General features: G+C 48.7%; 3 protein-coding genes across 3 annotated transcripts in view; 1 reads left to right on the top strand and 2 right to left on the bottom strand.

Moving 5' to 3' along the window:
- The window catches only part of DEFB128 (defensin beta 128), a 4,909-nt gene extending 2,147 nt beyond the window's left edge, over nt 1-2,762 (top strand). Inside the window, exons 1-2 of the mRNA XM_070051419.1 lie at nt 1-735; nt 2,399-2,762. The exon at nt 1-735 is cut by the window's left edge and continues 2,147 nt beyond it. Of these exons, the coding sequence (XP_069907520.1) occupies nt 645-735; nt 2,399-2,640 (333 nt within the window). The 5' untranslated portion in view covers nt 1-644 and the 3' untranslated portion in view covers nt 2,641-2,762. The remainder of the gene's footprint in view (nt 736-2,398) is intronic.
- A 2,206-nt stretch (nt 2,763-4,968) lies between these two features.
- DEFB127 (defensin beta 127) lies at nt 4,969-8,040 on the bottom strand. Its single transcript, XM_070051565.1, has 2 exons — nt 7,992-8,040; nt 4,969-5,222 (listed from the first exon to the last, which is right to left on the bottom strand). The coding sequence occupies exons 1-2, from the start codon at nt 8,038-8,040 to the stop codon at nt 4,969-4,971; spliced, it is 303 nt and encodes a 100-aa protein (XP_069907666.1).
- A 27,135-nt stretch (nt 8,041-35,175) lies between these two features.
- DEFB125 (defensin beta 125) lies at nt 35,176-42,784 on the bottom strand. The gene is made up of 2 exons (XM_008256168.4): nt 41,454-42,784; nt 35,176-35,749 (listed from the first exon to the last, which is right to left on the bottom strand). The coding sequence occupies exons 1-2, from the start codon at nt 41,599-41,601 to the stop codon at nt 35,325-35,327; spliced, it is 573 nt and encodes a 190-aa protein (XP_008254390.3). The 5' UTR covers nt 41,602-42,784; the 3' UTR covers nt 35,176-35,324.
- Between the last annotated feature and the right edge of the window lie 27,877 nt (nt 42,785-70,661).

The following is a 70,661-nucleotide window of genomic DNA, read 5'->3' as shown; positions in this document are numbered from 1 at the left end:
CAGACACTGAGTTCTGAGTCACAGTTTTCTTGTGGGGACTAAAGTAAGTAAGGAATGAAACACGCATTTGTTATCTAGCAGCCGCATCTAAGAGGTCACGGAGCTGAATCAGCCGGGATGCTGGTGGGGTCACTGGTCAGTTACTCTTTCTCATCTTGATGCACCAGCTGCACTTGGGAATGCTTCCTCCTTTTTTTTTTTTTTTAATATTTGTTTATTTACTTGAGAGGCAGAGTTTCAGACAGAGAGAGGGAGAGAAGAGAGAGAGGTCTTCCATCCCCTGGTTCACTCCCCAAATGGCTGCAACAGCTGGAGCTGGGATTAATTCAGAGCTGGGCCGATCTGAAGCCAGGAGCCAGGAGCTTCTTCCGGGTCTCCCACGTGGGTGCAGGGACCCAAGGACTTGGGCCATCTTCCACTGCTTTCTCAGGCCATAGCAGAGAGCTGGATCAGAAGTGGAGCAGCCGGGACTCAAACCGGCACCCATACGGGTGCCGGCACTGCAGGTGGCGGCTTTACCTGCTGTGCCATGGTGCCAGCCCCGTGAAGAGGGTCTTGAATGTGAAAAGAAGCAGGCTGCAGAAACAGCTAGCCGGACAGTGGACATAACCGCCAGTTTGGCAGAATGATAAATGGTTCTTTAAATGCCCTCAGAGAGAACAGGGTGTTTACCATGGGCTGGACGTTGTGCTTGGAGCTTTTACCTTTTGAAAGGCATCAACTGTAGAATCATGGGTAAGACTTTCTGGGAAGCTTTGCAATAGTATCAATTTATCCAGGCAAACTCAAAAATAGTCTTACTCCTAGAATGACTGGAGGTTTCATGCATTAAAAAAATGTATGCATCTACCTTGACTCAGGCTCCAAACTGGGTTACTTTCGTGAGTGTGAGTGGCGCCGGCTGAATGGACATTAGAACAAAGGAAATAAATCTGGATTGTTCTATGCAAAGCAGAGCATATGACCACAAATCCTGATCCCCACAGACTGGCAGCCCAGGTGAAGAACTCATAGACTCTGCTGTCCATGGGGTCACATCACGAGCTGGGGGAGTGGGTCTGATGTGATGGAACATTGTGTGACCATGAACTCCGTACTTGGGAGTGGAGGTGGGAGTATACTTGGATTTCCTGTCTGTCCATGTGGGTTAAAATAAGAGCTTAAATGCTGGTAGCACTCAGGATTCCGGATCATCTTAAAAGACGCTGTGTGCTCCGGCTCAGTGGACAGACCCCCTGCTGCCTCTTCCCCGGGGAGTCTGTAAACATGAAGCTGTTTCTCGTTTTCATGGTTCTGCTGTTTGAGGTACCCCAAGGTAAACTGGCCAATGTACCATAGGACCACAGGAAATGCCAGAGCTCATGGAGTGCAGACAGGCTGCTGCGATCCAGCCCACGTCATCTAAACCACCCGTGCACCTGGGGCCCTGAGCGTCTGTGCCTGAGAGGAGAAACCCGGGCGGGCGGGGGAGGTCAGGCCGAGGCGTCCGGGTTCCTTCCAAAGGCAGCAACGAGCCCATCGTCTGGAATTGGCTTCATGATTGACACATTTTTCACCCAAGAGCCTGCCCATCCCCCTCTCCATTCAAACGCACTTTCTTTTTATTATCTGATTGCTTTGTGGCTATTGTGAATGGGATTTTTTTTTTAAAGATTTATTTATTTATTTGAGAGGCAGAGTTACAGAGGGAGAGACAGAGAGAGAGAGGTCTTCCATCCAGTGGTTCACTCCTCAAATGGCCACAAAGGCCAGAGCTGAGCCAATCTGAAGCCAGGAGCCAGGAGCTTCTTCCAGGCCTCCCATGTGAGTGCAGGGGCCCAAGCACTTGTGCCATCTTCCCCTGCTTTCCCAGGCACAGCCCAGGGAGTTAGTGAATACCGCATTCCTCTGGAGGAGAGGGGAGCCTGAGAGGCGGCGGAGGTGCGGCTTGTGTAAGAGAGGGGGTGACGGGAAGGGACCGCTTCACGGCGGTCCCCGTGGGCTGAGGGAGGCGGCAGCTGCCACGCCAGTGAGGGCGAAAGGCTGGGTCACCCTGTGGGCTCCAACGCGCCCTCCGCAGTCTAAGTCCGGGACCGTGCTGGGGGGGCTTCCCCGGGACCTGGGACCCAGGCTGGGCGCAGGGGTCGCTGACAGAGCAGAGAGGAGAGCGTCGCCTCTCCAGGGACCGAAGAGATCCAGGCACGCTTGTGACTTGCGTGCTAATGTCCTCGCAGCCAACTGGGCCTTGGATTGGGGTTCTGAATGTCCGCCGTGGGGGATGATTTTCAAGCGGGGGGCTCAAGGCTTTCTCTTTATCAGCATAAAGTTCACCCGGGGCGCGCAGGCGACACCGGCATCTCTTACCTTCCCGTTCTCGCTCAGAAACTGACCTGGGTTCACTGTTGTTTCTCATGCACAGATCGGGCGTGGCCCAAAAAATGCTTTAATAACGTGTCAGGCTTCTGCAGGAAGAGGTGCAAGCTAGGCGAGATTTCTGAGATGGGATGTCTAAGTGGGAAACTGTGTTGTGTTAATGAAGGAGAAAACAGGAAGTACCTGGAGGCCCAGAAGCCGCCTGCACAGACCGCCGACAAGTCCGCGGAAGTCCAGGACTACATCGCGCTCCCCACCACCACGCTCCTCACGACGGCGCAGCCCTGAGCCGGCCGCACCTGACGCTGGGCGCCGCACCTGACGCCGAGTGCCGCCCACTCCGCCGGGGGAGCTGTGTCTACTTCCCTCCGGGAACTCCATTCCCCACATAATAAAGTCCCATGTGTAGCCTTGGATTTATTTATTGATGTATTCGCTCATTATAAAAAAAATCTCAAATTTATTTAATTATTTTATTTGAAAGGCAGAAACACACACACCTTTCATCCACTGGTTCACTTTGCAAGTGAGATTAAGTGAACACTTTGGCAGAAGTGGAAGTTAGACCCTCCATTTTCTGCGCAAGAAAAATGCCACAGTATTTCAAGTATTTCCCCTCTTTTAGAAAAAAATGAATTTTTTCCTTTCTTCCTTCCTTCCTTCCTTCCTTCCTTCCTTCCTTCCTTCCTTCCTTCCTCTTTCTTCCTTCCTTCCTTCCTTCCTTCCTTCCTTCCTTCCTTCCTTCCTTCCTCTTTCTTTCTCTCTCTCTCTCTCTCTTTCTTTCTTTCTTTCTTTCTTTCTTTCTTTCTTTCTTTCTTTCTGATGCGTTTATTTATTTGAAAGTCAGAATTATAGAGAGAGACCTTTCATGTGCTGATTCACTCCCAAAATGGTCACAACGGTCAGGGCTGGGCCCTGCTGAGGCCAGGAACCTGGAACTCCATCCTGGTGTCCCACATGGGTGCAGTGGCCCACAAACTCGGGCCACCTGCTGCTGCTTTCCTGGACACATTAGCAGGGAGCGGGGTTGGAAGTGGAGCAGCCAGGCCTTGCAGGGTGCCCATGTGGGATGCTGGCATTGCAGGTGGTGGCTTAACCGGCTGCACCACAACACCAGCCCCTGTTTCTATTTTTTGCTTTATTTTTGCCATAATTGAACATAGTCATATTTCCATACATAAAGTCTATAGAAACAAAATATGAGACACTACCATAAAATAAAAGAGAAAAATGTGGTTTTTCATTGGCAATACATGACAGAGTATTGATATAGTTCATCACAAGTGCTTAGAAATCATAACAAAGAAGCTTTGGCTTCACGTTTGTGTCTGCTCTACTCGATCGGGTGGGCTCCGTAACAGCGGACCCCTCCTCATCCCTGTCTTCCCAGCCTCCTGCTTGTTCCCGGGAGGCCAGGACATCACCTCCATAGGATTCCACTTTGTGTGGATGGGGAGTCTCCTGCATTTGTTGATGCCATTCTGTTCACTGGCGTTGCCTTCTCAGCTAAGTGTCATCTATTGAACTCGGACATATTTTCCGAGACACCACTTTTATTGTAAACTCACTCATGAATTTACCCTGAATACTTACTCCACTTTGCCCTCCCCTGAATTCCATCCATCTTCCTTGAGTTTCTTTTATTTATTTATTTATTTATTTATTTTTTAATTTTTGACAGGCAGAGTGGACAGTGAGAGAGAGAGAGAGACAGAGAGAGAAAGGTCTTCCCTTGCCGTTGGTTCACCCTCCAATGGCCGCCGCTGCAGCCGGCGCACCGCGCTGATCCGATGGCAGGAGCCAGGAGCCAGGTGCTTTTCCTGGTCTCCCGTGGGGTGCAGGGCCCAAGCACCTGGGCCATCCTCCACTGCACTCCCTGGCCACAGCAGAGAGCTGGCCTGGAAGAGGGGCAACCGGGACAGAATCCGGCGCCCCGACCGGGACTAGAACCCGGTGTGCCGGCGCCGCAAGGTGGAGGATTAGCCTATTGAGCCACGGCGCCGGCTTCTTTTTTTTTTTTTTTTTTAAAGATTTATTTTATTTATTTGAAAGACAGTGTTACAGAGAAAGGTAGAGAAAGAGAGAGAGGTCCTCCATCGCTGGTTCACTCCCCAGATGGCCACAATAGCTGGAGCTGCACTGATCCGAAGCCAGGAGCCAGGAGTTTCTTTCTGGTCTCCCATGTGGGTGCAGGGGCCCAAGGATGTGGGCCATCTTCTACTGCTTTCCCAGGTCATAGCAGAGAGCTGGATGGGAAGAGGAGCAGCTGGGACTAGAACTGATGCCCATATGGGATGCTGGCACTTCAGACCATGGCTTTAACCCACTGCGCCACAGCACTGGCCCCAATTTCTTATTCTACTCTTCAATGATGCAGTTTTTTTTTTCTTTGCAGTGCAATAGTTATATCCTCTCACCTCATTACCTGCCACACACTGAGTGCTCAATCTCTGATTAACAAACAGAGAAGTCAGAAAACTATAGCAAGGAGCTTTATTGGAATCTGCTTGAGGGTCATTCTGAGGATCAAGAAACCAGAAAGGAGAAGATGAGGATCTCGTCACCTTAGTTTACTGGAATAGGTTGAGAATAAACAAACAGAAAGTTGGACTTGATTTATGCAGAATGTGCATTGGAAATCGCGTAGTTTTCCAGCGTTGGGAATTGGTCCTGAGGAAAAGTGTAGGCCTGCGTTCTTGGCTTCGGCCGCGGGGCCCTTGTGATCACCTTGCGCGCTTTCACATCCTTGATGCTGAGGCAGCAGTATCTCCCGTTTGCACAGAATATCTCGCGGATCTCGGTCGCCTTGCAGATCTTGCGGCAGTGGCCCTGCACGTAGTCGTCCCAGCATCTCTTCAGTTGCTCGGTTGCTGCGCCCAGGAGGAGACAAAATGGGAAATTGGCACCTGAGAGGGATGCTGGCTCTGGCCGTGGGGGAGGCAGGCAGGCAGCGGAGGAGGCTTGGAGGGATTGAAGCCATAAGGTACCCACAGGGTGCGTGTTTCTATTATTGCAAAGAGAATTCTCCAGCGTTTAATGGAATTACTCACATCGTAAGTCTTCCAGGATCTTAGGCAAGAACACTGGATCTTGTTTGGGAGCACGAATGAGTGAATCCCTCACTCTAGGATCCCGTCACTCCACCTGGAAGCCCAGCAACTCCGCCTCCTTCCTAAATGCTGCCAGGGCACCATTTCCTTACCACTGTCTCACCTCTGATGCCCCGACAACAACAAACGCTCACTGTGCTTTTAAAGTTGAGTCAAACCACGTCCTTGGGTTCCTACCTATTTTACCCTAATCAAGAATGACCTTCTCGGAGTGGGCGTTTGGCATGATGGTTAAGACGTTGCTGGGGGCCGGCGCCGCGGCTCACTAGGCTAATCCTTCGCCTTGCGGCGCCGGCACACCGGGTTCTAGTCCCGGTTGCCCCTCTTCCAGGCCAGCTCTCTGCTGTGGCCAGGGAGTGCAGTGGAGGATGGCCCAAGTGCTTGGGCCCTGCACCCCATGGGAGACCAGGAGAAGTACCTGGCTCCTGGCTTCGGATCAGCGCGGTGCGCCGGCCGCAGCGCGCCGGCGGCCATTGGAGGGTGAACAACGGCAAAATGAAGACCTTTCTCTCTGTCTCTCTCTCTCACTGTCCACTCTGCCTGTCAAAAAAAAAAAAAAAAAAAAAAAAAAAAGACGTTGCTGGGGACACCCACACCCCATCTCCGAGTTCTTGGTTTGAGTTCCAGTCCCACTTCCCCGGGCAGTGTCATGTGCTCCCTGGGGGGCGTTGGGTGATGTCTCTAGTACTTGGATCCCTGTCACCCATGTGTGAGACCCAGATCGAGTCCGGGTTTTCAGCTTCAGTCTAGACCAGTGCTAGCTGTTGCGGGCATTTGGGCATCAGCAGATGGAAGATAACTCCCTCTCCCCTCTTTCAAATAAGGAAAAATAAATCATTAAAAGGGAACGACTTTTCTTGCTATCTAGTCACGTATGTTTCCCCCTCAGTAATCTTCCCCCACTTATTCTCGGCACTGGGCACAGCTCTCTGTGCTTCCTGGAGTCCTTCCAGTTCCTGAGGTGTTTCATCCCTCTGGGACTTCCCATTCTCCTGAGGCAAGAGTTCTCCAAGATTCAGTTCCAGACTTTCCCTCACCTGAATATACGCTTCTCCCTCAGTGATCCGGAGTCCTTTCAGCTGCCTAAGAATTGAGGTGCTCAAAGGTTGGCTTCTGAGTTTGTGTTCCCCGTGCACTAGACCCCAGGAGATAAAGATGGAGAACAAAGACGATCCCTCAGCCCCCAGGCTCTAGAACTCCTTTGGGACTTAGAAATTCAGGGTGCTATCAATGGATAACTACATTCCTGTCCTAAGGGATAAATATCAGAGATCTGGTTTCAAAAAGGCAAGGAAGCTCTAGTTTTTAAGTTGTTGGTACGTGCCGGCACCACGCTAGCCACTTCTCCTATGTTCTGTCATTTAATGACCCTTCTGAGAGCCAGACGTTACTTCCACAGATGAAGAAACTTAGAGACTTAGAGAGTTTCCGTCATGTGTCCCATGCTGAAAACACCCAAGTCCAAAGTTTATGCTTCTTCCACTATTCATGCATTACAGAATAATAGGCTAAAATACACATTTTAATGGAAGAAAATGTGACTGAAGTCAAAGTCAAATGTGTATCCAGAGAAATAAGGATATCCCCAGGTGTGCGGCTCACTCCTTTCTAGGGTGAGGGCTTCCTAGAGGAAGTCGTAACCTCTTTTTGGTGCTTTGAGTACTTTTATTAAGTTTTATGTATTTGCTTATTTGAAAGGGAGAAGGGGAGGGAGAGAGAAAGAGAGAGAGATCTATCCACTGATTCACTCCTCAAATGCCTGCAAAAGTTGGGGTTAGGGCCAGGCTGAAGCCAGGAGCCTGGCACTCCAAGTGGGACTCCCATGTGGGTGGCAGGAACCCGAGTACTTGGGCTATCAGCTGCTGCTTTCCCAGGCTCATCAGCAGGAAGCTGGACAGGAAGCGGGATAACCAGGACTTGAATGTACGCTCCAATATGGGATGCAGCTGTCCCAAGCAGCAGTTTAACTTGCTGTGCCATAGCGCCTGACTTCTCGAGTACTGATTTTTAAAAGACCCTGCCATGGCAGAAGGCCCCAGGAGGAGGGAACGTCTGATGATTCTGAATATACTTCAGCCATCCCTAAAGGCTCTGTCTCCCCCTATTTCGCATTATAAAATTCTCTGGAGGAGCCGGCACTGTGGCATAGCAGGTAAAGCTGCTGCCTACAGTGCTAGCATCCTATATGGGCACCGATTTAAGTCCTGGCTGCTCCACTTCCAGTTTTCTGTTATGGCCTGGGAAAGCAGTAGAAAATAGCCCAAGTTCTTGGGCCCCTGCATCCGTTTGGGAGATCCAGAAGAAGCTCCTGGCTCCTGGCTTCAGATCGGCCCAGCTCTGGTCATTGTGGCCATTTAGGGAGTGAACCAGTAGAGGGAAGATTTTTTTTTCTCTCTCTTTCTCTGCCTCTACCTCTCTGTAACTGTCTTTCAAATAAATCAATAAATCTTAAAAAAAAAATTCGCTGACTCTTGGAAGTCCTGCATCCCATTGTAGATGTGAGTGAGAGCCTTGGAAACTCTGGGTTACCTGTGGGGTTCCGGAACAGCAGAATTGCAATGATCAGCAAGAGCCTCATGGCCAGAGCAGTGGCAGCCCAGGCTCTCGGTCCAGTGAACTGCACACTGTGCCACCTTCTTCAGACACTGCATTTTTATGCACTCAACCACAACAGATGGCATTTGTGAAATACGCTCCTAAACTTCTGAACCAAGGGTTTGCCTCATGTGGGCAGACACAGGAAATTTGAGGTCACGCATTTTACCCCCACATGGAACTCAGAGACACAGCATGTACCATCCCATCACAACTACTGCTGTTCCGTAGGCTGTAGACTGCCGGTGGGAAGGATCTGTGCCACTTGTAGCCATGTACTCACCTCTCAGGATGAAAGAGGCAATGTAGATGAAAATGTAAACCCCAAAATCCAACAAGAATTCCCAGAAATGTAACCAAAGTGCATTTATTTCGTGTTTGGGAAGAAGATGCAATGCAGGTGGGTCTGATCCCAGGTCAAGTGTTCAAATTTGGGAACACTTAAAATTCATCAACAATGAAGCATGGCATGATATGAATTCATTATTTATGTTTATAAGACGGGGGAGAGAGAGAGAGAGAGAGAGAGAGAGAGAGAGAGAGAACTTGGGTAAGAATTGCTTCCTACTTGTGCATGTTTGTCTTTTACAATCATGGACAAATTTACAACATATTGCAGTAATAGTTTCTTTTCTATATATAAGCTACTTGATGACAGTAACGACAAAGCACTAAAACACACCTCATTCTTGTATCTTCCAAACATTTGACTTATAGGTATCAGTTAATATATATTCAGTATCAAGTTAATGCTAACATAGATTATATGCACTTATGTCAACCAGAAAGGCAGAGAGGGTTAAAGGTTTTAAGAGAATAAATATGGCAACAGTTGAACAGAAAAGTATGATTGTTCCTTTACTTAATCATAGGGAATAAAGATAAAATAAATCTTTAAAAAGAAGAAGAAGAAGTGGAGGAACCAAGACTTAAACTCAAGCACTCCAATCTGGGATGTGGCGGTCCCAGATGGCATCTTAGCTGCTGTGCCGAATGCCCACCTCTACGGTACTCTTTTTTTTTTTTAAAGATTTATTTTATTTATTTGAAAGAGAGTTACAGAGAGAGGTAGAGACAGAGAGAGGTCTTCCATCTGCTGGTTCACTCCCCAGATGGCTGCATCGGCCGGAGCTGTGCAGATCCGAAGCCAGGAGCCAAGAGCTTCTTCTGGGTCTCTCATGTGGGTGCAGGGGCCCAAGCACTTGGGCCATCTTCTATTGCTTTCCTAGGTCACAGCAGAGAGCTGGATAGGAAGAGGAGCAGCCGAGATTAGAACCGGCGTCCGAATAGAACGCTGGCGCCTCAGGCCAGGGCTTTAACCCGCTGCAACACAGTGCCAGCCCTGTGGTACTCTTTTCTAATAGCCAATATTTGTAGGTCCAGGACTCACAAGGCAGAGAGGGAAGGATTCTACTTGTTATTAGCTCGTGGTCCACTAGCAAATATGTTGCTTCCGGTTCTGAACGTAGGCTCTGTTGGTCCAGAGGTTTTAGTTTCAAAAGCAGGAGTGCATTCATGAAGTCACAGACCAAGGAGTCCACTGAATTGGAAACTGAGACTGTCACTGGCCACGGTGGACTCTGACCCAACAGATTCCATTCCTCTGGCTGTCAAAGGGAACTGGGTTGCTGCTACACAATGAGGATAAGGAAGAAGGGTTCTGGAATGCAGAAGTTGCCTTATGGTGTCCCTCGATCTAACCATGTTCTGTGATTGGTGAGTGACAGATCACCAATGAGCAGGACTCTTCATGGCCTCTACTCTTCAGGAATGAATATCGGGGTCACCAAACCAGAGGAAGAAAATTGCAAGACAAGGTGCCTGCTGAGGGCGAAGTGAATATGGAATGGGTAGTAGAAGAAGAGGGTTATAAACCCAGCTGTGTGGGGCCGGCGCTGTGGTCTAGTGGGTTAAGCCTCCGCCTGTGGTGCCGGCATCCCATATGTGCACTGGTTCGAGTCCCGGCTGCTGCGGCCTGGGAAAGCAGTGGAAGATGGCCCAAGTCCTTGGGCCTCTCCACCCACGTGGGAGACCAGGAAGAAGCTCCTGGCTCCTGGCTTCAGATCAGCTGAGCGTTGGCATTGTGGCTATTTGCGGAGTGAACCAGTGGCTGGAAGACCTTTCTCACATCTCTCCCTCTCTCTGTCTGTAACTCTACCTCTCAAATAAATAAAATCTTTAAAACAAAACAAAACAAAAAACCCAGCTGTGACCACCTGGCCAGCTGCAGAAATCAGGATTATGAACGTGGTAAGTGAGGGATTCCAGGACTCCTCGAAGGCTTCAGTCTTCCCACTGAAGGAGAAGAAACTTACGGATATCAGCCGGGGGGTGCCGCCCCGCCGGATACGGAGGTGGGACTTCACCCCGAAAGCCATTGTGGAGCCTTTCAAAGAAGCTGCTTCTGGGCTTACAACAAGTCCATCAGCGTGAGGACAGGGACCGTCACTGGCCTGAACATGGTGCTGGCGGCTTGCACGCTTTCCAACCGCTGCCTTTACAGAGAACTCAGATGGGAGCGGACCCACAGCACCCCAGAAGAGAGCCAGGGTGGACGTGTGGACCCTGCCTTCCTGGCCGTGACCTTCCGGGCCAGCTCCCCTCTGCGGGGAGCGCCATTGCTGGTGAATTCTTTCATATCATAACTGAGAACTAACGCCCAATAAAAGAGGATGGGCTAAAAAAAGTTTACGTATTTTCTTTCTTATTTATGATTATGCTTAGATATATTCATCAGATATTTTTGTTTTCCTCTCTCTTATTCCTTTATCATATATTATATTTAACATTACATCACAGTAATTAAGTTAATGGATATCAAAGGAGAAGCATTAATCTCGCCCAAGTGCTTTGAGCATTTCTAGGAAAGAGGAAATGTGTTTTCAGCTGTACTCAGGACAATTGTATTATATTAGACAGAAATATGGCAGAGTATGCTATTATCTTTACCTGGGGATTGCATATGGTTTATTTTTATTTTTTTAAAGATTTATTTATTTATTTGAAAGAGTTACGCAGAGAGAGAAGGAGAGGCAGAGAGAGGTCTTCTATCCTTTGGTTCACTCCCCAATTGGCTGTGACTGCCGGAGCTGTGCTGATCCAAAGCAAGGAGCCAGGAGCTTCTTCCGGGTCTCCCACATGGATGCAGGGGCCCAAGGGCTTGGACCATCTTCTACTGCTTTCCTAGGCCACAGCAGAGAGCTAGATCGGAAGTGGAGCAGCTGGGACTCGAACCAGCAGCCATATGGGATGCCGGCACTGCAGGAGGCGGTTTCATCAGCTATGCCACAGCGCCAGCCCCAACATATGGTTTAAATAAGTATATATGTCACAAGAAACCCCCGTTAGGATGAATAAACAAATTCAGGCCGGCGCCGCGGCTCACTAGGCTAATCCTCCGCCTAGCGGCGCCGGCACACCGGGTTCTAGTCCCGGTCGGGGCGCCGGATTCTGTCCCGGTTGCCCTTCTTCCAGGCCAGCCCTCTGCTGTGGCCAGGGAGTGCAGTGGAGGATGGCCCAGGTGCTTGGGCCCTGCACCCCATGGGAGACCAGGAAAAGCACCTGGCTCCTGGCTCCTGCCATCGGATCAGCGCGGTGCGCCGGCCGCAGCGCGCCGGCCGCGGCGGCCATTGGAGGGTGAACCAACGGCAAAGGAAGACCTTTCTCTCTGTCTCTCTCTCTCACTGTCCACTCTGCCTGTCAAAAATAAAAATAAAAAAAAATAAAAAAAAAAAAAGGATGAATAAACAAATTCAGCACATTTGCAGGATTTAAAAGCAACATACCAAAAGCAGTAGCAGGGCCAGTGCTGTGGGTAAAGCTGCCGCCTGCAGTGCCGGCATCCCATATGGGCTCTGGTTCAAGACCCAGCTGCGCCACTTCCAGTCCAGCTCTCTGCTGTGGCCTGGGAAGGCAGTAGAAGATGACCCAAGTCCTTGGGCCCCTGCCCCTACATGAGAGACCCAGAAGAAGCTCCTGGTTCCTGGCTTCACATTAGCTCAGCTCTGGCCGTTGCAGCCATTTGGGGAGTGAACCAACAGATGGTAGACCTCTCTCTCTCTCTCTCTCTCTCTCTTCCTCTGGCTCTTTGTAGCTCTGCTTTTCAAATAAATAAATCTTAAGAAGAAAGCAGTAGCATTTCTATACACAAACCAATGAACAGTCCCATTTATTATAGCTCCAAAAAACCCCACCCCACCCTTAGGAATAAAAACTTGAACTCATGAAAGTACAGAGAATGGTAGTTAGGTGGGCTGTGGGGGGTGGTTAGTGAAAGATTAGGGGGAAGGAATAAGCTCAAGAGGTTAGAGTGCAACGTGGTGACCGCCGTGAAAAACAGCGTATGGTGCTCTTGAAGACTGCTGAGGGCAAGACAGTGGGATGCGGAAGATACCACTCGTCTCCTCCCACGACCAGAAGGCCGTCTGGGGCAGGCGGGTGGCATGGCGGCTAAAAGGCAGCCCGTTGGAACGCCTGGTTTTGGGGTCTGGCTCTGTGTCCAGTTCTGGATTCCTGCTAACGTGCATCCTGGGAGGCAGCGGGCGATGGCTCAAGTGCTGGGGTCCCCGACACCGGAGGTGGGGGGGCCCGACGCAGTACTGGACTATTGGCCTGGAGCTGGCCTAGCTGCTGTGAGCCTCTGAGGAGTGAGCCAGCAGGTGGGAGATCTCTGTCGGCGTCTGTCTGTCTGTCTACCTTCCTGTTTCAGTCTCAGTCCCTGCCTCTCTGCCTTTCAGATACAAACAAACCAATAAATAGATTTAAAAAGTAAACAAACAACAAAAAAAACACACACACACACAAAAGAATTCGGCACCCATCCAGGGGCAGAAGTCTCTTTGTGGGAGCCTTAGGGTTCCGGTGGGAGGTTATGAAACCCCGACAGAACCCAAGGTGCAGGAGGGTGATTTCGAGGGCAGGCTCAGTTGGCAGACTTGCTAATTGTGCTCCTGGGCTCAGACTCAGAAACACCATGTTCCCCACAGGATTTGGCTTTGAGCCTGCCATTTGCAGTAAAATGGATGGAACTGGAAGACATTCTTTTATTTTATTTTTAAGATTTATTTATTTGAAGGGCCGGCACTGTGACGCAGAGGGTTAACGCCCTGGCCTGAAGCGCTGGCATCCCATATGGGCGCTGGTTTGGGACTTGGCTGCTCCACTTTCCATCCAGCTCTCTGCTGTGACCTAGGAAAGCAATAGAAGATGGCCCAAGTCCTTGGGCCCCTGCTACCCACATGGGAGACCTGGAAGAAACTCCTGGCTCCTGGCTTGGGATCGGCGAAGCTCCGGCCGTTGCAGCCAACTGGGGAGTAAACCATTGGATGGAAGACCTCTCTCACAACAGGAGTCACTGTGCACTTACTCCTCATGTAGGATCTCTGTCCTTAATGTGCTGTACATTGTGATTTAATGCTATAACAAGTACTCAAACAGTATTTTTCACTTTGTGTTTCTATGTGGGTGCAAACTGTTGAAATCTTTACTTAATCTATGCTAAACTGATCTTCTGTATATAAAGAGAATTGAAAATGAATCTTGATGTGAATGGAAGGGGGAAGGGAGAGGGAAAGGGGAGGGTTGTGTGTGAGAGGGAAGTTATGGTGGGGGGAAGCCATTGTAATCCTTAAGCTGTACTTTGGAAATTTATATTCATTAAATAAAAGTTAAAAAAAAAGACCTCTCTCTCTCTCTCTCTCTCTCCCTCTGCCTCTCCTCTCTCTGTGTAACTCTGACTTTCAAATAAATAAATAAATCTTGAAAAAATTTATTTATTTGAAAGGCATAGAGGGGCTGGTGCTGTGGCACAGTGGGTTAATGTCCTGGCCTGATGAGTTGGCATCCCTTATGGGCACCGTGTTCGAGACATGGCTGCTCCACTTCCAATCTAGCTCTCTGCTATGGCCTGCAAAAGCAGTAAAGATAGCTCAAGTCCCTGGGCCCCTGCACCTGTGTGGGAGACCTGGAGGAAGTTCCTGGCTCCTGGCTTTGGATCAGCACAGCGCTGTCTGTTGCGGCCAGTTGAGGAGTGAATCAGTGGATGGAAGACCTCTCTTTCTCTCTCTCTCTCTCTCTCTGCCTCTCCTTCTCTCTCTGTGTAACTCTGACTTTCAAATAAATTAATTAATTTTAAAAAAGATGGTCGTATTTGGGATGTTTTCACATGGTGTCTACACATAACATTAACAATACTGCATTATCTAGCTACAATTTCTAAGGAGAAGAGCAGACATTGGAAAGTGATGGATTTGTTTATGGCGTTGGTGGCAGTGACAGTGTCCCAGGAGTCCACAACTCCTTCTCGCCAAACGCACATCCAATCTGTACAGCAGTTTATGGGCCAATCAGCCTTCAGTAAGTGGTTCATGGAAGCCGCAGGAGCCCCGATGTGGAAATGGCCCAAATATCCATCCGCGGAAGAGCGGATAAACAAAACGCGGAATACACATACAAGGGAATGTTACTCAGTGACAGAAAGAATGAAGCCGCACGCTACAAAATGGATTGGAATAAGCTGCACGTAAAGCACAAATACTGTCTGATTCTGCTGACGTGAAATATCTCAACAGACTAGTTCAGAAACACAAGCAGATTGGACGTAACCAGCAGCCGGGGGAGTGGCGAGTGGGATTACTGCGTAATGTGTGAGGTTTCGGCTTGGGACGACAAAGGGGGATTGGAATAATTAACACTGCAAATGCATTCCTTGTCACATATCACCTGCTTAAAAATGTTTAACACAGCAAATTTTGTGTTATATGTTTCTTACCACAGTTAAAAAAACATGCGGGAGGGTATCTTTTCTCATCAGATGTATCTTTAAGTTGAGAATATTATTTTGACCTTTTAATTTTCCTTTGACATAGTTAAGTTTCCTTTATCTTTATTATTTATTTATTAGATTATTTAAATATGTGTGTATGTGTGTGTGTGTGAGAGAGAGAGAGTCTGTGGTGTGTGTGTGTGTGTGTAAGTGTATGTGTGAGATGTAAGTCTTTGAGTGAGAGACAGGGACACCGACAGCGGCTGGGGCTGGGTCAATCCTGGTCTCCCCTAGGGTGGTGGGAACCCAGCTCCCCTGGGCCATCCTGCCTCCCAGGTGTGCTGGAATAGTGAGAAGCTGGAATCAGAAACCAGACCCAGGCATTGAACTCAGCCACCTTGATGGGGGATGTGTGTGTCCCAAGCTATGCCAAATTCCCACCCCTGATGTGTGAGTCTTATAATGACCATCTTGAGTAATTCTAAGGGTTTGGATTTTCACTAAGTACAATGTCTCCACTAGGGGGTAATGTTTACTTAGATTATTCTTGGATGCTAGCTTGCATTTTTCAAAAAAAAAAAAAATTCAGCCTGTTAATCATCAATATGCATTTAAAAAATAAGCCAGCTGCCTTGGATAAGTACCATCTCCATCATTCAGGTCACACAGCTATTTTATTTATTTTATTTTATTTTATTATTTTATTTATTTAGTTAGTTATTTTTCATTTTAGAGGTGGAGGGACAGAGAGCTTCCAATTTCTGTTTCTCTCTCCAAATTCTTGGGGCAGCTGGGGCTAGACCAGCTCCCGAGCCAGCGGTCAGGAAGTCAATCACAGGTCTCCCCGGTGAGTGGCAGGAGCCCACGCACTCAGGCCGGCACCTGCTCCCTCCCAGGGTGCACGCTACCAGGAGAGCTGGGATTCAAACCCGGGCATCCCAGGTTGTGTCTCAGCCTCTAGGCCAAATGCCTGTCCCCACATGGTGGTTTTACACACACATTTTACACTGGGAAAAATTGACATGAAATAAATCATTTCCGGAAACAAATGTGAAATTAAGAGAAATCGGCTTGGAGGTCCCAAAGCTGACTTCCTTTCTCCCTGCACTGCCAGGTTTTCCCCAAACTTTTATGTGGTTGAAACCCGAGACAAGAGAGTGGTTGTATCATTTATGATCTTCCTGTGGAACATGAATTCCCCCCGTAGGTGACCCGTTTGCAGAACATCACCTAAGGACACTAAGAAAAATCGGAGCAATCAGCAGAAGCATGTAAGGCCCTTGTGCTGTTGTATTTCTGAAGCTTGGTCTGAATTAGTCACAAGAAACCTAAGCACGCGCCTCGGTTGATTCCATCTCTTGGTTATTGTGAACAGTGCTGCAAGGAACATGGTGGAGCGGGAGTCCCGTTGGCACAGCTAGTCTTGGGTACACGCTCAGAAGTGGGATTGCTGGGTTACACGGCAGTCCAGTGTCTACTTTTAAAAGTAGTCTCCATACTTTATTTCATAGTGGCCATACTAATTTATAGATGCGTTCCCCTTTCTCAATATTCTCATCAGCATTTGTGACTTTCTACTTTTTTTATTTTAAAGATTTATTTTATTTATTTGAAAGAGTTACAGGGAGAAGTAGAGCCAGAGAGAGAGAGAGAGAGAGAGAGAGAGAGGTCTTCCATCTGCTGGTTCACTCCCCAAATGACTGCAATGGCCAGAGTTGAGTTGATCTAAAGCCAAGAGCCAGGAGCTTCTTCCGGGTCTCCCACATGGGTGCAGGGGCCCAAGCACTTTGGCCATCTTCTACTGCTTTCCGAGGCCATAGCAGAGAGCTGGATCAGAAGTGGAGCAACCAGGACTTGAACTGGTGCCCATATAGGATGCTGGCGCTACAGTCTGGGGCTTTAACTTGCTGTGCCACAGCACTGGCCCCTCTTTTTTCTTGATTCCAACAGGGGTTATCACACTGTGGTTTTCATTTTGCATTTCCCTGATGGCTAGTGATGTTGAGCATTTTTCCATATATTTGTTGGCCATTTGCATTTCTTCTTCTTCCTCTTTTTTTTAAAAAAAGATTTATTTATTTATTTGAAAGTCAGAGTTACACACAGAGAGAAGGAGAGGCAGAGGAGAGAGAGAGAGAGAGAGAGAGAGAGAGAGAGAGAAAGAGAGGGAGAGAGAGAGGTCTTCCATCCGCTGGTTCACTCCCCAATTGTCTGCAACGTCTGGAGCTGCAACTATCTGAAGCAGGTCTCCCACGCAGGTGCAGGGGCCCAAGCACTTGGACCACCTTCCACTGCTTTCCCAGGCCATAGCAGAGAGCAAGGAAGGATTATTTGCCGTCTAGAGTAAAGCGTGGTATGAAAGAGCGGTGAGATGAGAGGCGGGAGGCAGGTGGACATCGCTCCAGGCTGTAGCCCTGAAGTGATCTTCCTCATCCGTGCAGAGTGATCATATCTCCGAGATGTTTTCCAGGCCCAGATCACGATGGTCACTGAGGAAAAGGCACAGCCAGTCCTACCAGAAGCCATTACAAGCCCACCTGGCCGTGTAAAGAGAACTCGCAGCTCTCTCTCCTGTTACACTCTGCCATGCATGGCAATGAGTCTTCCTGCCAGCCAACCACCGCCTGTTGTCCCCGGCCCCTGCGGGGAAGCCGTGGTCCAGCAGGCAGGGCCCCGGAGTAGCCGACCTGCTGCTCCTCGTCCTGGAATCAGCAACCTGCTGGAGCTAAATCCCTGTGACAACGTGCTCCATGTTTCAATAAACTGCTTTCGTACCTTGCGTGAGCGTAAATGTTTCTTTATTCTTCAAGTTCATGCACGTAGGCTCAAAGACGGGAAATCGTTTGTCTAGCGTTAGAGTGGCTCTGGCGAGATCCTACTGAATTGCCCTCAGCTACCTCAAACTCTACAGCTCATGGGTTTTGGAGCTTTGTTACTTTTGTTTGTTTGTTTTTGAACCTCCTAGTATCCTCTGCTGAAGTGCCTCGCTTCCATCAGGCCACTTTGCTGTGTGAGTTCTCGAGTTCCGCCTGCAAGATAGTCATGGCTTGGACATCACGTCTGCACTGACGTCCAACCAGCTGGGAAAATCCACCCCTTAAATATTCTCTACTACGTATGACAAAGATCGTGGATGGGTCTTTCGAGGGAGACAGATCTAAGATAAAGGAAGGGTCAGTAACACCCCCAGATCTCATCTCCTCAAGAATCCCTTTCATTTATTCAACAAGAATCCAGCTAGGGGGTGGTAGGGGAAGAGAAAGGAAAAGGCAAGTGGTTCCCGCTTTTGAATAAAATGGCCAGCCTAGAAGGCATCGTAGGTACCCAGAGTGCCACCCGTGACTGAGTAAGCCATAATCCAGGAGTTGAAGAAGCGGCAGCAGAGCGGTGTGGTCAGCAACGTCTTCTGAGCAGATTTTTCCAGGGAGGGACACGAGGAGACACCAGAGTCTATCCCAAAACTGCAGTTCAGAGGCTGGCGGGCACCTCCAAGTCATGGTGTGCGGCACACGCGCAGGGCCCCTGGGGACCGTGGCAGGAGGGCACACGGGAGCTGTCCCCAGTCTTCCTACTGTGGAACAGAATGAAGCCAACGGAATGCGGCCGGGAGAGACTTACTGGCTGCCACGATGCCAGAATGTAGGGGAACGGACGTGTTAAGGACTCTACAGTATGCTCCTCTCGACCTCTAGGGGAGTGACTCCAGCTATCGTCGGGGAGAACGGGAGTGAACGTGTGTGGGAAGGAAGGCGGGAGGACTGACGAGGAGGCGGCTGCAGGGGTCCCACATGAGTATTCAGAACCTGCGTGGCAACAGCAGGGGCACTGAGGGCCCGTATCAGCGGTGCGAGTGCACACGGATCTCCCAGCAGCGGGGCTGGGACCAAGGGGAGAAGGAGAGACTCCTTCTTGCCGCATACGGACTTGGCTGTCATGGAGACCACACTTCCACCCATGTTTCTTCCTGGATTGATGTATCTGCCCTAAATCTTTGGCTTCTCATGAGGTCAAAGGTGAAACTGACTCTGCAAAGCCTAAGGTAATCTTTTGTTCTTAGAAATAGAGGGTATCAGTGTGAGAAGATGGCGAGAAAGATATTCGGTTCAACCCCAGAATTTCATAAGTGGGAAGACAGACAGACAAAGACAGACATGGCTAAGACAGGTGACATGGCAAAGACAGATGTGGCTAAGACAGGTGACATGGCGAAAAGACAGACATGGCTAAGACAGGTGACATGGCAAAAAGACAGACATGGCTAAGACAGGTGACATGACAAAGACGTGGTTAAGACAGGTGACATGACAAATACAGACATGGCTAAGACAGGTGACATGACAAAGACGTGGTTAAGACAGGTGACATGACAAACACAGACATGGCTAAGACAGGTGACATGACAAAGACATGGTTAAGACAGGTGACATGACAAAAAGACAGACATGGCTAAGACAGGTGACATGACAAAGACGTGGCTAAGATAGGTGACATGACAAAAAGACAGACATGGCTAAGACAGGTGACATGACAAAGACGTGGTTAAGACAGGTGACATGACAAAAAGACAGACATGGCTAAGACAGGTGACATGACAAAGATAGATGTGGCTAAAACAGGTGACATGACAAAGACGTGGTTAAGACAGGTGACACGACAAACACAGACATGGCTAAGACAGGTGACATGGCAAAGACAGACGTGGTTGACAGGTGACACGACAAAGACAAGCGCTGCTAAGACTGACAAAGACAGGTGTCCAGAAAGTGAAGAAAACTGCATCTTGTATTCTTTTCCAACCTCAGGGAAGGTGGCCTGAGGCCTGGATGAGGGGTGGGTGCACCCAGCCATGTTCTCTTACTGGTATGGGAAAACATGCTGTTGCTGCAGGCGTGCGCTTGTCCCAGGGCTCAGGGCACACCGCAGGGCCCTCGGCCCTGCTTTCATCCTACCTACCTTAGAAGCTAGGACTGGCCGGCACTACGGCTCACTAGGCTAATCCTCCACCTTGCGGCGCCGGCACACCGGGTTCTAGTCCCGGTTGGGGCGCTGGATTCTGTCCCGGTTGCCCCTCTTCCGGGCCAGCTCTCTGCTGTGGCCAGGGAGTGCAGTGGAGGATGGCCCAAGTGCTTGGGCCCTGCACCCCATGGGAGACCAGGAGAAGCACCTGGCTCCTGGCTTCAGATGGGCATGTTGCGCTGGCCGCAGCACGCCAGCCATAGTGGCCATTTGGGGGGTGAACCAACGGCAAAAGGAAGACCTTTCTCTCTGTCTCTCTCTCTCACTGTCCACTCTGCCTGTCAAAAAAAAAAAAAAAAAAAAAAAAAAAAAAAAAAACTAGGACTGAGGATGTCCGCAGAGGGGAAAACCGGACAACACCATGACCGGCTGTAGGCCTATGTCCCAGCATTCCATTTAACCAGTCCCAGCTTTTTAACGCTTAGAAACCCAGTTCCTTCTGTGCAGTAAGATCAGAATACTTCATTCTAAGCTCTTCCTGGAAGCCTAATAAAACAACGACTGCCGAGGCATCTTGTGGGGGTGATTTTGCATCACTAACCACTTCAGAATTGCATGGAAAATGTAGCCTTCATTCTGTAGCAAAAGCACAGCCACAGGAGGCCGTCGGTGGTATAGGCCAGTTCTCAAGGTGTGGTGCCCGCACCGCCAACACTGGCACCCCCTGGCCACTTGGGAGCAATGCAGACTCAGCATTGTGTTCCAGCAGTCCTTCTTGTATCTGGGGGCATCGAGGCTTGGCGGGCATTGCTGTAGGTAGAGTGTGGGGCTGTGGCTGGTTTCAATGGCGCTGCTTCTATCTATCGGTCCTGAATTGGGTGGTTTGGACCATGCGCTACGGGGGCCCCGGCTTATGCCTTATTTGCATTCCTAGCCTGGAACTACTTGTGCTGTGGAGATGTGATGCCCTGGTAAGCGATGTGGAGCAGAGGGAGAACGGGAAAGAGGCTACAGTAACAGACACCAGTGTCAGCGTCTTCGCTTTAATGCACCGGGGTCAGAAGCCGGATGCTGAGACGGTCAAAGATCAGAAGTAGCAGAAGTCGTCTAAGCAGCAGCGCCAGCGGACGAGGCAGAAGCAGCAGCAGCCGCACTCGCCGCAGCAGAAGCAGCAGCAGGCACGCTCGCTGCAGCAGAAGCAGCAGCAGCGGACGACGCTGTAGAAGAAGCAACCCTAAGAGGAGCACCAGCGGCACTGGTGGTCGTAGGAGTAGCAAGGCCAGCAGAAGCAGGAGTGGTCGTCGTGGAAGCCACAGCAACAGCAGCAGCTGCAGCCGAGGTTGCCGTGGTGGTGGTAGCAGCAGCAGAGGGACTGGCCACCGCCCCCGGGGTGCCGCCGGCGGCCTGCGAGACCGTATTCAGACTGTTGGTAGCTTTTGTGGTCTCGCTGCAGAACGTGGGAGCACTACCGTCTCTCTTAATGCAGCACGTTTTTTTCTGTCCGCAGGACCCCACCGTGGGGCTTGCCGCCATCTCTCTGGTCCTGCACTTGGTCCGGCACCGTCCCTTTTTGTTGGCACACCTTGGCGCATACCAGTTACCTGCAAAACCGACCGAGTCACTAAGTATTCAAGGCGAGCTACTTAGCACAAAAAGAGAAAAATAATCTTTTTGTGGAACATTGATTCTTAAGTCTCTTACTAGTTGCTTTGTTACATTGTTGCTAATCAGGAAAACTGCTCTGAAGATTTAATGAAGTTTTACAAATACACACTCACCTACACTTTTGTATATGTGAATGAGTCCCTCATTGTTGAAACCGGAATTCTGCACGCACTCTCCAGGTGCCTAGCTCCCATTATTTTACATGAGACAAATACGTGATCATACATGAACACAAGATCTCCAGCCGATTTTCTAAAATGCAACTGTACCCATACAAACATCTAAACAGAACCAAAAACTACAATATAAAAGTAGCAAATGCTCAAATTATTGCTCTCATGCTCACCACTACTGAAGTGCACATTGACTTTGGTTGAAAATTGGTGAGATTTTCAATATGTCTTTTAAAATTGTATTTAGAACATAATTCTAGATTTGTCTTATATACTGTCTTGTTAAAATGTATCAAGTTATGGGGCCAGCGTGTGGCATAGTGGGTTAAGCTGCCGCCTGCGACACCAGCATCCCATCTGGGCACCGGTTTGTGCCCCGGCTGCCTCACTTCTGAACAGCTCCCTGCTAATGGCCTGGGAAAATCAGAGGGAGACTGCCAAAGTGCTTGCCCCTGCCACCCACATGACACCCAGAAGAAGCCCCTGGATTCCACCTGGCCCAACACTCGCCATTGCAGCCATCCTGGGAGTGAATCAGTAGACGGAAGATCTCTCTTCTCTGTCTCTCCTCCTTCTCTGTAACTCTCTGCCTTTCCAATCAAAAGTAAGTCTTAATAAAAATAAAAATATATTAAGTTATGGAAATATAAGTATAAATGGTCCATGTGTCTATTTGTATCTATTGGTATCTATTTGACATTGACATGTAAGTATTCAAAAAAAATTTGGGGGGCTGGCACTGTGGTATAGCGGGTTAACGCCCTGGCCTGAAGCACTGGCACCCCATATAGGTGCTGGTTCTAGTCCCGGCTGCTCCACTTCCGATCCAGCTCTCTACTATGGCCTGGGATAGCAGTAGAAGATGGCCCAAGTCCTTGGGCCCCTGCACCCGCGTGGGAAACATGGAAGAAGCTCCTGGCTCCTGGCTTTGGATGGGCACAGTTCCAGCCATTGCGGCCAATTGCGGAGTAAACCAATGGATGGAGGACCTCTCTCTCTCTCTCTCTCTCTCTCTCTCTGCCTCTCCTCTCTCTGTGTAACTCAGACTCTCAAGTACAAAATAAATAAATCTTTAAAAAAATTTTTTGGGAAACAAAGTAACAAGAGCCATTCTATTAGGGATGACATTAATTAGGGAGACATTCTTCAGGATGTGCCAGGTATGTGTATGGTTATATACAAACGTAAAATATCTCGTCCTACAGTCCAACACATGAAGCCCTCAAGAGAGGTTGGAACTCTTCGTCTTGCTCTACGTGCTGAATTCCTTTCTTCTGTTCTAGCAACACACTGAATACCGAATGCGGTCTGTGTCAGGAGCTCTGTACGATGCCAGGAATAAAACCAGGACAAGGGACCAGGGTTTGGGAACCTCACATTGGAAAGCAGGAGAAAAACAAATAAATGAGCCAGTAACTCAGTCAACAAAGTGGCTACAGAGTGTGGCCAGTGCAAATGGAGAGGGTGCGGGCAGCCGCGTTCAGTGCCGGCTATCGCCAGTCCTGTTCTCTCTCAGCGGCTCTTTAATCTTCCCTGAAGAGTACATGAGTATTTGCACACTCTCATTCTCCAAGTCAGAATTATGCGGGGGATCATTGAAGAAATTACCCCCGAGGGAGCGCCATTCAAACCTAGACACAAAGGACGAGAAGAATTCAGCTCTGGAAGAGAGAGCAAGGTGTGGGCTGGGTGGGGGGGCGGCAGGAGAGGAACCCTGGCATTTCAGAGGTGCACACCCGTGTGGGTTGTGTATGGTAGGTTTTCACCTGCTGCTGCTTTTGCTTGCTCTGTGTCGTCTTACTGTTTTTATGGGCAGAGGTTCTTCTTCATGGTTCTTGGACTTGAACTTCCTCTCCAGTCATTCCCTCCAGGATCTCCGCCCTCACCTCTCACTGCCCAAACATCTCTAGGAGACAACATTCAAACGTTTCTTTCCAGCTCTCTGCAGCTGGCGCGTGTGGCTGGAGACTCTGGGTCCTGCTCCTACCTTCCTTCTGCCTTTGACCTGGTGTTTGGTTGTGTCTCCCTCCTAGACGCCTTTTGTGAGTTTTGCGGTTCTCATGCCTCCACATCTTGAGGTAGGCTGTGTGTGGTCTCACAGAGCGACCTTGAATTGCTTGCGTTTGTCATTAGTTTGGCCCAGTGCCCACATCCTGTATTGAAGCGCCTCGGTTCAACTCCTGGCTCTGCCCCTCACTCTGGTTTCCTGCCTATGCACACCCAGGAGGGCAGTGGTGATGGCTTAAGTACTTGGTCCCTGCCACCCACCAGGAGAGAGCTGGATCGAGTTTCTAGCTCCTGGCTTCAGCCTGGCCCAGGTGTAGCTGTTGCAGGCGTTTAGGGAATGAACCCGTGAGTGGGAGACTCTCTCTCTCTCTCTTTCTCTTAAATAGATAAATAGAAAGGCACGTTGGAGGTTTTCTGGGGCACTTTAGTGAAGGAAACAAGGCCATGCGAGTTTGTGACATAAGTCATCAATACTGCAGAGACAGAGGTAGGATGCATGGAATCTAAACTTACACAATTTCAAGGATGCAATAGGTCTGAGCATCTTTTGGGGTAACCGTCATGGAATTACTAATTTAATTTATTCACCCTCAGTTTGAAGAGTCCTGCAAATCAAAAAGAATATAACTCCTCTCTTTAGAGGCAGGTTGCAGGCTCTACCTTTTGGGAAATTCTACTAAAAACAGTTTCTCATTTTTCTCCTTACATACAAGATGGGATTGAGTCCATAGTAAAAAACAGAATCATGAAAAACAGTAGGCGTAGGTGAATCATTGTTCTCAGCATGGAGATAGATGAACTCTCTAGGTTAAAGGAAGATAGAAAGGAAATACCAATAAATTTGATGTGCGGATGAAAAATTTGTAACCAAAATAGAAAGTTTTGAAGCAATCAGAATACTTGGAAATATTTTCAAGAAATATGAAATAGAAAGGTTAAAAATACAAATACTGTAAGAGTGACAATTGGCTATATGTACCAGGTAACTTGAAAGAAATGCCATTGGACTGAACAAGGGAACTTCTACAATTTGCCCATAGAATCAAGGAATCTCACAGTGCTACAATAACAAGATTGTTCCATGATATTTACAATAGACACGCAACAGCAAAAATAATCCAAATGACACAACAAGGGACTCTTCAAGTTCATGTTGGTACAATAATACAATAGAATAACAATTATGCAAATTATGTTTTCAAAGACTATTTAAAGATTTGTAAAATTTTTCCTGATACAATCTTAAAATTCAAAAAAGCAGGTTATGAACTCATATATCAGTTGGATGCAGTATGAAAAGTATGAACACTAATGAAATTGTGGCTACTTAGTTGCTTTATTCCTGTCACACTTCCAGGGTTCCTGTTTAGGCTTTGCAAATACAAGCTATAGGGTTACAGTAAGGAGAAACAATTGGTTTTCTCTTGCAGTGGAGTGACGACCGTTCGCCATAGTATATGTGTATTTCAGCATAGCCAGAAGAGAGGATTTTCAATGTTTCCACCATAAATAAATGTTATACTGACAGTGTATGCATGTAACAGAACAGTAGGTGATACTCCATAAATACATACACTTGTTACTGGTCAATCAAGAGTAAAAATTAAAAATAAGTAAAAACAAAAAAAAGTAGAGGAATGAGAAAGCCACCCTGTGATTTGACGGCTGTTTTTAGCTCTTGTTTCTACTCCTGTGGAGCTGTGGTCTTTCTACTTTTTAGTTGTTGAATATTATGGCTAATGGAGTATGAAGCTATGATTGTAGAATGGATTGAAATTATGTTTTTGCAAAAATTTTTTTAAAAAAAGGAAGGAAGGAGGGGGATTGAGGGAAAGAGACAGAGTGGGAGATATGATTATCTGCTTAGAATTGTAGCTATGAAATTCAGGAAATCTTTCCTCTTTATATCACAAAAATTAAAAATTAGAAAAACTAAACAAGCAATGCCTACTCCACATAGAGCTGAAGCCTGCCGGGCGGTCAGTAGGCCCCCGTGTCCACCCAGGACAGGTTTCTTCCCTTCTCATTGTATAGTCCTGTGGGAAGTCTCCCCTGTCTTGTCAGCCACACCGAAGAACAGAAAAACCAGAGTTTCTCTGCGAAACGGAGCAAAGGGAAGGAGGCTTGTTGGCTCGGGGGCCACCCCGCGGGCACCCACAGCGAAGGAGGGCGCGCGGGCCTGGGCCAGGACAGCGAGGGGTAGCGGGTGGCTGGGGCCGGCCCCTGGACGCTGCTTTACAGCATTCGCCCGAACCCCCTCCCCAGCCCCGGGGCAGTGCCGGGCACCTCTGCGGGGAGAAACCTGGCCTCTCTCAGAGCTGAGCTGTCCTGAAGTGGAGCGGCCCACTGCCCTCCCAGGGAGCTCTGTCCCGGCTTCCAGAGTCTGGGAACAGGGAGTCCACGTGGTCCTTCCTCCCCAGGGGTCTGTTTACCTGAGACCAACGGGACCAGCAGCAGAAAGACCGCAAGGGTGACCCACAGAGACTTCATGGCTCCCGAGAGGCGCTCGACAGTGGGTTCTATGGAGTCTGCAACTCTCTAGTCAGTATCACCCTGAGCAAAAGATCTTTTTAGTACTTCTTAGGCAGGGTGAGCCCAGCCAGCCGACCCGGAGGATATGGCATCCTGTGCCAAGCATAACTGCAGTCTATTGGCCAGCAGCTCTCGTACAGACGCCGCTGTCGGGGAGCCCCGCAGTTAGCATGCCTGGGGGAGGAGGGAGACTCGGAGGAGAGGTGCCTTGTCGAATCGGGTGGCGACTGGGACAGGAAGAGGAATCACAGGAAGAATTTCTGCTGATCCCCTAAGGCTGGGTCCCCTAAGTTAGTCCTACGAGAGCTTGCATCTTCCTGTCGAGTTATCTGTGTGTCCCTCTAAAATCAACGTTTTTCTGAACACTTCATACATATCCTTCTATTTTGCATGTATAACATATGTTCCTGTTAATATCCTTTTCTTTTCTTTTTTTAAAGATTTGTATATTTGAAAGTCAGAGTCACACAGAGAGAGAAGGAGAGGCAGAGAGAGAGAGAGAGAGAGAGAGAGAGAGAGAGGTCTTCCATCCGCTGGTTCACTCCCCAGTTGGCAGCAATGGCCGGAGCTGTGCCGATCCGAAGCCAGGAGCTTCTTCTGGGTCTCCCATGTGGGTATAGGGGCCCAAGGACTTGGGCCATCTTCCACTGTTTTCCCAGGCCACAGCAGAGAGCTGGATCAGAAGTGGAGCTGCCGGGTCTCCAATCAAGAGACCATGTGGGATGCTGGCGCTTCAGGCCAGGGCGTTAACCTGCTACGCCACAGCATCGGCCCCTTGATATCCTTTTCAGAGACGCCTTTAAACAATTGTGAATTGAACAAGTTAATACTTTGTTGATAAGCTGTGCATTTAGAAAGTCTTTTTGACAAAAAAGAAGGAAGTTGGTGTTCAAAAATATGGGCCCAAAGATGTCTTTAAATCTACGTTTGAGTCACGGGTGCATCATCACGCATCAGCCATGATTTAGCATTACTGAGCATTATTAAAAGGTTGCAGCTGCTGTTTTCCTAACCATTTTTTGAGTGAGAAAGCAATATTTTGTAGCAATCCTAGTAATCATCCTAATTTATGTGAAGTTATATATGTGAGTGTATGAATGTAAAGGCACTAACTGTAAGAGTGCAGGGCTCATGTTACTCTAACAACAATTGTTTTCTTTGAATGGCACTGAGTTTGAGGTTGGCAAAGACAATTTTATTCATGATACATTTTTTTGAGTGACTGAATCACCCCCTAGAAGCTGTGGGATTCTAAAGGCTTTGTTCTTGGGAAGTGGTTTTTTCTTTCTTTAAAAAATGATCGAGATGGGGCCGGTGCTGTGGTGTAGCGGGTAAAGCTGCCGCCTGCAGTGCCGGCATCCCATATGGGCGCCGGTTCGAGACCCAGCTACTACGCTTCTGCTGCAGCTCTCTGCTATGGCCTGGGGCAGCAGTAAAAGATGGCCCAAATCCTTGGACCCCTGCACCCATATGGGAGACCCAGAAGAAGCTCCTTGCTCCTGGTTTCGGATCGGCGCAGCTCCGGCTGTTGCGGTCATCTAGGGAACGAACCAGTGCGTGGAAAACCTCTCTCTCTTTGCATCTCCTCTCTATGTGTAAAAAATAAATTAATATTAAAAAAAAAGAAGTGGAGCAGCTGGGACTCGAAAAAGAAAATGATTGAGATATAATTGATGTACATTGAGCTGCAGTGTTTATTTTCTTTCTTTCCTTCTTTCTTTCTTTCTAAGATTTATCTATTTATTAGAGAGGCAGAGAGAGAGAGAGAGAGAGAGAGAGAGAGAGAGAGGTCTTCCATCCACTGGTTCATTCCCCAGATGGTTGCAATGGCCAGAGCTGCACTGTTCTGAAGCCAGGAGCCAGGAGCTTCTTCCAGGTCTCCCACGCAGGTGCAGGGGCCCAGCCATCTTCCACTGCTTTCCCAGGCCATAGAGAACTGGATCAGAAGTGGAGCAGCCAGGACTTGAGCTGGTACCCAGAAGGGATGCAGGCACTGCAGGTGGCAGCTTTACCCCCTATGCCACAGCACCAACCCCTGCAGTATTTCTTTTCTTTTTTTTTAACTTTTTAAAATTTTTTTATTTTTTATTTTATTTTATTTTTAAATTTTTTTGACAGGCTGAGTGGACAGTGAGAGAGAGAGACAGAAAGGTCTTCCTTTGCCGTTGGTTCACCCTCCAATGGCCGCCATATCCAGTGCGCTGTGGCCGGCGTACTGCGCTGATCTGAAGGCAGGAGCCAGGTGCTTCTCCTGGTCTCCCATGGGGTGCAGGGCCCAAGCACTTGGGCTGTCCTCCACTGCACTCTCGGGCCATAGCAGAGAGCTGGCCTGGAAGAGGGGCAACCGGGACAGAATCCGGTGCCCCAACCGGGACTAGAACCCGGGGTGCTGGCGCCGCAGGCAGAGGATTAGCCTATTGAGCTGTGGCGCCGGCCGGAAGTTTTCATTTTTTAAAGAGCACTGTCAAGTATTTTTGTTTTGGGTTTTTGGCTTTCTTTTTTAATTTAATATTTGTAAGATTTACTTATTCATTTGAGAGGCAGAGTTACAGATAGAGAGATGGAGACAGAGGTCTTCCATCCGCTGGTTCACTCCCCAGTTGGCTGTGACGGCCGGAGCTGCGCCGATCCAAAGCCAGGAGCCAGGAGCTGGATTGAAGAGAAGCAGCTGGGACATGAGTTGGTGCCCATAATGGGATGCTGGTGCCACAGGCAGAGGCTTAGTCTGTACCACAGTGCTAGCCCTTGGTTTTTGTTTTTAAAAGACTAATTTGAAATTTAAAATTTTAAAAGATTTTAAAAGAGTAATTAATTAATTTGAAAGGCAGAGTGATGGGGGGTAGAGCAGGGGGCAGGGAGAGTATTCTACAATTTGCTGGTTCACTCCCCAAACGGTTGCAAGAGCCAAGGCTGGCCAGGCTGAAGCCAGGAGCCTGGAACTCCATCTGGGTCTCCTACATGGGTGCAGGGGCCCAAACACTTGGGCCATCTTTTGCTGCTTTCCCAGGTGCATTAGTAGGGAACTGGATTGGAAGTGGAGCAGTCAGGACTCAAACTGGCCTTTCAATATGGGATGCTCGTGCTGTAAATGGTGGCTCAGCCCACTGTGCCACAAGGCCAGCCCTTTGTTCTTGCTTTTAATTGACGCATCATAATTGTACCCATGTATGGGGTGGAGTGAGGGATTGGATCCATGCACCCAATGTGTAATGACCAAGGCAAGGCAATCCGCTGATCGGGCTTTCCGGAGCTGGTACTCTCCCCTGTATCGCACACACTCAGCACGGAAAGTGTGCTGGCCTCCTGTCAGCTCCCTGAGTCCAGTGAGAGAGACACCGGTGCTTCCGGCAGCTTCTGAGATGCCCGGATACCGGGTGCGTGTCCCCTCCTCTCCCCCTTCTCCAGGGACACTCTCAGACCGTGTGTTCCTCCCAGTTATGCTGAGCTGTGCGGGCCACAGAGAGCTGATCCCCACTCTCCGTTCCTAGTAGCACCCAGACGCCCTCACCTTGCCAGTGCTATCAGTGGTTCAAGAGCGAGGAGACGAGAGCTACCTCCCGGTCCCCCGTGCTCCGCGGCACTGTCTCATGGTGCTGAGTCGTGCCCGTCTGGGGAAGGGGTCGATGGAGACAGGTGATATTTCTCTTCTTATTTCAATGCCACTTCCCGTGGCTTTGTGCTTGCTTGGGGTCCTGCAGCTTCTTACATGGATTCTGGAATTCTCATACAGGCATTTTGGACCAAGTAACATTACATTTTGTTTCCCCGTGGGAGCAAGGACTGGGACTGCCTGCCCTGTGTCTTGCTGACGTCACCCTCTATTCCCACCTTGATTGGCTCAGCATCATTTATGTCACCATTCTTTCCTAGACAGCAGCCTTTTCCTCTGGGTGTTTTTAAGATCTACTCTTGGCTTTTGGTTTCCGGCAGTTTGACATCTACTGGTTAGTTTGCGGAAGTTTCGGATCACTTTTGCCAGGTCCTACATCATTAACTCTTCAACATTTATTCTGCTTCATTCTGTCCTTTGGGTCTTGGGATCTAACTAAATTGATATAGAATTGTGATTTTTCACAAATCTCTGGTGTTGTGTTTATTTTTTCTTCACTCTCTCTCTGTGTTTCATTTGGGAAATTTCTACTTGAATGTTCAAGAGAGCTTCAAGTTAAGTTACTGTTTTCTATGTTTTCCCCAGTCTATCGTTAAACCTTTTGAACTAAGTCTTCATTTTAATACTGAGCTTTTCATTTGCATTAATTTTTCTTGGTTCATGGATTAAATTTCCTTGTCTCAACACTGCTCTTTTCCCTACTAGAATCTCTAGGGTGTTTTTTAAAAAAATATGTATTTATTTATTTGAAAGGCAGAGTTACAGAGAGAAAGAAGGAGAAACAGAGGCAGAAATCTTCCAGCCACTGGTTCACTCTCCAAATGGCCACAATGGTCAGGGCTGGGCCAGGCCAAAGCCAGGAGCCAGGGGCTTCATCCAGGTCTCCCACGTGTGTACAGAGGTCCAAGGACTTAGGACATCTTCCACTGCTTTTCCCAGGTGCATTAGGAGGGAGCTGAGTTGGAAGTGGAACAGGCAGGACTCAAACCAGCAGTCCTAAGGTATTTTAAATCAGAATTGTCTTATGTCTCTGGTAATAATTTCATCAGCTAAATGACCCCCACTTCTGCTTCTATTCATCACTTCCTCTCAGGAAAATTGGATTTTTTTTTAAAAAGTCTTATAATTTTACATTATGTCAAACATATAAACATTAGTGGAGTTTTCAATAAGTAACAATTATCTCCAAAAGGGACCCATCTTTTCTTCTGTCAGGTTTCCAGACCAGTGAGCCAGTCTGGTCTGTACTTGAGATGTTCCTGGACTGTGCTGCAAGGTTGGCTAACGCCACCTTTGCTCCTGCTTCAGGTATGTAAGGTGAGACTGGGGATTCTTTAGCAGAGCCTAGAACCCGAGCACCTTACCCAAGCTTTCTCTCTTGTTAGTTCTCTTGATTTTTAAATTGGCTTATGTTTTATCTTTAACTTTTAATCCATCTAAAAGTAAATTTGATTAAAGATGTTGGATGCTCTTTTGGAGGGAAAATGTTCACACTGAGATTGAGCCATGCCTTCGATTTTCTGTTTCACAGGGCTGATCATACACGGGGTGAAGATGTGTCCACTTGTTGTTTTTCAGATGCCACTTTGTACACGAGGCCCCCTTGATGGATTGCGTTACAACACAAGAAGACTTGCTCAGTAAAGAAGGAAAAAGCAGATGAACAAGCTGAGGGGGTATCAGTGACTTCCTCCACCAAATGTAAAACCTGCTGATGGGCTGGGCACGTGTGTGCACGTGTGTGCATATGTGTGCACGTGTGTATGCACGTGTGTGCCTGTGTGCCTTGCGCATGCAAGTGTGCGTGTGTGCATGTGTGTGTGTGTTTGTGTGTGTGTGTGTGTGACAAAGGGCACACTCACATTTTACTCCTTCCACAGATGTGTATTGTAAACCTTCTCTCTGCCTGTTGTGATCAAGCAGCCAGAAATAGAGCAGTGAGAAAAACACAAATAATCCTCAGCAAACAACTCACTCAGTAACATACTGCAAATTTCCAGTGAAGGTGTCTTGTTTGTCTTCATAGCCTCTGAAATGAACTAGAGGCAAACGAGGACACGGGAGATAAAACTACACCTAACTCACCTTCTATCTACCACTCTTGATGTAGCAGTTAGGAATCCCATAGGCTGTAACATGTATGAGACATGAAAAAGTTTACAAATGCAGGTTTCATTTTTCTTGAATGAAACTTGGCATTCTATAACGGCATCACCTTCTGTTTTGTTCATACACTGCTTTTTTTAAAAAATTAAGATTTATTTATATGAAAGAGTTACAGAGAGAGAGGGAGAGACACAGAGAGAGCTTTTCCAACTGCTGGTCCACTCCGCAAGTGGCTGTATTGGCCAGGGCCGAACCAGGCTGAAGCCAGGAGCCAGGAGCCTCATCTGGGTCTCCAGCATGATGGCAGGGGGCCAAACACTCGGGCCAGCTTCTGCTTTTCCCAGACACCTTAGCAGGGAGCTGGATTGGAAGTGGAGGAGCCGGGACAGGAACCGGCGCCCATAGGGGACGCTGGCATCTCAGGCCCTCAGCTCGGGCCTGGGTTCGCATGCTCTTCACGCTCCTGTTGCCTGACTGCTACAGATGCAGCACTGCCTACAGCACTATAACCACGTCCCAGGCAGAAGGAAGCAGAAAGTCAAGACAAGTGGGTGCCCACAACTTGAATCTTTGGGTCTCCTCATCTCTCCTTCTATGGATCCCTACCAGAGCCCCCACCCAAAACACAGCTGAAATATTCTTTTTTTGAAAGATCTATTTATTTATTTAAAAGGAAGAGTTACACACAGACAGAAGGAGAGGCAGAGAGAGAGAGAGAGAGGCAGAGAGAGAGAGAGAGAGAGAGAGAGAGAGGAAGAGAGAGGTAGAGACAGAGATAGAGGTCTTCCATCTACTGGTTCACTCCCCAAATGGCCGCAACAGCTGGAGCTGAGCCAATCTGAAGCCAGGAGCCAGGAGCTTCTTCCGGGTCCTCCACATGGGTGCAGGGGCCCAAGGACTTAGGCCGTCTTCTACTGCTTTCCCAGGCCATAGCAGAGAGCTGGATCGGAAGAGGAGCAGCCGGGGCTTGAACTAGTGCCCAGATAGGATGCTGGCACTGCAGGTGGCAGCTTTACCTGCTACGCCTCAGCGCCGGCCCCATATCATTCTTAATATTGTGTCACGTTTCACATCCGTGTGTCTGAGCAGTTTGGAGAAGTTCATATGAGCATATTGCTGCCCTCAAACTATCATCCTGCCGGAGTGCAATGTAATAAGGACCAGAGAAACAAGGATTCCAAGAGCGCATTTATGTCTCAGGAGATCTCAGAGAGCGCACGGAGTCCTCCCAGAGAGGCGGCACCTACGCAGGGCGAAGCTACCGACCCTTCGTCGTGGAACGTCCAGAGCCGACTGTGCTGGCAGCCTGCAGGTGCATGCCGAGGGCTGGCGTCACCGAGCTCCAGGAGGGGCAGTGTGCGTGGGCGCCACCGTCCAGGAAGGGAGCAGACTAAAGATGAGGAGGACACAGGAGCTTCGCTGACAGGTGGGAGAGGCCAGCACGGCTGCTTTACGTTCTGACAGTGATAGCAACCTACACTTTCTGGAACACGTGGGGACCCCCGAAAAACTGCCATGCTCTGTATATGACCAGGACGTCCGCCAGTGCGGTGAGAAGGCATTTGGAGTTGCCGTGTTTTCACACAAGCTACCGGCTGCTTACTGTCTGGTGCATTCCTCTGGCCTCTGTTCCAACGAGGCTTCTTAAAAAGGTTGCGTTGTTTTAGCATACAGTTTACACGGATGGGCTAGCTCCTTCCCGACGTTTATAATTCTTTCAGTAAGTAGGTAGTGCTTCCTATTAGTTTATGTACATGTGGAAGAATCGCATCTCTTACAGAATGAAGATCAGCACCCACTTGCTTCCCAGTTTTAACTTTTGAAAATGTAAGTACTGGGATCTTATTCACATAAGTGAGTAGGGGACAAGCTGGAGGACTGGGCACCCACGATACGGATCAACAGAAGCTGGATATAAGACAGCAATAGTTCAGTCACCCAGGTCTGGTAAGGCCTCCCGAGTTCTGTGCCCCAAATCCCACATGAAGGGGAATGAAAGTTTGTTTTCATGGATCTGTCCACCTTCAGTTTGATCCGCACTTCCATCACTGCTTTCACAAACACAAAAATTAGAGCTCTTTAAGTCCCGAAGAATTTTTATGACCACTCACTTCCTCAGCATCAGTCCCCGTATTTCAGGCCTACTGACTTGGCCTCTGGATACGCTCAGGACAATGAGTGTTGATCCGACAAAGGATGAGTTAGAGGCAGATGCGCTTTCCAGAGTGGGAGAAGAAGAGTTCTAAAGTCGATGGTAGAAAAATATTCCAAAATCACTGGAAGAGCCTGAAGTTTCCTAATATATAAACAACAAACGTTTGAGGACACGGGAGTGCTAATCACCATGGGCTGATCATTCCACAGTGTATACATGCATCGCATTAGCATATGATATAACTATACCAAAATAATTCTTAAAAAATGTTAAGGAACACTCAGAGCATCGTGAGAAATTTGGAAGTTGAAGGTCTGCAAGCTGATTCCTTTAAACTACCAGTGTGAGTGACTTGGGAAGTGTTTTTGTAGCCAGTAGCACATTTGCAGGCTACTGCTTTACGCTGTGTCACCTTCTCATATCTGATGGGATAACCGTGTGAAAACCTGGCTCCCGTATTTTACTGTGCACTTATCATGTGGAAGATACTGGTCTAATGGCTTGAGATGCAGCAACAAGCAAGACCGAGTCACACTCCACATGCACAGCATAGAGGGGGTGACGGGCTATTAATATGCAATTGATTCAGAAGGAAAGGGGCCGGCGCCGTAGTACAATAGGTTAATCCTCTGCCTGCAGCACTGGCATCCCATATGGGCACTGGTTCTAGTCCTGGCTGCTCCACTTCCGAGCCAGCTCTGCTATGGCCTGAGAAAGCAGTAGAAGATGGCCTAGGTGCTTGGGCCCCTGCAACCACATGGGAGACCTGGAGGAAGCTCCTGGCTCCTGGCTTCAGATCAGTGCAGCCTCAGCTGTTGCAACCAACTGGGGAGTGAACCAGCAGATGGAAGACTTCTCTCTCTCTCTCTCTCTCTCTCTCTCTCTCTCTCTCTCTGTCTCTCAGCCTCTCCTTCTCTCTCTGTGTAACTCTGACTTTCACATAAATAAATAAATCTTTAAAATAACACAGCGTGTGGGGTATGTGAGAAGGCCACACTGTCTGGAGCTTGCTCTCTGTGCCTTTCTCTGCATGAGAACAGCAGGTCAGGGATTACCAGAGTCAAAATCCTTGTCTCCGTCATCACAGGCAGCTCCAAACAGTGGTCCTCAATTTCTTTTTTTGACACAGAAAAATAGACACACATATGTTCACTTGAGACCAAAGTTGGCTCTACATTTTAATCCACCAGAACAGACTCCAGGCCCAGTACAGAGTATTTACGTATCTTACGTATGTTTCTCCTTAGGTATTTCCAGAAATCTGGTTACTGCCGTGGCTCTTGTCTCGGCGGCGGCGGGGCTATCCATCCCCGTGGTTATCCTGTCTCCAGTGGAGCCTTCCCCGCGGAATCGCGCTGGTAGCGTTAGCTCCCTGAAGACTACTTCCACTCCCAGCACTATTTGCCAGTACACCTGGCGTCGTGTGCTCGGTAGTAACTGTCTGAGAAGTGGGAGCCCTGGTCTCTGGAGTTCCAAAAAACGTCACCTCATCACTCAGCCTTGATACCGGCGAAGCAGAAAATTGATCCTCATCAAAAGAATCTGTGAAATCCTCTATGTTGATCACGGGCGGCGGTGGCCTTCGAGTGATGTCATACGAAAGTGTTAAGGAGATGCAGCACGACAGCTTGTTCCTGCAGAGACGTATGTACCTTTCGTCGTCCAAGCATCGTCTTCGGCAATGTCCTACGTCGTTCTTCCAGCATCTTTTGATTCCCCAGCTACCTGCATGGCATAAAGAGTTGGTCAGAATTTTAACTCTACCATCATTCATTCACTCCAAAATTTACAACTATTGCCATTGCTATCTAGACTCATACCTGAATGACAGGGACTACAAGCTATTGAGAGAGACAACCAAGAAAGCAAAAGTATGTATTGAAAATAGTGTTGGGGCCGGCGCTGTGGCGTAGTGAGTAAAACTGCCACCCTGCAGTGCCGGCATCCCACATGGGCACCGGTTTGAGTCCTGGCTGCTCCACTTCCGATCCAGCTCTCTGCTACGGCCTGGGAAAACAATAGAAGAGGGTCCAAGTCCTTGGGTCCACCAGGTTAGGTCATTAACAGACGAGGCGAGCAAGAATAAGGATCAGGAAAGGCTGTCTAGGGAAGCTTAGCTCCCAAGAGAAGCCTGGCGGCATTTCTGGGCAGGTGATTATCCCGCTGAGTGGTGAGAACAAGCGAGCCTGCTCCCATCAAGCCGATTCCACAATCATTGTTCTCCTTCCAGCTGGCCGAGAAGTACCGAGGTACGTGTGTTCTAGGCAGAGGCAGCCGCGGGAGCAAGTCTGCTGGTTGAGGAAACCTGGTGTATGTGCAGAGGGGCAAGTAACCCTCAAAACGCAAAGCCTGTTTGGGCTGAGCGTGATCATCTATACAAAGCATTGCACCCGCTGTCGTGTATTAAGATCCCGCTAATTTGGTTCCTAGGAAATTTCATCCCCTGGGAAATGCTACTTCTAGTCCTTCTTCTCTGGTTACTTGTTCCTTTCTAAAAGATTTATTTACTTATTTGTAAAGCAGAGCGACACACAGAGAGGGAGACACACAGAGAGATCTTCCACCTGCTGGTTCACTCCCAAAATGGCCACAACGGCCAATGCTGGGCCAGGATGAAGCCAGGACCAGGAACTCCGTTTGGGTCTCCCATGTGGAAGGCAGAGGACTTGAGTCGTCCTCCGCTGCCTTCCCAGGAGCACGAGCAGGGAGCTGGAGCTGGAGTTGGGGCCGGCGCCCCCATAGGTAGGGGGCCTCCCAGCAGCAGCTCACCCTGCTGCACAACTCCGGCCCCGTACTAACTCTGCCTTTGCTATCTTATTGCCTCTATTTCACTTTGCATTTTGAGGAATTTTCTGCAAGTTTCAAGTCTAGACAAATGCTAACCTTTCTTCATTTCTCGCATCTACAAAGGCTGTTTCTTAGTCTTTCCTGCCAGCGACTCCACACTGAAAATCTAAGTCATCTCTAGCCTTCCCTTCCCTTCTCAAGCTCCGTCAGTTCTTCTTCAAAATTGCATTGATCCCACTTTTTAAAAATTACTCCTTGCAGGCTTAAAATTTAGACTATAGTCCCATTGCATGCTTCCAATGGTGATGACACCTTTCTAGGCCCTCAAGGTATGCTGGTGAACCAAACAGTCAAGAATCACACAGAGGGGCCGGTGCTGTGGCATAGTGGGTAAAGCCACCACCTGCAATACCGCATCCCATAAGGGTGCCGGTTCGAATCCTGGCTGCTCCACTTCCAATCCAGCTCTCTGTTTATGGCCTGGGAAAGCAGTGGAAGATGGCCCAAGTCCTTGGGCCCCTGCACCCACGTGGGAGACCCAGAAGGAGCTCCTGGCTCCTGGCTTTGGATAGGCACAGCTCCAGCTATTGTGGCCAATTGGGGAGTGAACCAGTGGATGGAAGACCGTGCTCTCTCTATTGCCTCTCCTCTTTCTGTGTACCTCTGACTTTCAAATAAATAAATAAATAAATCTTTAAAAAAAAAAAAAAAGAATCACACAGAACTTACTTTCTAACACAGGGAGCAGACAATAAAAAGTAAGTATATTGTTTTGTATTCAAGAAGGTAAGACATGGTTTGCACAATGAAGGGACAATAGATCTAAGGGTAATTGGAAGGTCATGGGGGCGGATTATGGCTTATTAAACAGGAGTTAACACAGGTCTGTGTGACAAGGTGGCAAACACCTCGAAGGCGGTGAGGAATCAGCCACGGTGGTATCGGGGCAAGTACCTCCCATGCAGAGGCGAGAGCTGTCCGGGTTAGTCTGGCCTGTTTGAAGAAGACGTGCAGTGTCGCTCCCCGTCTTTGTGGAGGAACGACACAGGACCCTGCGCTGTTCTTTTGTCTGCTCGGCCCTCCCCGGGTTTGCTGCTGGTCCTTCCCGGGTTGGCTGCCGTCCTCCCACCTCCGTGGAAGGGCGGTTCCCCCTGCCGCTTTCCCCACTTCCCTGGGGGAGCAGCACACCGCCGGCCGGCTCTCTTGGGGGCTGCACAGGTGTTCCTTCAGATAGATGTTCCTGGTGCATGTTGTCTCTCTCCTCCTTTATAGTCCTCTTCCACCAATCCCAACTCTGCTACCCACACGCCGAGTACACTGCTCTCCTCCAATCAGGAGCAGGTCCTGCTGTTTATTGGTTGAACTGAGGCAGCTGAGTAGAAGCTGTTTCCTCCTCTCCCAGCGCCATATTGTGGGAGAGCAGATGCATAGAATAAGTCTTAATTCCAGTAACTTAGTCTAGTCCGAGTTGCTCCCAGTTGCTCCCCACAGTGCAGGACAGTGTGACTGTAGTGGGGGAAGGAGCACCGGGACAGTCGCACATGGATGAGGTCAGGAGGCCAGGATCACGGAGGAGCAGACAGGCCGCTGCCAGTCTGCTGGCTGTTGCTGTGTGTGCTGACGGGGCCGCTTCAGAGCTCTGAGCAGAGACCCCAGTGTAGGTCACCCCTCCTCCAGATCTGAAAATCCTAAAATCCTCTCTATAGCTCTGCCTTTCAAATAGATAAAATAAACCTTTAAAGAAAGAGAAAGCTCATATTGACCATCTTTGTATGCAAAACAAAGACGTACTTAGGCAAAAACAATTTGATAAGTAATTTACACATCCATTCTATGAAATTGTATGCAATCTTTGAAAATACAATTTTTGAAAAATATTTGTCAAGTGAGAAAATGCTAATGGTGTAGTAGAAAATTTATAAACAGGCTACATATTTTTATTCAAATGATTAAAAAGGAAACTGAGAGAAAGCAACAGAAAAACATTTTTTAACTCGTTTATAAATAATCCCAAACTTTCCAATAAAACAAACTTGGCAAAATGTTAAAAAATGATTAAATATAAAGTAAATAAAATAAAAGCACATGGGGAGGGCATTTGGTGCACTGGTTAAGCACCACTGGGGACACCCACATGCCATATTGGAGTACCTGGGCTTGTGTCTCACTCTGCCTCTGATCCTGCTCCCTGCTGATGCAGCCCCTGGGAGGCAGTGGTGATGGCTCAAGTGGCTGGGTCCCTGCCACCCCTGTGGGAGACTCAGACTGAGTTCCCAGCTCCTGGCTTTGGCCTGGACCAGCCCTGTGTTCAGAGGTATTTGAAGAATGAACCAGCAGATGAGGTCATTCTCATTCTCTCTCTCTCTCTCTCTCTCTCTTTCTGTCTCTCACCCCCTCTGCTTTTTAAATGAATAAAATAAAAATTTTTTAAACTTTGTGTATTTCCAACAATTAGTTCATAATCAGAAATGGATGTAGATATTAATTCTTTGATTCACTTACTACATCAACATGTGAGTTAAGATATAAGAATATAGAAGTAATTATATCTACTTAGTGGAAGTGAAAAAATCTTTCTAAACAAAATACAGTATCTCAGAATTTATCAATTTTTGGTACATAAAAATCAGTAAAGAGTAGTTCAGACATCTAGTAAAATAGACATTCAAGCTCACAGTTAAAGAGCCAGGAATTCCTTCAAGCAAGAAAACAGCATTTTCCTGTCTCAGACTGCAAAGCTTGGAAGAATATAACAGGAAAAGAAGTGTGAGTGCATGAAACTGACTCTCGCACAACTGACGCTGTGAGCAGAGTTGTGTAGCCTTTTGTGCAGGCATTTTGACAATCTCTCTCTCTCTCTCTCTCTCTCTCTCCTCTGTGTCTGTATGTGTGTGTTAGTGTGCATTATGTCGGTCATAACTTGAAAGACACACATTCGCGGACAAAATTCCCTCACTGAACTGTTTATGATAACTAAAACCCATTTCCCAGCAGCAGTGAAACAATGAAATAAAGAGAGGAGATTGACAGCTGTCACTCAAATCCTCATATATCAATTTGAAAAGGTGAACTAGGTTTATGTGTTGATACGAAGGCTCTGAGACATATTGCTAGTGCTTTGCTTCATGATCTATATGGCTAATTTACAACTGAATTTTTAAAGATCTAAATTTACATGTAAAAATATGTATGTTCTCATCTGCTAGAATATGCAAGAAGTTGATGACATTGATCCTGCAGGGGAAAAGTGAGGAGGGGCCGGTGCTGTGGCGTAGCCGACATTCCATATGGGTGCTCAAGTCCTGGCTGCTCCACTTCTGATCCAGCTCTCTGCTATGGCCTGAGAAAGCAGCAGAAGATGGCCCAAGTCCTTGGGCCCCTGCTACCCACATGGGAGGCCCAGAGGAAGCTGCTGGCTCCTGGTTTCGGCCTGTCCAACACTGGCCATTGAGGCCATCTGGGGGGGTGAACCCGAGGATGGAAGCCCTCTCTGTTTCTCTCTCTCTCTCTCTCTCTGTCTCCCCCTCTTTCTGTGTAACTCTGACTTTCAAATGAATACATCTTTTTTTTTTTAAAGAAATATTGAAGAATTGGTATTATTGGGTATCAGAGCACGTTTCTCTTCCCTAAACCCATGCAAACCTATCAATTGCTTGATACCCAAATCAGTTACAAGTTTTTTTTTTTCAATAAAAGGTGAATAGTTTCCCAAAGCGGTATAATGGAAAAGAAGGAAGAAGCTCTTCACACTGATCCAGACTCAGAAGCCCCCCACCGATCACTGGTTTCTCCCCTGTCCTCATTCCACTTCTCCCCTCCTCCACCTCAGCCTTCTGTGTTGTGCCCTCCGCTTGACATCGCCGCAGAATCTGCAGTGCCGACAGCCTTGCTCACCGTACCTAAGGACGCGAAAATGAGGCCGTTTCTAGAAAGGTACAGCCAGGACAAAGAATTCACGATGCTAGGAAGAGTTCAACCAACAGGACACAGCGATGGAATAGTGAAAACAGCAGTGAGGTGAGGCCAAGCCAGCGCTGGGTTGTGATAGAGAGAGACCGACAGGGCAGCTCGGAGCACTCCGGAAATTCTTGCCTTTTGGAGAAATGTCTCAGAGGACACCCCCCCCCCATTTGCTAATGCCCCCTCCAGGGAGCTTCTTAGAGAGGAGGAGCCTGGATCTGCCCTTTTTTTTTTTTTTTTTTTTTTTTTTTTTTACAGGCAGAGTGGACTGAGAGAGAGAAAGGTCTTCCTTTTGCCGTTGGTTCACCCTCCAATGGCCGCTGCGGCCAGTGCACCGCGCTGATCCGATGGCAGGAGCCAGGTGCTTTTCCTGGTCTCCCATGGGGTGCAGGGCCCAAGCACTTGGGCCATCCTCCACTGCACTCCCTGGCCACAGCAGAGAGCTGGCCTGGAAGAGGAGCAACCGGGACAGAATCCGGTGCCCTGACCGGGACTAGAACCCGGTGTGCCGGTGCTGCTAGGCGGAGGATTAGCCTATTGAGCCGCAGCGCCGGCCTGGATTTGCCCTTAATTGGCCCCAGATGCTCTCCTTATAGACTGTCTTTTTCCCTCAGGCTATCTGTGGAGCCCAGCGACAGCAGCTCCTCCTCGTGCCGTCACCTACTTCATGGGGTTCCGTTACCTTCGGTCACCTGTGCAAGCAACGCACAGAGCACGAGAGTCAGCATTAGACGACCCATCGCTTCTGGGAGAGGACGCTCTGTGTGCTGAGGAATCCAGGCCGCTGTGCGAGGCAGGGCTCTAAGTGGTGGCCTTGACTGGCCTAGCATGGGTGGTGAACCAGAGAGGGCGAGAATGCTATGCCTCTCAGCTCTCCAGACCACTCACTGCATCACTGAGTGTGCGTAGCGCAGTAATCGCTGGTTCTGGAAATTATTCAAGGAAACTGAGACCTAGTGAGATGAGCCGGCTGTAATCCTAGAGGACCCCAGGGTCTCACGGAAAAGATGCCCGAAAGGAAATGGTTCTTAGTAAGCCTGGGTGGAGCCCACGGCTTCTCTTCCGGCCGTGGGTGGCGCCTGGGCTACGCCCCACGGAAGCAGGATGACACGTGAAGATACCACTGTGGCAGAGCCGAAGCTTACGACATCCCCCAGAGCATCTGTTTCGGGGTCATCGCGCCCACATGAAGCCCCGTGGAGAAGACAGAGTTTCATGCTGAGTTCATGTGACCCCACCGATTATGACACAGAGGATTTGGAATGCGGAAAGAAAATGGGAAAACAGATTTGACTGACGCTCTTCCTTCTCCTGTTCCACTTTCCCACCAATTCTCCCTCCCCTTTAGAGACAGAAGGAAGAAGCAAACTGTGGAGCGAGGAAGTGTTTTAGTAGGGAAGGGGAGGGAGCGGAGAGAGCCGTCTAACGTGAGACCGATCTCTGCGGAACCGCCCTGCAGAGGTGAGCAGTACTTCATCTCCCGGCGCAGTCTGCTGAGCTCCAAGACGTGTTTCACACCACTGGATACCAAAGCAAGCCAAACAGATATTTTTTAAACACAGGGTGGAATACCTTGGGAGGAGAGAGCAGGGACTTGCATCCTTGCACATTTGTGGTGCTGCTGAGTTGCTGTGTTGAAGTACAAGGACTCGCTACTGTCTCTATCTGTTGGAGATAGAGTTGGTAAAGTTGGAGAAAGGGACGGAAGAAATAGAAGGCTCACTAGGCTAATCCTCCGCCTGCGGCGCCAGCACACCAGGTTCTAGTCCCAGTCGGGGCACCGGATTCTGTCCCGGTTGCTCCTCTTCCAGTCCAGCTCTCTGCTGTGGCCTGGGAAGGCAGTGGAGGATGGCCCAAGTGCTTGGGCCCCTGCACCTACGTGAGAGACCCAGAAGTTTCCTGGCTTCCGATCAGCTCAGTTCGAGCTGTTGCAGCCATTTGGGGAGTGAACCAGCAGATGGAAGAACTCTGTTCCTACCTCTCTGTAACTCTTTCAAATAAATAAATCTTTTTAAAAAAGACATTAATGGGCTGGCGCCGTGGCTCACTTGGCTAATCCTCCGCCTGCGGCACCAGCACCCCGGGTTCTAGTCCCAGTTGGGGCGCCAGATTCTGTCCCGGTTGCCCCTCTTCCAGGCCAGCTCTCTGCTGTGGCCCGGGAAGGCAGTGGAGGATGGCCCAGGTGCTTGGGCCCTGCACCCCATGGGAGCCCAGGAGGAAGCACCTGGTTCCTGACTTCGGATCAGTGCAGCACACTGGCCGCAACGCACCGGCTGTAGCAGCCACTTGAGGGGTGAACCAACGGCAAAAGGAAGACCTTTCTCTCTGTCTCTCTCACTATCTAACTCTGCCTGTCCAAAAAAAAAAAAAAAAAGGCTTATAAGGGAAAACAGGAACTTGATTATCCCCAAACTGTTGGAGGAGACGAAGCACTGATCGTCTCTGCTGGACAGTTCCACAAAGGTGCACGACAGGGACGCCGTCTGGCTTTCGGCATCATGTTGTAGCTAGTCAGCAACTTCAACTTGGTATTTTTCAAATGGGAATTCTGGAGACACCTTGTGTTGCTGTCTTTCCTGGGTCGCACTCGAGCTTCGAGTGTGGGCTGTGGCGAGGCACGTATACTGTAGGCAGCATATATTATATAATTTAATTTTTAAAAGAGATTTATTTATTTATTTGAAAGGCAGAGCAACAGAGAAGAAAAAAGAGATTGTACATCCACTGGTTCAGTGGTTCGCTTCCCCAAATGGCAGCAAAAGCCAGACCTGGGTCAGGCCAAAGCCAGGAGCCAGGAGCTCCATCCAGGTCTCCCTTATGAGGGGCAGGGGCCTGGGCACTTGGGTCATCTTCCTCTGCTTCCCCTGGCACACTAGCAGGGGGCTGAATTGGAGGCAGAGCTGCTGGGGCCAGGACTGGCCCTCTGACACAGGGTGCTGGCATCACAAACAGCGGCCTCCCCGCTGTCCTGAAATGCAGTCCTGTTCACAGCAACTTTAAAAAATTTAAAATGTTTAGGAGTAAATTTATCCAGAGAAGTGAAAGATTTGTATGATGATACTTACAGAATGCTGATGAAAAAAATCAGAAAGGAAATGAAAAAAGGAAACATATTCCAAGTTCATGGATTGGAAAAAAATCAATGTAGTTAACAATGTCCATATATATATATATATATATATTGACAGGCAGAGTGGACAGTGAGAGAGAGAGACAGAGAGAAAGGTCTTCCTTTGCTGTTGGTTCACCCTCCAGTGGCTGCTGCAGCTGGCATGCTGCGTTGATCCAAAGCCAGGAGCCAGGTGCTTCTCCTGGTCTCCCATGGGGTACAGGGCCCAAGCACTTGGGCCATCCTCCACTGCACTCCCTGGCCACAGCAGAGAGCTGGACTGGAAGAGGAGCAACTGGGACAGAATCCGGTGCCCTGACCGGAACTAGAACCCGGTGTGCTGGCGCTGCTAGGCGGAGGATTAGCCTATTGAGCCACAGTGCCGGCCAACAGTGTGCATACTACCCAAAGCAATATACAGATTCATGAAGTTCCCATTAAACTGCCAATGGCATTCTTTACAGAATCAGAAAAATCAATCCTCAAATTCATCAGGAACCACAGAAGACCCAGAACAGCCAAAGTGATCCTGAGCAAAAACAAAAAAATATGTAAAGGAGGCATCACAATACCTGACTCCAAATATGCTATAAAGTTATCATAATTAAAACAGCATGGTACTGGTATAAACGTTGACACACAGATCCATGAAACAGAATGGAGAACCCAGAAATTAATCTGTGTACAAACAGCCAACTGATTTTGATAAAGATGCCAAGAACTTACACGGGAGAAAGGATATTCTTTTCAATAAATGGTGCTGGCAAAAAGGTATAGTTATGTAGAAAAAAGAAATTGGATCTCACCGTTAAAAAATCACAACATAGATCAAAGACCTAAATCTGAAACTATGAAACTTCTAGAAGAAAACACAGGGAGGACACTTAAGAAACTGCTGTAAGCAAGAATTTTTTGGCTAACAACCCAAAAGCATGGGCAACAAATGCAGAACCAGAGAACGGGAGCAAATCAAACTCAGAAGAAACAATGAAGGTAACAAGGAGACATCGGACACAGGGAGGGGATGCTTGCAAGCTACTGCAGTCACCCTGTCTCCCGTTTTTCAAATCACATAGTAAATAATTTTTACGAAAACTATGTTTTCCCAACCAACATTATATGGTAACTTTCCCTCATCCTCAGCTGTGGAGGCAAAGAAAATTAAAAATAAGGAAGAAAACTGCATCTTTAGAACTTGAACAAGGCCACATCCCTAAATCACGCGACCACTGATACCTACTAATTAGGAGGCAAATAGTCTATGTTGAGAAGTACGAAAACCCTTGTCTTTTACAATGTTTTATTCTCTCCTACGCCATAAGCTCAAGGGAGGCTATAATAACTTCATAACAACATCAGGCACCGGGCGACTTCTTTTAACAGATGCCGAGCACGTCCTTTTGCCCAGTGGTTATCACATGGTCCCATTGCCTCCATCCTCACCCTGTTTCATGCAGAAGGAAGTGGGATGCCAAAGGATCATGGGTACACGCCTTTCGAATCTTTTCTCTCCTTTTTAAGGGTATTACCAAATGACCACCCCCCCCCCCTTCCATACTATACTTAAAATCTTTGACCTCAACTGCATCACATTTCACCACTGTGAGTTTTCAAGGTTTGGAGAAATTGCCCAGGTGGGAGTTGCCGCACCCAAACTACCACTGTGAGAACGGAAGGTAAGAAGATGACCAAAATGGAAATGCCAAGACCATCTTCATGCCTCAGCGGATCTCGAATAACACACCGAGTCCTCTAAGAACGGCGGCCCTCGCTGCAGGGCCAAGTTCACGGCTGCTTGCTTGGAACATCGTGATCTAATCCTGCATCTAATCAATCATCTAGCCTCAGCTTTGTGTGGTATTACACGGAGTCGAGAAAGGAACTGCGTGTTCGTGTTCGTGCCCCGTGCGTCAGAGCAGCAGGTCAGATGTGCAGCAGACAGGAGAGCCTCTGTCCACAGGTGACCCGGGCTGTTGCGGCAGGTTTCAGCCAGCTGAAGAAATTTGACAGGTGATATCAATATAGAGCCCCTGGGACAGACAGGGCTTTGTCAACAACTCTGCCATCCCAGGACACGACCCATGGCTGTTAGTGCCGCAGAGATGGCATTTGGAGTCGGATATTTTCATGCAAGATGCCTCTTGCCCCATTCATTGCCTCAGCCCGTTATTTACTTGGTTCATTTAGTTTGCTTGCCTTTGATTTAGCAAATAATTGACACAGAGTTTAACAACTGAATGTGATGTCCCTGAAGGGACATCGAGGTCGGACAGTAAGGCATTCCTCCACAGAAACAGATTGAACAATGATAAAACGCTGAACATATCAAAGACATACAAGTCTATTTAAAAGAAGTCAATGATCCAATTAGGAATTTGCAGTGTCACTAATAGAGTGCCTAAAGTGTAATATAGCAGAGTGAAACTGACATTTTGAGATTCCATGATTGTTCACAGCCCTTGTCTTGACTGTTGAGGAAGAGTGTTTTTTTCCATCATACTGTTTGTTGAACTCCTTACTTCGTGTAGGGTTAATCTTATGAGTATAAAGTAAACTGAAAGTACATCTTTGTAAAAATGAACAGTGGGTCTAGGCGAGGGAGGAGGAGGAAGGGTGGGAGGAGGGGAAGAATCACTGTGCTCCTGAATCTGTTTATAGGAAATACATGGGCTTCATACACCTTACACACAGTCAGCAAGTGAACTTGCAGTGTCCAGATGAGCACAAACAGATCACCCACAGGGCACAGGTAAAACGAGCAGTTTCACATTGCCTGGTGGCCCTACTCCCAAGCTCAAGGCTGGAAGAGCTTGTTGCTGCTCCCTAGGAGAAACGGGGGAGGGAGAGTAGAGCAAATTCTCAGATGTCAGCGTGCTCCCCAAGGGGGCATTCTTCTGCCTCATTTAACAAAGAACACTGAAGGCACCGGCAGAGCCAGGACGTCCGGAGTAGCCAGGAGGCTCGGTGCCTGGTGCCTTCTTGCAGCCCGTGCAGACTTTCCAGAAGTCATGGCCGAAGCTCTCCAGGAGCGAGAGGAAATGAGCTCACTCTATTTCTCTCAAAACAAAATAGCTTTAAAGAAGTCGGTCCCCCAAGGGTCCTAATGATGTTGGGGGTCCTACCCCTTCTTCCCGCCTCACCAGTGAGACGTCTCACTCACGTGGATTTCCCTAGTCTTGCAGGCCTGCGTCTGATGGAACTGCAATTGAGCATTTGTGTTATGCAGTTTTTTTTTTCTTTTTAGAGATTTCTTTATTTATTTGAAAGAATTACAGAGAGGCAGAGGCAGAGAGAGAGAGAGAGAGAGAGAGAGAGAGAGAGGTCTTCCATCTGCTGGTTCACTCCCCAGATGGCCACAGCAGCTGGAGCTGCGCCGATCTGAAGCCAGAAGCCAGGAGCCTCCTCTGGGTCTACCGCGTGAATGCAGGGACCCAAGGACCTGGGCCATCTTCTACTGCTTTCCCAGGCCATAGTAGAGAGTTTGATCAGAAGTAAAGCAGGCAGGACTTGAACCAGTGCCCATACGGGAAGCCGGCACTGCAGGCAGCAGCTTTACCCACTACACCACAGAACAGGCCCAAGCAACTAGGCAGTTTCTTTAGAATAGAAATCAGCCCCTTAGGGAGACAGCAGATGGAAGATCTCTCCCTCTATCCCTTCCTCTCTGTAACCCTGCCTTTCAAATAAATAATCTTTAAAAAAAGAATTAAAATAACTACCAATATAGAAAGTCGCTAATGGATACACATATAAAAAGATGTAAAGTGTGACATCAACAACATAAAGTATGGTAGGGTGAGTAGAAGTGTAGTTTTCAGACGACATTGAAATTACCAGCTTAAAAAGACTTAGGGGGTGTTTTGTGTAAATAACTACAAGAAAATAACCATAGCAATACACATGTGCTCACACACACACCAGAGAGAGGAATCAAAGTGTAGCACTAACAGTTATTACTTTGATAGATGTAAATGAATGAACTCTACCACCAAAAGACATGAGTAACTGAATGGATTTTTTAAGAAGCCAATATCCAACTATATGCAGTCTGTAAGAGACTAATTTAGAATCAATGGCATACATAGGCTGAAAGTGAAGGGACATTGAAAGATATTCTAAGCAAATGATAAAAAGAGAGATGTATAGGCTACACTTATATTAGACAAAATAGCCTTCCATCCAGAATTGCCACAAGAGACAAAGAAAGTCATTATTAGAAGGATGAGATGGGGCCAGCACTGTGGCAGAGCGGGTGAAGTGGCCGCCTGCAGCGCTGGCATCCTGTATGGGAGCCGGTTCGAGTCCTGGCTGCTCCACTCCCAATCCAGCTCTCTGCTGTGGCCTGGGAAAGCAGTAGAAGAGGGCCCAAGGCCTTGGGCCCCTGTGCCCACGTGGGAGACCCAGAGGAAGCTCCCGGCTCCTGGCATTGGATCGGCACAGCTCCGGCCATTGCGGCCAATTGGGGAGTGAACCATCGGATGGAAGACCTCTCTCTCTCTCTCTCTCTCTCTCTGCCCCTCCTCTCTCTCTGTGTAACTCTGACTTTCAAATAAACAAAATAAATATTAAAAAATAGAAGGATAAGATGGCAATTCATCAGGAAGATGTAAGAATTGTGATATTTATATGTCAAACATCAGAGCACCTAAATCCGCAACATAAATATTGATAGACATGAAGGCAGACATGGACAGCAATACAACAGTAGTGAGAGAATTCAACCCAATTTTCAACACAAGGTAAAACATCCAGAGAGGAGACCTACAAGGAAACAAGAGACAGGAACAATAATATAGGCTGAGTAGAGGTGAGGAGACTTTAAAGAGTTTGAGGGAATTTGGAATTAAAAGATAACTTTATTTTGGTACAAAAAACAATCCATGCATAGTTCTTTTTTTATAATACACATTTTCCACAAACTTTTTGAGGACTCCATTTTATACATGGATTTCAAAATTTTTGAACCAAAATAAAGGTATCTTTTAATTCCATTTTTCTACAAAGTTTTTGAAGTACCCCCAATATAGAACTTCCCACCCCACGGCGGAACACACACTCTTCTCAAGCACACACGGGATACTCTTCAAAGTAAATTACACAGAGGTCACAAAGCTCATCTTCATAGATTTCAGGAGACTGAAATCAAACCAAGTATCTTCTCTGACCACAATGGGGCAAAAATTAAAATAGTAGGAAACATGGAAAATTCATGTATCTGTGTAAACTAACACACTCTGGAACAACAAATGAATCAAAGAAGAAATCAAAGGAGCTATTAGAAAATATCTCAAGACAAACAAAACTGAAATCACACAATTCCATAACTTATGAGATTGGCAAAATCTGTACTGAGAGAGCAATTCATATTGGTAAATGCCTACATTAAAAAATAAGTGGGTTTTTAAGAATTCTTTGTATTTTTTAATAGGACTTTTATCTGAATTCTCTTTGGCAAATGTTTTCTCCCAATCTGTGGTTTGTCTTTCATTTTCTTAACAGCGGCTTGCACAGAGTAAAAACTTAATGTTAGTGAAGTCCAGCTTATAATTTATTTCATACATTGATTGTGCTTTTTGTGTTAACATCTAAAATGTCATTGTCAAACCCAAGGTAATCTAAATTTTTGCCCAGATTAGCTTTAGGTGTTTTACAGTTTTTGCACTTTATATTTAGGCCTGTGATCCATTTATGAGTAAATTTTGGGAAGATTTTAAAGTCTGGGTCTAGACTATCGACTCTCTCCCTTTTAGGCACATGGATGGCTTGTTGTTTTGGCACCATTGGTTGAAAAGTTCTCTTCTCCTTTGTATTAACTTTGCTCCCTTGTCAAATATCAATTGACTAAATTATGCCAGTTTATTACTGGCTTTTTTCATTCACCTATCTATATCTATAAGTCTGTCTATTTATCTATTCTTTCATCAATACCAAACTGTGTTGATTATTGTAGCTTTATAGTTTCTCTCAAAATTTGGTAGTGTCAGTTCTCCAATTTTCTTTTTATTTTATTTTAAAGATTTATTTATTTATTTGAAAGGCAAAGTTACAGAGAGGCAAAGGCAGAGAGTGAGAGAGAGAGAGAGAGGTTCTCCATCTACTGGTTCACACCCCGGATGGCCGCAACGGCTGGAGCTGCACCGATCTGAAGCCAGGAGGTTCTTTGGGGTCTCCCACGTGGGTGCAGGGGCCCAGGCACATGGGCCATCTTCCACTGCTTACCCAGGCCATAGCAGCTAGCTGGACTAGAAGTGGAGCAGCCAGGACTCAAGCCAGTGCCCATATGGGATGCCGGCACTGCAGGTGGCAGCTTTACCTGCTACACCACAGCGCCAGCCCCTGTAACTTTATTTTAAATCTTACCATTAAGATTAACTTCTTAGCAATCATAATTCCACAGGTGACCCTGATTGTTTTTTTTCTGGTTGATATAACATATTCACAGGTTCTGGGGATGAGGACATGAAATATTTGGGATCCATTTTCTCTGTCCATACAGATAGTATACTTGCACTAAAATATATCATTAGTCATTTAAATGTGAGGATCTAAACATACATGCTAAGAGGCAGAGATTGTCAGAGAGGGGAAAAATGGACAACCCTGTGGTGTCCTTAAGATATGTACCTTAAATATAAGGAAACTGACAGGGTAAAAGTAAAGGAATAGAAAAAGATACACCACACCATCACTAATCAACAAAAAGCAAAAATTAATTTAAGGCAAAGAAAATTTTAGAATAAGGAAGACTATCAGGGATAAAAAGTCACACTGCATAATCCCGAGAGGGCTAATTCTCCAAGAAGCCATGCATCCAAAACAGGCATGCACAGGACATCAGTGAGGTGGACTTCATAAAGAATAAGTGAAAGCAACGAAAGGAGAAATGGATAAATGCCTTGTGTTAGCAGGAGATTCAACAGCCCTCTGTCAGCAGTTAATCAAACAGGACACTCAGATTCAGAATGGGCGTGGATGACCGGAACAGCATAACCAATCCAGACGATCTGGCTGATACTGTTATAATTATATTGTTGTAAGACTCCTATTCAAAAACAGCCGAGTGCACATCCTCCTCAGTTGCTCGTGGAACATTCGCCAGGTAAACCACAATACGGGCCGTAAAACCTTTGCAAATGTGAAAGCAGAATCATACAAGGTTTGATTTTTATGGGGCCAGCGCTGCGGCGCAGCAGGTTAAAGCCCTGGCCTAAAGTGCCGGCATCCCATATGGGCACCGGATCTAGTCCTGGCTGCTCCTCTTCCAATCCAGCTCTCTGCTTTCAAATAATAAATAAAATAAATCTAAAAAAAAAAAAAAAAAAAAAAAAAAACAGAAAGTTTGATTTTAGAACACAATGAAATAAAACTGGAAATTGATTTTAAAAGGTCATGGAAATTTCACAGTTTGTTGAAATTAAATAACACACTACTAAATAACTCATATGTCTAGGAAAGCATTCCAGGGAAAATTGTTTAAGTACTCAGAACTAGGGGCCGGCGCTGTGACGCAGCGGGTTAACACCCTGGCCTGAAGCACCGGCATCCCATATGGGCGCCAGTTCTAGTCCCGGCTGCTCCTCTTCCCATCCAGCTCTCTGCTATGGCCTGGGAAAGCAGTAGAAGATGGCCCAAGTCCTTGGGCCCTGCACACACAGTGGGAGACCCAGAAGAAGCTCCTGGCTCCTAGCTTCAGATCGGTGCAGCTCCGGCTATTGCGGCCATCTGGGGAGTGAACCAATGGATGGAAAACATCTCTCTCTGTCTCTACTTCTCTCTGTAACTCTTTCAAATAAATAAAATAAATTTTTAAAATAAAATAAATACTCTGAACTAAATCAAAATGAAAGCACAGCTTAGTAATATTTGTGAGGTGCAAATAAAGCAGTACTTAGGGATGCTTATTTTAATTAAACAGCTATAGTAGAGTCGAAGGAAGGTGTAAAAAATAAACCCTATAAATCTCCACACTAGGAAATTAAAGAAATTGAAGCAGGCAGAAGAAATGCGGTGTTGAAAGTTAGAGCAGAGAATACGATACTGGAAATGGGAAAACCACAGAGAAATTCCAACCAAACCAAGGACAGATTTGTTGAAAACAAAAACACAATCAATACACCGCTAGCAATGCTAAGTAGTAATAAAAGAAAGGAGACTCAGATGACCACTCCCAGGATTCAAAGCCAAGTTGTCACTGCCAATCCCATGGACATTCAAATCACTGAATGCAACAAACTGTATACCAACAGTATTTATTGTAGGAGGAAATGGTCCAATTCCTTGAAAGATGCCCAAACAGAATGAAAATGAAATGTATAACTTGAATAATTCTACACGTAATTAGACATAGTTAACTAATATTTTGTAACCTTCATAACAGGCCCAGGTAGTTTCACTTTTGAATCCTACCAGATGTTTATGTAAGTAATAAAACCAATTCTACACAATTCCATCCGGAGGTAGAAGACAGAACCCTTCCCATTTCACTGTATGAAATTAGCGTCGCTCTAATAATCGAGCCAAACAGGTCATAACAAGAAAACAAACTACAGACCAAGATCTCCTATGAACATAGAACATAGAAGTAAAACTCTTGATAAACTACTACTGAAATGAATCCTACAGTACAGAGAAAATAGACCAGAACCAGAAATAAATCTGTACATACATGGTCAAATGATTTTTGACAATGGTGTCAAGACTATTTAATGAGAGCAATGTGGCATTTAATAAGATTCAACACTGCTTCATGATAAACCCTGACCAAATGAGGTAGAGAAGGATTGCACCTCACCGTAACTAAGGTTATGTGTGACAAACCCACAGCCAACACCGTTCTAAAGGGAAACAGCTGGAAACATTTCCTCTAAGATCTGTAATAAGACAGGGATGTCCTCTCACTACCCGCATTCAATATATTGCTGAAGTTTTAGCTAGAGCAATTTGTCAAGAAAAAGAAATCATACAAGTAGTAATGGAGGAAATCAAATTATACCTCTTGCAGATTATATGATTCTACATAGAATTAACCTGAAGACTTCTGGAAAAGATTATTAGAACTGAAAAATGCAGTAGAGTTGCAGGATACAAGACCAGTAGCATTTTTATACACCAAAAATGAATTTGATGAGAAGGAAAACATGAAAGCAATCCCATTCACAATACGAAAAGATGAAAATAGTCTAGGAATAAGTTTGACCAAGAAAGTTAAAAACATCCATAAAGAAAAATTACCAAACACTGGTGAAAAAACTGAAGACACAAAAAGATGGAAAGACCTTCCACATTCATGGACTGGGAGAATTAACATTGTTAGCAATTTATAGATTTAATGCAATCTCCATTCAAAATATCAACAACATTCTTCACAGAACTAGGAAAAGTAATCCTACATTTCATAGGGAAACACAAAAGACCCTGCATAGCTAAAGCAATCTTTGACACAAAGACGAACCTAGAGGCATTACACTACCTGATTTCTATCACACTACACAGTTACAGTAACCCAAAGAGCATGGTACCAGCATAGAAACAGAGACCAACGGAACAGAATAGATGCCACCCCCTAAGAAACAAACCCACACACATATATCCAACTGATTCTTCTTTTTTTTTTTTTTTTTGACAGGCAGAGTGCACAGTGAGAGAGAGAGAGAGACAGAGAGAAAGGTCTTCCTTTTTCCATTGGTTCACCCCCCAGTGGCTGCTGCGGCCGGCACACTGCACTGACCCGAAGCCAGGAGCGAGGTGCTCCTCCTGGTCTCCCATGTGGGTGCAGGGCCCAAGCACTTGGGCCATCCTCCACTGCCTTCCTGAGCCACAGCAGAGAGCTGGCCTGGAAGAGGAGCAACCGGGACAGAATCCGGCCCCCCGACCAGGACTAGAACCTGGGGTGCTGGTGCCACAGGCAGAGGATTAGCCTATTGAGCCATGGCGCCGGCCCCAACTGATTCTTGACAAGGCTGCCAGAAATATCCAGGGAAGAAGGGGCAGCTTTCAATAAATGACTGGGGGAGAACGGGTGTCTCCGTGGTCAAAAGATAGAAAACTGACCCCTGTCTCTTACCAAATAGAAAATCAACTTAAAATGGACCGAAGACCTATATGTAAGAGCTGAAACTCTGAGATGACCAGAACACCAGCTAGGAGGAACACTTCCTGACGCGGGTACAGCCAACGATCACATGAATAAGACCCCAAATCACAGGTAACAGAAGCAAAAATAGAAAAAAATGGGATTATCTCAGCCTCAGAAGCTTCTGCACGGCAAAGGAAACACCAGGGCGAAGAGACGACCTGAGAATGGGGAACTGTGTGCAAACTACTCATCTGACAAAGGATAAACATCCAGAATACACAGAGAACACGAAACACTCAACAAGAAAAAATAATCCAAATTTCAAATGGGAACGTGATCTAAATGGCCATTTTTCAAGAGAAGAAATACAAATACCCAATCAACATGTGAGATACACTCATGGCAATGGAAAGCCAACAGCAATGAGGAGCCATCTCACCCCGGGTCCAACGTCCATTATTGAAAAGACGAAGAAGAACAAACGCTGGCAAGAATGTAGAGGAAGGGGAACTTTTAAACGCTGTTGACGTGAACACACATTACCGGAGCCTTTATGGAAAACAGTACTAGAAATCATCTGCCTCTCTGTTCAGCCGCCCCACTTCTGGGTGTACGGCTGCAGGAAATGGCACCAGGTAGACTGCGGCGCTCACCGCAAAAGCCAAGCTATGGATACAGCCTGGTGCCCGAGGACGGCTGAGTGGACAAAGAAAACACGTCCGTGCACACGATGAAATGTCATTCGATCATAAAGAAAAATGAAATCCTGTCCTTTGCAGCCAAGTGGATGGAACAGGAGGACTTTATATTAAGTAAGCCAGGCACAGAAGGACAAATAGCGCATGTTCTCATTTGCATGTGGAAGCTTTAAAAGAAGTAGCGTTATCTGGGCGTGGAGTGGTGGTGACTCGAAGTTGACACGCTGGAGAGGGGGAGCGGTGGAGGGAGTTTGGATGACGGCTGCCGAAACACAGTTAGACAGAAGGGAAGACAGTGGGGAGACTGTGGTTTACAACAACCTCCTGCATATTTTATAAAGAACTGAAAGACTGGGGCCGGCACTGTGATGTAGACGGTAAAGTCGCCACCCCGATGTGGCATATGGTGCCGGCCTCCCATATGGGCGCTGGTTCAAGTCTCGGCTGCTCTACTTCCGATCCAGCTCTCTGCTAATGCACCTGGGAAAGCAGTGGAAAATGGCCCAAGTCCTTGGGCCGCTGCACCCACACGGGAGACCAGGAAGAAGCTCCTGGCTCCTGGCTTCAGATCGGCCCAGCCTCAGCCATTGCGGCTATTTGGGGAGTGAACCAGCAGATGGAGGACTCTCTCTCTCTCTCTCTCTCTAACTCTCCTTTCAAATAAATAAACAAATCTTTAAAAAAAAAAAAAAACAACACAGAAAGACACTTGAAGAGTAAAATATAAAGATGCGATAAGGAGATGGAAATGTCAATTTCCACGATTTGGTAAGTACACACTATATACGTGTCTTAAAATGTCACGTTAGACCACATCAATGCATACAACTGTTATATGTTAACCACAAAATGTACAAACTCTCACGGAATGCAAACAAAATTATATATATATATATATATATATATATATATATATATATATATAACCCAGATAGACGTTCTTAAAAGCAAAGGCAGGTAAAAGCTGTTCAGCATCAGCAGCAGTCTGGGAAGTTCAAATGAAGACGTCATCCATGAGCACACTCAAATTAAGAGCAGTGACAACCGGGACGCCGAGTCCCTCCTGGCACAGACGCTCAGCGCTGGGCAGCTCCTTAGAAGTGACCCTCGCTGAGCGACACAGCAATCAGACTTCCACGCATTGATGCAAAGAAATGAGCATCTGCGTTCATGGAAAAACAGCACACTACTGTCTGTGGCAGGTTTGTCTGTAGCAACCAAGATGAACGCCAGAGTGTTCCAACCGGGGGTGGGTGGTTGAACAAACTGTGGTGCATCTACAGCAAGGAACGGTTCTCAGCGGTTAGAGGAACAAACTCTTGAAGGAGGCGACAATCTCACCACCATGGTTTGGGTGCTGTTTGAGTGTGTTCCCTAAGCGTCCACTTATTGGGTACTTGGTCCCCAGGGTGGTGGCTCTGGGAGTTGCTATGGTACCTTTAAGAGGTGGAGCCTCGGGAGGCCACTGCAGAACCGTGGTTAGTTCTCACGAGAGGGTTGTCGTGGAGGAGCGGGCCTGGCCTGTGCCCACGCCCTGCCTTCCTGTCTCACCCCGGGACCCGGCACGGTGAGATCTGAGCCAGGGCCATGGGATTTGCACTCTCGGTCTGCAGACAGACCCCTGCACTGAATACCCCATCTCCCCAGCAGCCCCCAGCTTCAGGTATTTTGTTATGGTGACGGAAAGCGGGTTAACACAGTGCATCCTGTAAGATTCCATTTCCATAATATCCTCAAAATGACAGGACTTTAGAGATGCGGAGCCAGTGAGCGGTGACCGGAGGTTAGGGACGGAGGCGAAAGAGGGTGCGGAGTATAAAGGGGTCGCATAAGAGAGCTCTGTGCCGAGATCAAATCGTCCCGCACGTTGATTGCCAGTGCTGACCCACACCTGGATCGAGGGGTGTGGAATTACACACACTGTGGCCCCGGCTTGGATAATGTAATACAGTTATGCAAAAGTCGTATACAGGGACACTGGGCAAAGAGTACACAGGATTTCTACCTACCGTTGTAACTTCCTGTTAATCTGAAATTGTTTCAAGCTAAAGAGTTAACAAAAGAGTAAAGCAAAACACAGAGGACTTCTGTGTTAGTTCCCTGGTACAAGAAGCAGTGGACGAGTGCGGTGGGCGGCTGGCTCCTGCCTCTGCGACAAGAAAGCCAGCTGACCTCTCCCACAGACTCCCCTTGTCAGTTTTCTTTTTTCTTTTTTTGACAGGCAGAGTTAGACAGTGAGAGAGAGAGAGAGACAGAGAGAAAGGTCTTCCTTCCGTTAGTTCACCCCGGAATGGCCACTACAGCTGGCGCGCTGCGCCGATCCGAAGCCAGGAGCCAGGTGCTCCTCCTGGTCTCCCATGCGGGTGCAGGGCCCAAGCACTTGGGCCATCCTCCACTGCACTCCCTGGCCACAGCAGAGAGCTGGCCTGGAAGAGGGGCAACCGGGACAGAATCCGGCGCCCTGACCGGGACTAGAACCTGGGGTGCCGGCGCCACAGGCGGAGGATTAGCCTAGTGAGCCGCCATGCCGGCCCCCTCGTCAGTTTTCTAGCACATATTTTAGCCATGTATGTATTACCTTTTTTTGCCAAGACATGTACCAGATTATGTACTTAATATTTTGATAGAGACCAATTAAGTTTGTTTATTCAAGTCCACTTCATTGCAAATCTCAAGTGATGGTTTTAGAAAACACAGACTCTGCTGTGTCATCTAAATAAGCGCACATGCGAGCAGTGACACGAGCGTGTGATTTCAGGGAAGACGAGGAGCCCAAAGACTTCACTTTTCAGAGGGAGAAGGAGCTGTTCCTCCCAGAGACAGACTCTGAAGTTTCCAGTCTGAAAGATCACTTGAAACGTAAATCGCACTTCTTCACCACGTTTCCAAAGGCTCGCCAGGTCCTAGCGAGGCCCTGCACGGTGGGCATGACGTCACACTCCCTCTACGCCAGCCGTGTCAACACCTCGGGCTTTGCTCTTGCTGTTCTTTCAGCATGAACGATCCGGGACCCTGGGCACCTGGGTGCTCAGTTCCTCGGTACATTCAGTTCAACTTCATGTCTCCTCCCCAGGGTCGGCCTCTCCCTGACCTCCCAGCTCAAGGCAGCTGCACACACACATGTGGACAAGTGCACACACACGCACACACCCCCTACACCGTATTATTCTCTACCCCTTCACCCCCTGCTCTGTTTTTCTTTGTGGCACCTGTTGCCACCTCATGTTATATATTTGCTGTCTCCCTGATTAGAATGGCAGCTCTCGGCTGGCGCCGCGGCTCACTAGGCTAATCCTCTGCCTTGCGGCAATGGCACACCGGGTTCTAGTCCCGGTCGGGGCACCAGATTCTTTCCCGGTTGCCCCTCTTCCAGGCCAGCTCTCTGCTGTGGCCCGGGAGTGCAGTGGAGGATGGCCCAAGTGCTTGGGCCCTGCACCCCATGGGAGACCAGGAGGAGCACCTGGCCCCTGCCATCGGATCAGCGCAGTGTGCCAGCTGCGGCGGCCATTGGAGGGTGAACGAACGGCAAAGGAAGACCTTTCTCTCAGTCTCTCTCTCTCACTGTCCACTCTGCCTGTCAAAAAAAAAAAAAATGGCAGCTCTTGTCTTTCTTCTCACAGGCATGGGCCCTAGAACCGTGCCTCACACACAGACCCACATTCCAGCCAATGCAGCAGCCCTCCTGCAGGCTCCGTAAGGGGCGTGGCTGTGCACATCCACTGTGTAGCATGAGGACCACAGGAGCCCCCACCTTCCCCAGCAAGTCCACCCATTTTTTTCCAGAAGGTTCCAATGCTCAGAGGTCCTTCCAATGAGCGGGGACACCTGCCCCCTGCAGCTGCCAGACAGGGCTTTTCGTTCTGCTCTCTGGCCCTGTACAGAACATACCTGTCAGGTTCCTGGAGGTAGCAGCCATGACCCTCTTCACCTTGGTGCTGCTTTCCAGCTTCCAGAGGTCTCCCCTTGCCTCATCACTCAGGCTGCAGAGAGAGCATGTGCTCTGGGGACAGGTGAACCAGGGCCGCATCCACACCGCCCTCCGTAAACATCACCCGAGCCTGATCCTGTGCGGCTCTCGTGGTCTCGAGAGGATCCCGGGGCATCACGAATGTCCGGTGCTGGGGCTGGTGGCTGACGGGCATGGAGGTCAGAGGATGGCATCCAAGCCTACAGCTTTCCAAAGAAGGTTCTGCTCCCATCTGGAGCACAACACACATTTCCTGAGCCCCTCCATGTCTCCCTGCTGTCCGCCTGCAGGAAAAGCAGAGAACAGAAGAGCGCAGGGCTAACAGGGAGCAGGAGAAAGGGCCACAGCCCCCAGAAGGAAATCCAGGGCCCCTTAGCTCATGCAATGATGGAGCACAGGCCAGGCCCTCTCCCCTGCCCTCCTGGCTGGAGAACACGTGGGAAGTCTCCGCCGTGTTGTCAGAGGCCGTAGTTTAAGAAAGACCCCAGAAGGGCTGATGTTAAGGATTCGGAGTAGGAAATTGGGGTGAAGAAGCCAACTGCAAGCCTGGCTGTGCAGGCTCCCGCTGCTGTCTGCTTCTGTCTCACTCAAGGTAACCCTAGCGGTTCTCCTCCATTGCACGGCCCTGCATTTTCTTAGAGGACAAAGGCCACTTCTGGGGGCAGGTGGGCACTTAGCACAGCAGTGAAGTCCCCACGAGGGCGGCCAGCATTCAGCTCAGGCTGCCTGATCGGAGCCAGACTCTGCCCGCTGAGACGCACGCTGAGAGGCAGCAGGGGTGACGCGAGTCCTCGGGCCCTCCCGCCCACCCGGTGGGTGGGTGGGGGGGCAGACCTGCCTTGAATTCTGGGTGCCAGGCTGTAGCTTGGCCCACCTTGGCTGTCGCAGGCATTTGGGGAGTGAGCGGGGGATGGAAGATGTCTGTCTGTCTCTCTGAGTCTCTCTGCCTTTCAAATAAAGTGAAAATAAATCAATAGGACGTTTTTAAGAAGAAATGCTGATGGTACGACCTGTCAGAACACAGCGATGGCATGGATGTGTTCGTTCATTCAGTTTCCCGGCAGGTGCTCTCCACACATACCGAAGCGCCAGCCTGCGCCCTGCCCCCAGGGCCTGCGCTGCTTGTTGACCATTGCCTGGCAGGAAGAATGAGCTAGAAGAGCACTTAGCTCCCGTACAGCGTGCTACACATTATGCAGGAAAGAAAGAAAGCAGCGGCGAGTTTGGGAGGACACAGACCAGGAACCAAATTCCCCGGGGAGAGGGGCAGGAACGGCTGCTTCGAGAATGGCTCGGTTCTTCCACCACACCAGAGCCTTGTGTGGCCCCTTCCCAGAGGAACCTAGTGCAGGCTCCTGAGCACCGGGTGACGCACGTGCAGGGCTCACCTCCCGGCTGGCGTTCTGTTCTGGGTGCCGCACCCCTCTGCCTGTCTCTGATTTATTGCCCGTGACTCATCTCTTCCCGGATCAATAAAACGCTGGGTGCAGGCCCAGCCTCCCCAGTACACTCAGGATGCCGCCGGACCGCGCTCCACACCGCTCCGGACACCTTAAACTCTTGCTCCTGGTCTTAGCCGTCCTCGTGGCCGTGGCCCAGACTTCCCCAGGTAACAGAGCTGTGGAGAGGAGGGCAGAGGGAGTGGGGACGGAGTCTCATTCACTCGCAGAGTCATGGGGAAACTCGATGCATGTGGGAGTGGGGCACAGCGACGGCTCAGAGCTGGTGAACAGCCTGAAAACGAAGATGCCTCACCACAAGGGGACGTCTTCCCAGGCAGCTGGAGACGGCCCGCGGAGGCCAGGGTGTCGTGCGTGTGGGCTCTCCCACACACACAAGCAGCCCCCGCGTCCCTGGCATCCTCAAATGCCAGCAGAGGCACACACCTACCCCACTTCCGGTTGCTGCCACCTCTGGCAGGAGCCGGCCTCGCTGGGGGGCATGCAGGGGAGCGTCGTGCTCCTGCCCTGGGCTGTGTGGTGGCTACAGATACCTACAGATTTGCAAGAACAGCTTCCAAGTGCGGAGCCGGGGTTGGGGCAGAAGATTCTGGATTACAGAGGGACTGTGGTCAAAGCTCGCTGACCATTCGACTGGCTTCCCAGCTAGGCGGTGGCTCATACTGGGAGCTCCCCCTGGATCGTCCCCGTTCACTCCCCTTTCTTGCTTCAGCATTGCAAGACGAACATCTTTGCCAATAAGGCAATTGTTCTAAGAGTAAAAAGAGCCTCTTCTGGGAAAACCTTGGGTTAGTTTTAGCCTGGATTCAACTCTAGTGAGGGCAGCTGGAATAAATGGGAGCTGCAGATGGAAGAGGCATTTTGGAGACAGAATCAGCATATTACTTATAGAATATTAGAAAGGAAAATTAAGGGGCCGTGGCTGTGGCGTAGTGGACTAAGCTTCCACCTGTGACCCCGGGATCCCATATGGGAGCCGGTTCCTGTCCTGGCTGTTCCACTTCCAACCCAGCTCCCTGCTGATGGCCTGGGAAAGCAGTGAAGATGGCCCAAGTGCTTGGGTCCTTAGCACCTATGTGGGAGACCAGGAAGAAACTCCTGGCTCCTGGCTTCAGATCAGCGCAGCTCTGGCCTTTGTGGCCGTTTGGGAAGCGAACCAGCAGATGGAAGATCACCTTCTCCCTGTCTCCCTGTCTCTCTCCATCTGTAGCTCTGCCTCTCAGATAAATAAATCTTTTTAAAAAAGGGAGGAAAAGTAAGAGTCAGTAGGACTCTGATGTTTGCAGTGTGACACACTGGTGAGAAACAGAAGATGTGAAACTGGTTCCCTGGAGGGCAGTTTGGGGAGAAGACGTGTGGAAGGAAACGCTCGCCCGAACGCTGTGCGCTAAGGGAGGTGGGTCAGCAGGGGGTGGGGCTGAGTTGCTGACCACAGACACAAAGGGCTGCATCCCCCCCAAACAACAGCCTGCAGAGTCCCGCTCCGGACCCCCTCCGGGACAAGCACCCAGAACGGTGCCTGGCACTCCACGGGTCCTGGACCGATGCCTGTGAATGGATGACGGACGCAGAAGGAAGACACGCGTCATCCAAGGCTGAGGCCCGCTCCCAGGCAGACTCTAGGTTTAGCGAGGAGGTAGAACTGTGAGACAGGGAAAACGATGGAAATGGAACCTCAGGGGCACAGCAGTCAACGTCAGTCTGCGCTGAGTGGGGAGGGGGATAATCGGTCACGTCCACAGCATGTCCAGACTGGCAGCAGGCACTCGAGGTGCACAGATGGACAGGGTTCCGGGAATGCTATTAGGTGTCAAGGTCAATGCTCTCACTCACCGGGACTGCTATGATTGCCAGCATCCCTTGGGTACGAGCACTGATGCTCTCCCATGTCGCCTCTCTGTCATGTCTCTGTTTTGCTAGATGGATGGCTCAGAAGGTGCTCTTACGGACTTGGCAGATGCCGGAGATCATGCAGGCAAGAAGAGAAGAAGAAAGGGCTCTGCATAGGAAAACGGGACTGCTGCCTGAACAAAAATTCTCAGCTGTCACACTTTTCCAAGAACAAAGACACGACAAGTGAGCCTGTGTGTCTAGTTAAGACTTTTGACTTCAGTGGTTGATAGTCACTGTAGTAAGTCAGTGACACATTTATCTGAGGCACCTGCACAGTTTGGAGATTCCCGGTGGGGTCTTCACGGGGTCCATTGAATTCAAGTCCATCCCAGCTGTCAGCAGACCCCTCTGGCCTGCCGCAGCCCAGCAGCTCGCTAGGTTGTCCCAGTAGGTCACTGACAATATTGGTTCTCATGGGAAGAAATTGTGCAGGTCTGGACCTTGGATTCCCGAGTGGATGCTGCTGGAAGCCCGAATGTAAAACTTTTCTGGGTTGCTGTCAGTGGTACCTCGGCCACAGATTCTCATCTCATGTCTCATCCTGCAGAGTCTGTGTATGCAGTGTGGTCCAGAGGGTGTTCTTTTAGTTCTTCAGCTCAAGGTTTAGCTCAAGGCTCTGTCTGTTGGTCTCCCTCTTCTAATCTGTCTCTTACCTCGAGTCCCTAATCACACCTGACCGACCAAAGATTGGCATGCCCTCTGATCAGGAGGCAACCTCTCCTGCATCAACCAGAGGGAGAGGGAAATGATTTCAAAAGCTCAGCGGGCCAGCGTCGTGGCTCACTAGGCTAATCCTCCGCCTTGCAGCGCCGGCATACCCGGTTCTAGTCCCGCTCGGGGCGCCGGATTCTGTCCCGGTTGCCCCTCTTCCAGGCCAGCTCTCTGCTGTGGCCCGGGAAGGCAGTGGAGGATGGCCCAAGTGCTTGGGCCCTGCACCCCATGGGAGACCAGGATAAGTACCTGGCTCCTGCCATCGGATCAGGGCCGTGCACTGGCTGCGGCGGCCATTGGAGGGTGAACCAACGTCAAAGGAAGACCTTTCTCTCTGTCTCTCTCACTGTCCACTCTGCCTGTCAAACAAACAAACAAACAAAAAACTCAGCGAAGGCCGGCGCCTCGGCTCACTAGGCTAATCCTAAGCCTGCGGTGCTGGCACCCTGGGTTCCAGTCCCGGTTGGGGCGCTGGATTCTGTCCCAGTTGCTCCTCTTCCAGGCCAGCTCTCTGCTGTGGCCCGGGAGGGCAGTGGAGGATGGTTCTAGTGCTTAGGCCCTGCAACTGCATGGGAGACCAGGAGGAAGCACTTGGCTCTTGGCTTCGGATTGGCGCAAAGCGCCAGCCATAGTGGCCATTTGGGGGGTGAACTAACGGAAAAGGAAGACCTTTCTCTCTGTCTCTCTGTCTCTCTCTCTCTCTCTCACTGTCTAACTCTGCCTGTCAAAAAAACAAAAACAAAAACAAAAACAAACAAAAAAAAAACAACCCACAAAAACAAAAACAATCTAAGTGGAAGTTATGGTGCCCGTGTCCTTGTGCACCCCCTTGTGGTTGCAACGTGCATTGACGCCAGTCCTAGTTGATACTACGCGACACACAGGCTATCCTGGTTCCCACTTGGAAGATAGTCTCAGTCCAGAGTCCAGTGAAAGACAAGCATCCCCAGCCTCTGCTGACACAATTATCTGTAAAAGACAATCTAGAGCAAGGTACAGCCATCGTCATGCCTTTTCCCACTGGAGCACCTTGGGGGATGTCCTTGGCTGTCTGGAGAGTAAATCAGAGATGGGGACTTGGATTGCTTAGGCTCAGTGGTTCCAATCAGCACTCAGCCCAGACCACATCACCAGCTGCAGGGAGCCCGTAGAAGCTGTGCCTATACCAAGAGTTTGTATGCATTTTTGGCAAGAGAAGTTATGCCCAGAGTTGGACCTGGTGGTCTTAGAGTCCGGTCCATAGCCCCCAGGAAGTGAGAAGGTGCTGGGAAATTCAGATGCACTAACAGGCTGAGTTTGAGTCACCCTCCAACATTCTGGGCCTCAGTCTAGCCATCTCTATAATGGGAGTGCTGGACAGGATTATTAGAGCTCCATGGGCTTTGAAAAGCCCCGAAGGCCTTCCCTATTCTTTATGATCAAAATCCCAGAAAACCCACTCGCCATCTTACAGAGCAAAGGCAGGGAGGATGAGGAGAGAGACTGGGAAATAGGCAAGTGACCCTCAATCTAAGAACTCCAATTACTCCAATTACAACCCTAAAATCCACCAAAGATGCCTATTTGTTACCCCCCCCACCCCCCTACCCCCCCCCCCCACATCAGCCACAGAGGCCTTCCAAGTCTGCCTCCATGCACCTGCCTTCCAGCCCCGCCTCTGCTTTCCTAGTTCAGCCATCACCTCTCCTTGCCCATGGCTTTGGAGCACATTTCGCCACTCTCCCAATGTACGTGCTGAAGTTCAAAAGTCCAGTCAAGGTCGGAATGTGACTGCTGCGTTCAGAGATAGAGTCTTTAAAGAAGTAATTAAAATAAAATAAGGTCATTTGGGTGGTCCCTAACCCCGTGATCAGTTTCCTTGTAAGATATTAGGACATAATTATTTTGCTAATGATTATGACACACAGAAAGAAGAATATGCTAAGACCCAGGAGAGGGTGGTCGACCAGAAGCCATGGACAGGTCTCAGAAGAAATCAACCCTCCCAACACCTGGTTCTTGGATTTCCAGCCACCAGAATTGTGAGACAATAAATTTCTGTTGTTGAAATCATGCAGCCTGGGGTCCTCCGTGATGGCAGCCCCAGCACACGGGTGCAAGCACTCTGGAAGGTGCATCCTGGGGGTGTCCTCGCCTCCACGCCTTCCCACACAGTTGGCAGACGGACATCTCCAACATCCAGAGCTGCAGGTTTGTCTTTCGTCTGAAGCCCTTCAAAGGCTATACAATCTCTGGGCAAGAGTCTAGCCTGGTAGTTAAGATGCCAGTTTAGACGTCTGTGTCCCCCTGTGGAGGGCCCCTGGCTCCAGATCCCTGCTAAGGCACACCCAGGGAGGCATCAGGTCCCTGCCACCCACATGGGCGATTTGGCCATTGGGATTTGGGAAATGAACCAGTGAGTGGGAGAGTGCTCTTGCCCACTCACGCTCTCCCCCTCCCTCCCAAATAAATATTTTGAAAGAGCTGTGTAGTCCTTACAGAAACGAGGTCTCAGCTCCCCCCAGCCCCAGCTGTCTCACACACAGGCCCTGCTCCCTCCACTTCCCTCCGTCGACCTCACAAACAACAAGTCATCCATTTTCTTGCCCTTGTTTTTATAGGCTGCCTCTTCTGTCTGGAAGGTTCTTCTTCTTCTTCTTTTATTTTTTATTTTTTATTTTTTTGACAGGCAGAGTGGACAGTGAGAGAGAGAGACAGAGAGAAAGGTCTTCCTTTTCCATTGGTTCACCCCCCAATGGCCGCTGCGGCCGGCGTACCACGCTGATCCGAAGCCAGGAGCCAGGTGCTTTTCCTGGTCTCCCATGGGGTGCAGCGCCCAAGCACTTGGGCCATCCTCCACTGAACTCCCGGGCCACAGCAGAGAGCTGGCCTGGAAGAGGAGCAACCGGGACTAGAACCTGGCGCCTACATGGGATGCTGGCGCCATAGCCGGAAGATTAACCAAGTGAGCCACGGGGCCGGCCCTGGAAGGTTCTTCTTACAAACCAGACCACCCAGCTCCTCTAAGGGGTTAGAAAGTCAACCTAACAGATTATTCATTCTCAAAACAATAACTTTTAAAACAAGGCTCCACCCACACACCTCACTCCATTGGTGCCCCTGTCTCTCCCGAGCCTGCTGAATTAATGTCTTCATCAAACCGGAGACCCCAGAACTCCTCGCCAGTTATTGCAAAGGGACCCTCAAACCTTGCTTGACATGCAAGGTCTTCTCCAGAAGCTGGGGGTTGTGTTATAAACTTGTTCTAATACAATTCACACACAAAGCCATTGACAAAATGAAAATCAACCAGAATTCTATAATCAGATGGAAAACAGCAGCCGCGATGCCCACTGTGGCGGCAGCTCACCCGGCTGCACCGCCACGCCTGCTCTCGCCATCTGCTGACCGCAAGACAGGGGATCTGCTTTCAAAGCCCAGCGTGGCCTCTCACAAGGATTTTATGTCTTAACTTTGTGAAACTTATTTTTCTAGCCCAGAAATAAGGTTATAAGAGTTTGCATTAGCAATCAAGAGAGTAGCAGGGGAAACTTAGAGAGGCACTGGAATAATCTGGGAAGATTTTTTAAAATTGTCACATTAAATCTTCTTGTTCCATCAGCCTGGGTAGGGTGCCTTGGTGGAAATGTAAATTAATATAGTTGTAATGGAAAACAGTATGAAGATTTACCAAAAAATGCAAATAGAACTATCATATGATCCAGCAGTTCCACTATCGGTATACATGCAAAGGAAGTAAAGTCTGTACATCAAAAAATATTTGCAGTCCTATGTGGATTGAAGCACCATTCACATGAGCCAAGATACAGAATCAGCCGAAGCGCCCATCAACAGACGAGTGAATAAAGAACCTGATGAACTCGTATCTACACACAGCGGTCTCTTCCTCCACAGCAGCGATAAAATCTTGTCCTTGTGACAACACCAGTGACCCTGAAGGAAGTCGTGCTGGGTGACGTAATCCCGGCGCACAGAGATAGAGACTGCATGACCTTGCTCATCCATGGACTCTAAAGAAGTTGATGCCATAGAAGCAGAGAGTACCGGTTACCCGAGGCTGGGAGGGGGTCGTTAATGGAGAGATGCTCGTCAAAGGCGCATAACCACAGCCAGACAGGAGAAGCAAGTTCCCAGCGGTGTGCTGTGCAGTGACATCAGGTGAAGGGTGCTCTCATCACAAAGAAGCTACCACGGGAGGTAAAGCACTCACCAGTTAGCGAGATCTAACCATTGCCCAGTCACACACTTGATAAAAAGTACAGTGTTATCTGTCCATTTAAAAGATTAAGAAGAAAATTCAAAAAAAGGAAAAAATTTTAAAATTTTCTTTTCATTTTATTGTAAACTCACTTGCAGTGATATCACTAGTCCACACTGAAAAGGAAAACAAGTAACTCAAGAACAAAGGTGAACGATGCCAACAAAGAGGGGACTTGGGGGATGACAAGTAAGAGGGAGGAGTCTGGAGGCTGATGAAGCAGAAGGGAGTGAAGGAGAAGGCTGACAGAGAGGAGCTGAGCTCACTCACCGGAAAGAGGAGCAGCTGCCTGTCTGCAGGGACGGGGGAGGCTCCTCCGCATTTCTCTGTTGTATTCTAGCGCCTGTGTGCCTGTGTGTGCCTGTGTGTGCGTGCCTGTGTCTGTGTGGGCGTGTGCCTGTGTGTGCCTGTGTGTACCTGTGTCTGTGTGTGCATGTGTCTCTGTGTGTGTGCTTGTGTGTGTGTGCCTGTGTCTGTGTGTACCTGTGTCTGTGTGTGTGCCTGTGTCTGTGTGTACCTGTGTCTGTGTGTGTGCCTGTGTTTGTGTGTGCCTGTGTCTGCATGTGTGTACATGTGCCTGTGTGCCTGTGTGTGCCTGTGTGTGTGTGCGTGCCTGTGTCTGTGTGTGCCTGTGTGTGTGCCTATGTCTGTGTGTGCGTGTGCCTGTGTGTGCCATGTGCATGTGTCTGTGTGTGCCTGTGTGTGTGCCTGTGTGTACCTGTGTCTGTGTGTGCTTGTCTCTGTGTGTGTGCTTGTGTGTGTGTGTGCCTGTGTGTACCCTGTGTCTGTGTGTGTGCCTGTGTTTGTGTGTGCCTGTGTCTGCATGTGTGTGCCTTTGTGTATGTGTGCACGTGTGCCTGTCTGAGTGTGCATGTACCTGTGTATGTGCGTGTGCCTGTGTGTGTGTGCGTGTGCCTGTGTGTGTGTGCGTGTGTCTGCATGTGCCTTTGTCTGCGTGTGTGTGCCGTGTGTTTGTATGCGCGTGTGTCTGTCTCTGTGTGCATATACCTGTGTATGTGGGGGTGCTGTGCTTGTCTGTGTGTATTTATTAGAAATGGCAACTTGAAGGGGTGCGTCTGGAAACACTGTACCCACCTGTCGTCATTTACTTGCACTACATCCTACACCCAGAGCTATTTATGATCAGGAGTCCCACTCGGGAGTTTTTGAAGAATGGAAAGGGACGCCTTCCACACTTCACCCAAAGCTGGTCGGCTGCCAGCCCAACAGTACTCAGGTGTCGTATTCAAGTCTAAGCTGTTTTTACCTCAGAATAACTTCAACTCTGTCCGTATCGGCCCACACTCACCCTCCTTGAACAAAACACCTGTCAAAACCTGGTCCCTCTCCGAACCCACTCAATCCTACGCCCACGCAAGCTCCAGTCTCAAGACAACCACAACACTCGTCAGGCTCCCCAACACCAACGCCCAGCTTCAACCCAACAACCAGCCTCCCACTCCAGTTCCAACAGTCCACGGATTTCACGTTCAGATCCAATTAACCGGAAATCCATCCCTCAGCCAAATCTATCTCAAAACACTGGGTCAGCCTCATGCCCTAAGTGCCTCACTTCCAGCCTACCACAGGTTATCTGTCTACTGCTACCCCAGGGCAAAGATCCTACCCTTTCGGCACCACCATCCATATTCAGTCTCCAAAGGAACTCCTTGGTTCAGCCGAAAAATCCTCGCCTTGTGCTCCCTCCCTCACACCTAACCCGCAGCCCAAGCTCTGACCTCGAGGATGGGCACTCCAAATGGCTCTACACCAACCCTCTCCACCACTCCACCCAGGAGCACCACGTTCTTAGTTTGATCTTACAGGTACAAGGCCAGTAAGAGATCCAGACACGATCTGAGCCTTAGGGCAAAATTCCCAACTGCCTGGACCCACATCACCAAAACCGTAACACCATACACGGCCCCAGAGTCCTTGGGAAGCTTCAAGCTACCTGAGGTCTTGTGAGAGGAGATCAGAAGGACAGCAATGGCCATCAGACAGGGCTTCGTGACGGACGAGTCCTGAGAGCACACAGAGCGCTACACTGATGCTCGCAGCGGGCCGGTGCTCTGCCTTTATCAGCCTCACCCACGGGCCAGGGCTGCGGGCAGCGGACTGAGGAGGGGGAGACCCAGCTGGGCTCAGCCAGGCAGCAGGACAGCAGGAGGACGCCGCTCAGCTGGGAGCGCAGCCGTGCATTTGAAACCAAAGAAAAGGGAAACTATGCTCTCAATCCTTTGCTCTCCAAATAGCGCTAAAGTAGAAAACCTAGTAATCGTAGCCTCAACCACGGTGCTGGTCGCAGGACCAAGACTTTCCTTCAAGTCTTCGAACGTTTTTCTTTATTGTGCTACTGATGCCAGCAAATGTCTGTGTCCCTCCTTGAGAGCTGGCTTCTGCCAAGTCCTTGCACCGTGTGACAAACGTATCTGAACGTCAGGGCTTTCTAAGCCCACTGAACACCGACTGTATAAATCGATCTTTTAGTGCATGGCCTTCCGTCCGTCCGCTGCTTTGGACTGGGATTATCATCTGTCTGTTAATGAGGGAGGAAGGGAGGCAGACAGGGAGGTGGACTGAGAAAGCGGGGGCGGGGGAGAGGAAAGAGAGAGAGAAACTGGCCAACAACTGTCATGGCAGATGGTGGAAGCCGAGACTCCCAAACTGAAGAAAGAACACTCAGAAACCACGAACCAAGGCACGGAAGGGTTTCAGGGAAGGACTGATAAAAGCTGTGAAATGGGGCCGGTGCTGTGGTCTAGCAGGTAAAGCCGTCACCTGCAGTGCCAGCATCCCATATGGGCGCTGATTCGAGTCCCGGCTGCTCCACTTCCTATCCAGCTCTCTGCTATGGCCTGGGAAAGCAGTAGAAGATGGCCCAAGTCCTTGGGCCCCTGCACCTGTGTGGGAGACCTGGAAGAAGCTCTTGGCTCCTGGCTTTGGATCAGCACAGCTCCGGCCATTGTGGCCAACTGGGGAGTGAACTAGCAGATGGAAGACCTCTCTCTCTCTCTCTCTCTCTCTCTCTCTCTCTCTGCCTCTCCTTCTCTATATAACTCTGAATTCCAAATAAGTAAATACATATTTTTTTAAAAAGCTGTGAAATGCTAACCTGAAGCAGACTGAATGGTAAATGTAAAGAAAGCTTATGTTTTTCAATGAGGAAGGCATGGATGGCAAATTCCAAAGCCGTATCAGTGGAATGATAAACACAAAAGCCAGATCACTCTTAGCTGAGATGAAACTGAGAACCTGGAACTCAGAGAACTTCCCTGGAAACACAAATTAGATATCTGGATCCCAAGAGGAGAGGGAAATGGGCTGTTTGCCTTAGGAAAAAAAAAATGTACATAACACAATGAAAATTTCATAGTGGATCAAATGTTAGTTGTGAACTAAGTCTGAGTCTGGCAAATAAGATTCGCCCCAAAAGAGCCCTGGACTCCAAGGCATCAGGTGGTGTCCGGCTTCCGTGGAGGACCGTGCCCTAGCACCATAACCACCACTGCCCCCAGAAACGGAGCTTCAGCCCAGACTAGAGGAGCACGCAGGGACAACGCTGCTCAGCCCGCTTCCCTGCAGCTCCGCCCTCGCGAGGGTCTACCCGACTTCGCCCAGTAAATCCCGGTACTCAATTCCATCTGTCCATCTGGTGTCGGTTCTTCCTGTGGAATCCCACCATACCAGGTAGGTTAGTCTCCTGGTTATCAAACAGA

This window comes from Oryctolagus cuniculus, chromosome 11, assembly GCF_964237555.1.
Source record: "Oryctolagus cuniculus chromosome 11, mOryCun1.1, whole genome shotgun sequence".
NCBI lineage: Eukaryota > Metazoa > Chordata > Mammalia > Lagomorpha > Leporidae > Oryctolagus > Oryctolagus cuniculus.
This window is presented reverse-complemented; position numbering and strand designations above follow the sequence as displayed.

Bases quoted from the DNA above. Each gene is read 5' to 3' on its own strand.
- DEFB127 (XM_070051565.1), bottom strand. From the start codon at position 8,040: ATGAGGCTCTTGCTGATCATTGCAATTCTGCTGTTCCGGAACCCCACA. The intron at 5,223-7,991 runs GTAACCCAGAGT...TCCTGGGCGCAG, and splicing joins GCTGTTCCGGAACCCCACAG to CAACCGAGCAACTGAAGAGA.
- DEFB125 (XM_008256168.4), bottom strand. From the start codon at position 41,601: ATGCTAGGCCAGTCAAGGCCACCACTTAGAGCCCTGCCTCGCACAGCG. The intron at 35,750-41,453 runs GTAACGGAACCC...TATGCCATGCAG, and splicing joins GCTTGCACAGGTGACCGAAG to GTAGCTGGGGAATCAAAAGA.